The 72089-nt window shown below is 37.9% G+C and overlaps 1 protein-coding gene across 1 annotated transcript; it reads left to right on the plus strand.

The window, feature by feature from the left end:
• Nucleotides 1–17596: 17596 nt before the first annotated feature.
• LOC127192809 (1,4-alpha-glucan-branching enzyme-like) lies at nucleotides 17597–45691 on the plus strand. Its single transcript, XM_051150135.1, has 4 exons — nucleotides 17597–17802; nucleotides 19326–19456; nucleotides 36805–36922; nucleotides 45039–45691. Exons 1-4 carry the CDS (start codon nucleotides 17758–17760, stop codon nucleotides 45093–45095), a joined length of 351 nt encoding a protein of 116 aa, XP_051006092.1. The 5' UTR covers nucleotides 17597–17757; the 3' UTR covers nucleotides 45096–45691.
• The last annotated feature ends 26398 nt before the right edge of the window (nucleotides 45692–72089 follow it).

Consider the following 72089-nt stretch of genomic DNA (forward strand, 5'->3'; position numbering starts at 1 on the left):
TTAAAACTGAAGCCTACTGTGCTGAATATTTGTCTCTGTCCTTGAGAAAGGATATGATCTTATCATCGTTTAGATTCCAGGAAGCGAAGAACCCAAGCACAGGACCCACTAGTATGCTGGCTTTATCAACCACACCCCCCCCCGCCGCCCCTGCCCCCCTGCCCCTCACCACCCCTCACCCCCTACCTCACCCCCTCCACCGCCAAAGAAAGAGATCTGTATGTACAGAAATTTAAATCTGGCGGCGGCACAGCTCTTGTCCTAATCTACCAAAGTGGTATAATAGGTGTAGATCTCAGCATAAAAAAAAAAAAAAAAAAAAAGAAAGAAAGAAAGAAAAAAGCATTTTTTTCCCTCAATTTAAGTCTGAGTTGGTTTCCCAGGGGGTGGTTATTTTACCTTGAGAAATGGAGAGAACATTTATACTTTTATACATGCTCATGTACATTCATGCTGGCTAGCCCCTGATTTACAAGATATACTGTGCATTTATGTACATTTTATATTTCTAATGCAGATGCTAATTATATTATACATGCCCATAAATAGGTACACTATCCTTGCAGCCCTAGTTTAGAAGAATATACATAGTATCTATTTATTTCCCTCTATCAGCTATTAAGTTTGCAAATTAGGGGCCTTATTTGTCAGCTTTCTGTCACTATATCAAAATACAGCGGCAGTAAATCTATGAATAGCAAAACTGTATTTTTGTCTCCTAGATTGAGGAGTTTTGGTTCATGACCCATGGGACCCATGGTTGATGCATAGATAGAAACATCGTGGTGGAAGCTCTATAAAATGAAACCAGTTGCCTCATTGCTTAAAAAAAATGCAGAGGAGACCAATGTCCCCAATCTCCACCAAGAGCCTGGCTACAGAGCTGTACCTAGTAACTGCTCCCTATACTCTGCCTCTTAAAAGTTCAATCTCGTCTCAATAGATACATTCTGGGGCCCAAACAATTAAGAATGGGGCCTTTGTGGTGCAAACTGTCAGAGGCACTATGCATTTTATTCTTATGTAGGAATGTCACCAGCCTTCTACTACTTAGTAACATTTTAAATGAACCCTGACGCCTTGCTGCCTAACCATGAACTTCCCAGTCCTGTAGAAGCTACTTCTAGATGCAGAGGCTTTGCCACTTGTGCGGTCTTTATTGTTTCTTATTCTTTTGAAGGTTTGTATGTTGAGGGCAAGTGAAAATTCTACCCTCAGAGCTGAGAATAAAGATAAATTACTGTGTATTGTGATCATCACTACCCTGAGTCCCAATATCTGTATTTTAACTTCAGTCATTTGATCTAACACTAAGATCTCCATCTCATTGGTAGAACATGCCTGCTGCTTCCGACTCCAGATAGTTCCATGGAGTGGGTTTCTGTGTGCTTGCTGTGCACTTGACTTTGAAATCTTCTCTCACTTGTCCTCATTCACCTCTCTCAGTGTTACTCTTCATAAGTCATGTCTTTTGCTCGAGGCCTCTTAGCACTTTGTGTGGATTTCTGGAAGTTTCAAGAGAAGCAAATAACATAGATCTCCTTCTGAAGAATTGATTAAGACGTCCAAGTTTTAACTGGAAGCCGGATGCCTGCCTCTTTAGTGTTCCTCAGTCATGTTGTAATGACCCACAGCCTTCTAAGAGTGACTGATCACGTGTTGCCAGCGCTGCTGGGCAATGACTCTGTCATCTCACACAATGCAGTGATGATGAGTGTCCTGAACACAGGGATTATGTTCTGGAAGCCTTTCCACTGAGTAACTCACCAGTGGGAAACAAGAAGTTTAGAAGGCAAGTTTCTCTGTGTCTAAAATCCTATATAGCTATACTGTTTCATTGCCTCTTTTCTCTAACCATCTACTCCAATAAATAAAAGCAGGTAAAAGTGAGCTAGTGTACTTTTCATGGAAGACTAGCAAAGGATTATCTGGGTTTCTTGGAAGAGACAGTAATTTTTCTTTTTCAACCCTAACAAAGTGAGAAAAACTTTCACCTTGAGAATGTATTTTTCTATAAAGTTGGAGGCAATAAATATGATCAGGTCTCAACTTGACAACATCTTAGCACACTACTCTAAGAAGGTTAACATTTTCTAAGCTTTTTATATTTTTGTTAGCAAGGCATTGAGCTAAGTGGTCCATGTATAATATTTCATTTAAAATCTGGTTATATCCCTCAGAACCAGGTCTAATTATGTTCATTGAAAATATAGGAAAATAAAAAGTTCAGTGGGTTCAGATTTATATGGGAGCCAGAAAGTGACCTCAAAGAATTTTGCTGCTATGACATAGAAGCTGATGTTAAAATAAGGTCTAAAACAGAAGCTCGGTGTGATTGTGCGGTGGTGGACCTCTGGCTATAGAAACCCATTCACAGTAGAACTGTGGCTCTTGTTTTGCTTTGTGTAGTGCTGTCTAAAACAAACCAAAGTTGAAAATAGCACATTTCTAATATGTGAACCCATCTTACCAGTGGCTGAAATATCTAAGAGCCCATTTACAGGAAGGAAGACAGAACAGTGCAGATGATCTTGGGTTAGTTGATAAATGTCACTGTTAAGATCTCTTCAGAGAGCCAAGAGTGGAGCTTAATGCTGGAGCAGTGTTTTAATATATGTGTGGCTCTGGACTTGATTCTCAGGTCACAAACAGACAAGATCCGCACAGAGCACTGCCAGTACTCCAAGGAAGAGCACAGATGATATCCTTGGATGAGAAATGCTAGGACACCACATTAGGCTTCCTGTAGAAGGAGGAGTTGGTTTTAAGATGTGATTTTTCACTAGATCCATGCACTAAGCACAAAGATAGTAGCTACACAGAACGTACAAGATAAAAAAGAGCGAGGTAGTTGTTACCTTACAGTGTGAATAGTGGCAAGAAACATTGAACATGAACTTAGAAGCAAAGGCTAGCTCATAGGCTCTTGTGGAAGGGTTGTATGAAAGGTGAGCATAGACAACTGAACTAGTTAGGTAAGCTACTTGATTCAAACTGTGGAAGAAGAATTCAAAAGAACGGACACCTCAACCCAGGCAGCAGTACAAGATATTTTGCCATCAGAACTATCTACTTGATTAAAACAGTAAGTTTCTAGATTCTTTCCTCACTAGTCACATCAATAACTAGGCCAGGTCCCACTCTCCTCACCCTCTAAGATGAGTTGAAAATAATTTATTTTATGAATATCATGAAGAAAAACTTGTTTTCCAGGACCACGTAGTCACCATAAGCCATCTAATTCTTGACTCAAGTGAGAGGCAGATTATATGTTAATACTATCTAACATATCTTGTACAAGAGGAAAGATTGCATTGCTCAAGATACTTTTATTACATGTTTATATCTGTAAAAATCAAATGTTTGGGCACGTCTTGTCTATGCATATGCAAGAACTCTGTTTCCGACTGTACAAGCAATGTCAGAAAAGCCCTCTGAATGCTTGTATTTTATATGTTAACCTAAAAGCAGCCAAGGTACTTAATTTATTTAGTTGTACTCTCCACTCTGAGTTTTGTGGCATCTAGAAAAAGCATAGATTGTATAGTAGCTGTCACAAAATGTGGCCTTGTGCCTCGCATGTGATATTTCCCCATAAGCACATCTGTTTAGACGCTTTTGTGGGGAAGGGTGGGGGAGGCTTTTAGGAGACCATTAGGAGATAGGGTCACAGTGGAGAAAGTGACTTTCCATGGATGGTATTGAGGGTTATATCCTGTCCCAAGCTCCTTTTGTTCTTGGAAATGTACAAGCTACCCCTTGCTTCCAGTACCACAGAGAGCAGGTGGTCCATATAAGTCAAGTTGCTTAAAGTAAGTTACACCCATGGAACCATAAATAACAAATGCAAAAGTGAAATAATGGTAACTGTTAAAAGCATGAACAGCACTATTATATTGCCTACGAGACAATTACTTTCTGTCCTTCAAAATGCATTTAGCAGGTTATATCTACAATTAACTTAAAAGCTTATACTTACAATCTTAAAATATAAGTCCATTTTAATTTTTCATAAGAAATATATAGGCTTGGACAAGTAACCCATGAATAGCTTTTCAGGTTTATTTGTGTACCTTTACCTAACGGATTCTTTCAAACCACTTTAATAAAGCCAAGTGCAATGGCTCAGTTGGTAAGTGTACCTACCCCAAAGCCTGACAACCTGAACCCATATCAAAGGAGCCACAGTGGTCAGAGAGAACCAAGTTACCAAAGTTGTCCCAGGATCTGCTCCCTGTACTCAAATACTCAGAGACCATATTAATAAACAAATGTGATAAGTGTTTAAACTTTATGAAAATCACTGTCATTTATGGGAACATACTGGGCTTTTATCATGACCATGTTGAAATAATAAGATGAAACAAAGTTAAGATCTTAAAAAGACTTTTTCTCAGGTCTGAAGAGATGGCTCAGAGGTTAAGAGCACTGACTGTTCTTCCAAAGGTCCTGAGTTCAATTCCCAGCCACCACATGGTGGCTCACAACCATCTCTAATGTGATCTGATGCCATCTTCTGGCCTGCAGGTGTACATGCAGGCCGAGCACTGTATACATAATAAATACATCTTTAAAAAAAGAAAAACTTTTTCTCAAGATATTTTCATAACTTTTACAAAGATTTTAAACAGAAGTTATGTGAGTCATGGGTTACAATTTCATAGTGTATTTAAAAGACACACTGGTGATTCATTGTGACATCACCACACCGAATTCCTTGTATAGGTTCTCTCTCCCACTGTATGACTCAGGCTTAAGACAGTTTCTCCAGTCAAAAAGGTTACCTTAGTTTATCCAACATATTATTTATATCTTAAAAAAATGTCACTTCCCTTCTGCCATTTAAGACATAATTTACTGCAATTAACCTCACATTTGTATTTTCACCATTTCATTTTTCTTTATCATATGTAAGACTGCAGTACACTTAACGTTTAAGGATCAGGTGGTTTTACGCCTAATTACAGACTTTAAAATTATGACACAGTAGACAAATTTAATGGTTACCTACTGAAAAAAAATCAACATTCATTTCTAGAACATCTTAGAAATCTTTAAAGGCATAATGTTTAAGAAACCAACAGTTTTCTGGAAACTTATGATATGAGAGAGTCAGTCTCCTCTCTCTTCCCCAGCCCCTAAGTGTGTGTGGCTTATCTTTCTCTCTCGCCTATGTATTGGCTCTCCTACTTAAAGAGGCCAAGTAAATGCCAACAAGATGAATAAGAAAAGTTGAATCTAGGCTTCTGTTTGCAAAGATAGGAAGTCACCATTGTGATTGCAGACAGTTCAGGAATTCTCAGACCAGGATTTCCTGGGGCTTCTGTAGAGACCTGGATGCTGTGTTCCCTATATATACTTTTGGAAGAGATATAACCAGAGACCCATCTATAAATGCTACAGAATGTGCACACCTAATTCTAGCCACATGAATATCATTATGGCTTTCTAAACATACCATAGTGATTCAGTCTCAGTGGACATGACAGTGCTCTCTCTGAAGAAATTATTTTATTCTGGGGGTGGGTGGGTAATTCCTTCAGATTGCCAGAACATATAAGCATACACAGTATGAATGCAACAGGACAGTTTCATGGAGTGGAAACAATAAGCTAAAAGTGTGTGGAAAGAAACACAGATTGAATTAGGAAAGCTTTGTATTTACCATTCTTTCCTCTTCTCAGAGGTTGCTTGTTAAATTCTGTGTACAGAGAGCACCAGAAAAGTATGTAAGTGAACTATTAGATGAAGTGAAAGCACTATTCTCACATTCTCCCTAGCATTGGTATTTGCGTTTAGCTTCTGCGATGGCAGTGTGGCTATCATCCTGCCCCTGAATATTGATAGAGCGTACTGATGGTTTGCTCATGATACTGCAAGCTGGAATGTAGCAGTTCAGAGGACCTGTGTCTGGGTAGAGCCTTTCTGGTGTTAGGCCCAGTTCTCAACTTGAGGCCAAGTCAAAATATCTGGCCAAGGGTTGAGGAAGAAGGCCAAATTCCTTATGTGAGAAATCCACTCCATATAGAATGTCATCACTGTGTCCACCTCATCACATCCCACTTTCCAACTTTAAGGACATTTCCAGTCAAGGAACTTGCCTATGTATGGGATGTGTCGGGGAATGAAGGCACACCACATGCCTTGCATTCTTATTAAATGAGCATTCCTATACCATTGGAAATATTTCTAAAGTAGTTGAAAGATGTAGGTTTTAAGCATTTTGAAAGTTAAAAACAAGTTTCCAATGACTACCAAGCCCACTTTCAACTTAATTATGTCTTTGGTTTGCTTTCTTCATTTTCCCTTATCAATATGTAGAAGGGATAATTATGATTATTGCATAGGAAAACAAATTTTGTATTGTACCACACTTGGAAATATTGCTCTATTCTACCCCTACCACCAAATCTCTTACAGGATGAAGCATTTTTTTTTTTTAACTTGACAATGAGTGATACTGAAACTCGTTTTGTTTTAAAAGCATAACTTAATGAAACAGCAAATATATTCATTCTCAATGTGCTTAAAGGATATATTATGAGCAGTAAGCTATTTCTTTGCCTTCCCTTTAATTATTACAAAAATTATAAAGAATAACTTGGAAATTAATCTTAGAAACTAACAAGGATATTAAAATCGCACTTGAAAATGCACATTTTTAAAATCCGTATAGCTCATCCATATTTTAATGTTTTCCCTCCAACTGCTTGATCATCATCATTTAAGAAAAGGTACTGATGCCACATTCCGGTACTCTCTTTGCCTCTTATACTTTTGAAGGTCTCTTTCTGCTTTCCTACAAGTGGGACGTTCTACTTCGTAAACATATACTGCTCGTAGATCTCTGATGTGATTTAAAAAAAAAAAGCCACTATGTCCAAAGCAAATTATAGAAGCACGGGACTACTTTTTGTGGGAATCATGGTTTCAGATGGTTAGGATCCATGGTCAGTGTGTGGAGCTAGCAGGAAACAGGAAGAGAAGTGGAGAGCTCATGTCTTAAAACTGTAACCAGGAAATAGAGAGGACATGGGGAAGGACTTGAGTATCTCCAAACCTCCAAGTTTTTTGTGGCAGACTTTCTCCAGCAATGTCATACAGCTTCCATCCTGCCCTAGCAGCGGCCGTTTAGACACCAAGTACTCAAACTCCTGAGACTTATGGGGGACATTCCATTCAAAACCCCACACTTAGGGGTACTACCCAGCATTCCAACTACCCACATAAGGGTTCTATTTTAATGAATCTCAGAAATAATATTAAGGTAAGTAAGTATATATTCTTACTGATAGTCTAAAATGCCTGCCAAATTATGAATAGATATTCATGAGTCTTGACATCTGTCACTTCGAATGTTAAAAGTTCTTCTTTACCCCCAAATACCTGACACATTTAATGATCCTTTGTAAAGTTGTGAGAAATTTGGAGGAAACTTTGATAAAATGTTCTTTTTTTCATAAATACATTTATATTTCACTCTCTGAAGGACTCAAATAGCTACTGTAATATGCTACAATTCTGGAGGCTTAGTTCTTCCTTTTAGTTCAATTAATTAGTCTCTTGGATATTTCCTTACTCTTTAAGAATGCTATTACCTTTAAAAAATATATATTTCTTCATGTTGTTTAAAATTTAACATTCCTTTTATATAACGTAAAAGTTAGTTATATTTAATCTCAAGTTTGACCCATGATTTTATCATATTTCACTTCAAGTTTTACATTTAGATGTGCATCATAGCAGTTACATGGTCAGTTTAATTACATGAATTCGCCCTGGCTGCATAATCAGGTTTAAGTTTCAAGATACCCAGGTACACAAATGAGAGAAAACAAACAACCACAACAACAACAAAAAAGTTCTCTTTAAAATATTCAATTCAACATACCCACCATTAGACAAAACATAGATGTGAGGGCCAAAAACAGTCTAGGGGAAAAAAAAAAAAAAACTCTTTGTACAGAAGGTAATTTTTCAAAGTAGGAAAAAGAAATTAAGTTTCTCTAAGAGAAAAAAAACTGTTTCTCAGTCACAGGAGATAATATCTAACCTAGGTGCTAAAACCTGGACGCTAAAACCTGGACAAAATTCAGGCAATACTATTAGGAACTGCAAATCAAGGAACTGGGAAGAAACCCAGAAGCAGGATTCTTGGGCCATGATCAGGTACCCTCAAGTTGTCTTGTTTACTGGGTGCTGGTCCTGGGGGTTAGGAAGTAAAGTAGAAACGACAACAAAGAAATCTCAGTTATTCCAGGAGAAGTAAGTAGCACAGTTTAAGGATGTGGTTAGATTCTGGCAAAGCTAAACTCAGCACCAAAGTACTAGTTATAGCCGTTGGTACTTGTTTTCCCATTGCTAATCTTTTTCTCTCATTTAGAATGCTGCCCTTTGTGGAAGTGCATTATGGAAGATTTTTATGGTTTATCCAAATAGAGAATAGTGGTGTTTGTTTCTGTTCATGCTGTTGTTTACCTCTCAAAGAGGTAACAATACAATTATCTTAAAAAATATTAAGTTTGTTTCTGTGATTTTCAGTCTTACATTGTGATAGCTACCAATTCATGAAATCGTATTTTGTTAAAAAAAATGTCATATGAAGTTTGTACCGGGCAAGATCTGAAGTAAGGACCTTCATCAGGAGAAGAAGAGCCCACAGCGGCCCTGTTTTTGTGGTACCTTCTTCTTATTTGTGTTAGCATTACTAACCCAAAATGAAGTAAGAGCTGAAATGCAAAGAAGCCTAAAGCTGGCTGTGATCAGGAACATGGGACAAGGAGAATGTCAATGAAATCCCAACTGATGCTGGCCAACAGATTATATTATGACATATATCACTATTGTACATTACAGGTAGTTAAGGCTGTGATATAATTACTGTGCACTGATGGAAAAGAGACGCCTAACCAAGCCTCAGCAAGAAAAGTCTTGAGACTCTTAGAGACGCAGTCTTCTACCTTGGAGCAATACCAGTATTCAATGAAACTGGTGTTGGTTTTTAAACAAATATTTTTTCCAGCCTTCCCTACCCACTCTGGTTTTTATCATTTTTGCGGTGGGGGGGGGGGTGACATTGCTTAGCATTACAAAATTAATTGGCTAGGGAGTTTGTTATTCTTCGTTACTGTATATGCTGATGTGATCCCAGAGATATGAGGGTGACTCAGTGGTAGCGTAGTATAACTCCATTAACAATACTTGAGTCACCAGGGTGGTGGTGCACGCCTTTAATCCCAGCACTGGGGAGGCGGAGGCAGGTGGATCGCTGTGAGTTCGAGGCCAGCCTCGTCTACAAAGGGAGTCCAGAGAAAACCTGTCTTGGAAAAACAAAATAAAAAATAAATTATAATAATACTTGAGTCTAAACCTCAAGTGGTAATAGCCACAAAGCACACACTCCCCCCCCACACCCCCCCATCTCTAAGTGTATGTAATCTTTCACTCAGGCAATTTTGTGTTTGTTTTATGATTCCCTTCTTATCATTCCATGTCACCTAACAGTATGTAGGCGCAAACTTTCAGTAGATGCTCTATTTACATACAAGATACTCAAACATCCTTCTACCAAGAGGGCCATTAGAGAATGCTTTCCTAAGATCCTTTTCACGTACGTGCTAATGTTCTGAATTCAGGAAGAATTTCATAGTGGCCTCTTATTTCCATCTACTTTGTTTTTGTTTGCACGGCTTATTGTGTCTCAGTAGTTATATGTTTCATGAAATATCAAATATGCTTAAAATAATATCAGAGACTTCCTTTCTAGTCACTGCCAATCTTTGTATTAAAAACCCTAAATGTTTCTTTAAACACTCTGTTTTCATAAAATTAATACTCCATTCATTTTAATTTGTTAGGTTTATTGTTTAATCTTTATCTTATTATATTTATTATATAATAATGTGTTATACATATTTGTGTTTATTGCATGTTTTAAAATGAGCACACAATGGCATCTACATAAAACTGTACATAACAGCAAGAACCTTTGAAACCCGCTCTTTATTAGACACACATTGTCAGGTGGAATGCTGGCCCCTGAGAAACGGACTGTAGCAATTTTCTCACTGTCCTCTGATTTATTCTTTCCTTTTCCCCATACACAGATATGCTTTGGCTTATACTTCCTTCTCCCATTGCTTCTTGGTATTTTTCTTATTTTTTTAAATAATAAATCCAAATTTTCAATAATAAACTATTAGACATTTCCTTTATGTGAGTGCCTTTGCCTCAAACTGCGTACACTAAAAGGATAATTGACAGCCTCTGAGAGTAGTCTCCTAACGGAAGCAGACCTAATGCACTTAAATGAAATGGATCATAAATGTAATAATAAAAGACTGGGTGTACACTTGACATTTACTATTGCATTAAGTTGCAGAGATAATAGATCTAAATATGGAGTATCTTCCCCCTGTCTGATAGAAAAAAGTGGCCTTATGGTATTTAAACAATTGTTTTAGAAAAGGAAAACCAAACCCAAAAATCAAATAAACAAACAAAAAAATAAATAAACAAATGGCAGTGTAAGCCAAAGGGGGCATGGAGGCCTTGTACACGGTTTAATAAAGACACACTGGACTTGAGGGAACGGCACTTGGGTATGTGCTTGTGCACAGGGTTAGGGACAGTCCCCATCACTACGAAACTGAAGCAAATACAAGCTTTCTGGAGACTAACCAGCTGTAACGGTGACTATTAACAGCAACAATAGTGTAGCACACAAAGTACAAAGGAAGCACAGGTCAGAAATAAATATTCTTTATTTAGAGCTCTTGTCCCCTATCTTTCCTAACACTTGCACATTCATAGAAGCTTTGTATTTATATTGTTTGAAGCAAGTACTGGGGCTGAATACAATGGATAGAACACAGACATCAAATTTGAATGCGAGCCAACATGCTTTATGCTTGAATGGCTTTAGAAACTCACATTAATTACTTTTTGGAAATATTTGTAAATGGAAATGATTTTGTATTGAACAATTTTTGTTAGAGTTAAAGTAACTGTTATTGTAGCACATATGTATGTAGGAGGCACTCAGGAAGGTTAACTGCTTTTATCTAATATTTTTAATTATCATATATTTCATGTATTAGAATTGTTTTCCATTTGGCAAATAAAACCATTAGAAGTTGTATAATAACCCTTCTTTATTAATGCTGCTGTAGTGTAGCATTTCAAAACCTATTTGTTTATAAGCATGTCTATATTCACTACTGCATCTATACATAATACAAAGTTAACCCGATTTTGTACTTATAGGCAATGGTGCTAAAGAGGTTTTGTTTTGTTTTGTTTTGTTTTCTGTTTGTAGTTTATTTTGCTTTGACAAGCTTCTTACCTTATACTTCACCTGAACATTTACTGTGTCTACTGGCATGCTTCAGACTCATGGATTTGACTAAGTCCAAAACTAGTTTGAATTATAAATGGTCTACATCTCATTTTCTAATCCCTTCTTGACTTCTTATGAATGATTGATCAGGGGGAAGGCAGCAAGGGCTGGGACAGAGGACCAGGATGGAGTGGCCTTGCTACCACACATTCTGCACTGCACCACTGGCCCTTGACACCTGTTCTAGTGTCATAGTCATGGAATTGTTGAGCAGTCCTCATTAGATGGTGCAAGAGGACAGGTACCACACTTGTCACCATCCCTCTAGTTTAAGAGGATAAAAAACTAGAATTTATCATCTATTATGCACAGCATTTTAGCTTTATATTTATCCTAAAATTTTTGAGGATACTAAATAGGGCACTAGTCTCATATATTTTAATAACATAAAATAGAGAGCACATGGTCATAAATATATGGCTGCCATTGAGAATGACCCTTCTCTGTCAGGAACTTACTTAAATTCTCCCTGTCAGACTATTTCAGAGTAAAGAAATAGAACATTTGGCACAGGTATTTTCTTGATCCACTCTTTAGTAACAGCGGGGGTATTTCAGATATATCAATGTCTTTTCCATTGGTTCTTGTCTTCTGTTGTTACTAAATTATTCTCATATGTGAGCCCTGACTCGACTTGTATGCCACTGCAGTCCTTGCGTAGCTGATACCCTTTCTAGTGGGATGCACTCACGTCCTTAACTCAGCGTTACATGTCCCACTTCCCATGGCTTTCCTTCGGTCCCTCTGGCCTTCAGATTCCTATGCCAGACCTTCATCTGTTCAATAAATCAAGTTTCTCAACTTCTGTCTCATTATATCCTCTTCTGCCACTGATATATGTATCCCTCCAGAGCAATTTAGGACACATCCCAGATACAGTTATCTTCTGTTTCTCTAGGCTATTCCTGGGCCTAGTCCACAGAGATGTGGGTCCCTTCATAGCAAAGGTAATTTTCAACAATTCCATGATTACATCTGAAGATTGCTTTCCTCTGTTTTTGTAAGCTGTGGTGCTGAAACAGTCTCCCTTAACCTCCCACCACTGCCAATCCAGCATCTTTACATCTAACCCCTGTGGAGGGCAGGAGATCTGCTATTCTCTCATTCTGCTCCCACTGTGTTTGTTATCCTAGCTCTCTGGATCCTTAGCATCTCTTTGACCAGCCCCTTTGTCTTTTCTCCCCCATTAGCTTATAGGCATTATAAGACAGAGGTGACGCATGCTCCATGTGCAAACATGCAGCATGAAATATGTAATCATCTATTAAAGTTGTACCCATGACCAGTATAGAGCTAACAGGGGCCATCAGACATAGGCACCCACATAACCATACAGACCTCTGTCAAAGAGGGGGGCTAGTGGCTGCATATCTATTCTTCTAGAAAAGAAACTATCAGAACCCAGTTTGGAAAATTATTTTACCCTGTGGTCATGCCTTTGTTAAAAACACACTCATTACAGGCCTGAAGTATAAAGTAGTTTAAAGAAGACTCCTTTATAAGGTAGTCCTCAGTACAGTTCAGCAAAGAAGTGGAAGAATTTCCCCCTCCTTAGGACTATGTATTATTTTCATATATACATAAACTGAGGAACAACAAAGAATCATGTAGCATCCATAGCACTGAGGCCACAGCAGACATTAATTAATTCCTAGGTAAAATTAGTATGCATTGCAGTTTAGAGAAACAAAATACACAAGCCTGCTAATCAAATGTTCAGCTACTAGAGCTGAGGCTTTTCATTAGTTACATTGTCTTGAATTTCATCACTCTACCAGCTGGCTTCTTGTCAATTTATAGCTTGGACCTTTACATCAAACTGAAAAAAAATTAATTACAGGAAAGGAGTCCCGACAGGAATTTTGCGCTTAGAGGTTTTTCACAATTAACCAGACATGAATGGGATGTATACAGAGGAAATGGAAAGGAAGAGAGAGAACTTTATAGAATTTTTGAGAATCGTTAACTGTAGCAGCATTAGTCACCTGCTTCTCGATTTTATTCTAAAGTTGTTTAGGCAAAGATGGGAGCCTTCTCCTTTTGGAAAGCACTCAATTCTGTTATTCCCTGGAACTTAGTGAATCATGACACAAACTGTGAATTTTCTTACAAGTTGCCCCATGTGAGAGCTCAAAAGTTGTTCTCTTCCCATCATTTTGAATTTGGTAGCATCCTGTATGCTATGCTATTGATCGTAATCATAACTTAATGAACTGAAAGACGCTTTGATGTGAGTGCCTGGTTACTTGTAATGCCTGTTTGGACTGAAAAGTATGGTTCTCATGTGTTGCAGCCATTGCCTCTGGGTCCCACAGTAATTTCAAATGTGGCTTTCCTAAGCCTCTTATCTGTTGAATAAAACAGCCCGCAGTTTTGAAAATGCTTCCCTCTTATTTTCGTTTTTTGTATTGCTTCAAATTTTTTCCTTGTGATCTATATTCCTAATTCCTAAGATTCAAAGAGAAGGTCTCTCTTACTCAAATACACGGAAGGCTAAAGTGCCTAGAAAGTACAGAGAAAGCATTTCCCACTTAAGAAAAGTGTATATAGGAATACACAAAGGATGTGCTCCTTAGGATTCCAGGGACTCACCCAGAACTTGAGGAGCTCAGGTTCTCAGTACCTGTCAAGGAGTGTGTCCATCCCAGTGGCATGCCTACATAACATTCATATGTGATTTAGGATAGTGTTTTCCATTTGGTTAATTTCAAATGCTTATTGAGACCGTGTTATTCCCAGCCTGCAAAGTGGTCTATACTAAAATAAACTCATCACCTTCTTGGCCATCGCAAGAATACCTTTAGGTTTCTGATCATTTTCAATATACAGCAGCCCTTAGTTATCAGCTCGCTTCAGTGTCCATATTTCACTGTACTGTCTCGAGCAGCACTATATATCCTAAATAATTTGTAGACCACAACTGAGGAGAACATTTTTTTAAACTTTTTGTAATGATAGTATTTTTCTTCATTAAGGCTGTGAGCTGGGAGCTACTAACAGGCACTGGGCATGTTTGCAGTTCAGCCTGAGAATGCTTTGCTGCTCTTCCAAGGTCACTTTGAAAGTCTTCATGTGATTTCCTTCCATTTATTTTGCACTTGTGTTTATGGCTTTGAACACAAAAAAAAAAAAAAAAAAAAGAGATAGAGAGAGAGAGAGAGAGAGAGAGAGAGAGAGAGAGAGAGAGAGAGAGAGAGAGAGAGAGAGAGAAAATGATGTTAGGTTTGTCTACATTACACTTAATTTGCTGCAAGTCGGCACATCTACAATGTGATAACATCAGAACCCCTCTGTAGAATATGTTTATCTACAGTCGCAGAGACATTTTTCTACTTTTGGTGTTGTTATTGTTGTATAGATTTCTGGTTGTTTCCGTTTGAAAAGAAGCCTCTCCAGGAAGGATTTTCAGAAGGTCTAACTCTGTGGCTCACCACCTGCAGGTCGTGACCCTTTGGGAGTTGAAGGACACTTTCACAGGGGTCATATATCAGATATCCTGCACATTAGCTATGTACAGTATAATTCATGAGAGTAGCAAAATTACAGTTATGAAGTAGCAACAAAAATAATTTTATGGTTGGGGGTCACCACAACAAGAGGAGCTATATTAGAGGGCTGAAGCATTGGGAAGGTTGAAAACCATTAATCTAAGTGATTCTAATAGAGTTCAGTATGTGATTACTTAAAAGGAGTTTTATCACATCATGGCTTTATAAAAAGGAACTCTATTTTTCTATCTTAGAAATTTTATTTCATGTTCTGTAGCTAAGAGGTATACTTACTCGTTTATATTTGGTAGCATATATTAAATTTATATTTGGTAGCATATATTAAATAAAAGTTGCAATAGATACAAAAAACGTAACTTGTGTTATGATACTAAATATTTGTCCAGGTTATTAATTTCAGTAACCCAATGAGTCCAATTTGGGCCTCTCATGTACTCCTAGATATGGGGCCATCCTCTGGAGCTGTAGTCCACACCCTTAAAGGATGACTGGTCCTCCCTGTCTGAGAAGTCCTCCTTTCCTTAGCTCCTCTGCAGGGGTCAAAACTCAGGAGCCCTTCCCCTCCATGCTAGCTTGCTAGTTTGATCTCGCACAGGTTTTTTGGGTTTTTTTTTTTTTTTTTCATAAAAGTCCTGTGTGTGTTCCTCTGTGACAATGACTTTTTTTTCCTTTTTTTTAAATTGTATTAATTTATTCATGCTACATCTCGATTGATAGCCCTTCCCCTGTTTCCTCCCATTCTTCCCTCCCTCCCACTTCCCCCCTTCTCCCCTTTCCTATGTCTGTGATTGAGGGAGACCTCCTCCCCCTATATATGCTCTTAGAATATCGAGTCTCTTCTTGGTAACTTGCTATCCTTCCTCTGAGTGCCGCCAGGTCTCCCCATCCAGGGGACGTGGTCAGAAAAGGGGCACCAGAGTTCATGTGAGAGTCAGATCTCACTCTCCACTCAACGGTGGAGAATATCATGTTCGTCGGCTTGGTCCTGGTAGGGGTTTGAAGCTTACTACCTATATTCTCCTTGGCTGCTCGCACAGGTTTTAAGCTTGAAGTAATCCAGCCAGGTCTATAATACAGTGATTCTCCCCAGTCCTTGCTGTTCTCTGGCTGTTTCTTCTGAGATGGTGCTTGAGCCTTGGTGGGAGATGTGGTATAGATGTCCACTTGTGTCTGAGCACTCCACAGATATTCGTTCTTCCTGAGGCAGGATTCTAAGTGCACCAGGAAGGGGCCCCTTGTCCCAGTGAAGATCCTTAGAGTATTGATGGCTCACAGGACTGAAACCGTTATGTCCTTCCTCTGCCGTCCTATGAGCACATCCTATGAAGTACTTCATTTAGAGCAAAATATGAGAATTTAGTGAGGTGCTTGCAGATGTTTTTACATCTGCAAAAATGTTATTTTTGTGACTCTAGGCCTGAGGTGTTAAATGTAAGCTGCAGTTCTTCACAAAGTTTGCTATTTAAAGCATTTTGCTGGGAGATCACTATGATTGCATTTGGTTTCTGCTTCTCATCATTACAGCAAAAAAATAATGTTTAAATTAATTCTCATCTGAGTTTCTCAGTTGTAAATACTTATACATGGACCAAATTATAGATACATATCTAAAGTAGCCAGAAAATCTGAGAAAAGAAAATTTATAAAATGTATGTCACCAGGTCTCTCCCTCCAGGGGACATGGTCAAATATGAGGCACCAGAGTTCGTGTGAAAGTTATACCCCACTGTCCACTCAACTGTGGAGAATGTTCTGTCCATTGGCTAGATCTGGGTAGGGGTTTAAAGTTTACCGCCTGTATTGTCCTTGGCTGGTGCCTTAGTTTGAGTGGGACCCCTGGGCACTCAGAGGAAGGACAGCAGGTTACCAAGAAGAGACTTGATACCCTATGAGCATCTACAGGGGGAGGAAATCCCCCTCAGGAACAGTCATAGGGGAGGGGAATAAGGGAAGAATGGGAGGATACAAGGGATGGGATAACCACTGAGATGTAACAAGAATAAATTAATTAAAAAAATTTAAAAAATAAAATAAAATAATAAAATGTATGTCAACTGTAATGTGGCAGTAAAATCTTCATATTTTAATCAGCTGAAGGGGGACCAGGGCCCTTCGAGTCTAAATGTAATACATCTTGGTGTTTTTGTTTTTGTTTTGTTTTGTTTTGTTTATTGGTTTTTTTTTTTGTTTTTTTTTTTTGTTTTGTTTTTTTGGTTTTTTGTGTTTTTGTTTGTTTTGGTTTTGTGGGTTTTTTTGGTGGTGGCTATGGTGTGTATGTGTGTGATGCATGTGTGTGATACATACACATGGAGACAGGAGGAGAACATCAGGTGTCATCCTCTTTTGTTCTTTACCGTGGTGCCTCAAGTCATGGTCTGTCACTCTGATCTGGCTCCACTAGCTTTCCAGTGCACTTCAGTTATCTGCCTATCTTCACCCCATGGTGAAGCAGCCATGCTTGGCCTCTTGCGTGGGTATTAGAGATTTGAACTCACATACTCAAGATGCACAGCAAGTGCTCTTAACTGCCTGAGCCACCTCTCCAGGCCTGTACTTTCTGTTACAGAATGCAGCTCTAGTGCATTACACTCTAAATTGACTCTTAGGTAAGTTTGAAAATATGTAATTATAGAGTTCTCTTAGTAAGGAGTGTTACTGTTTCTACCCGATTTTTACATTTGAGAAAATGTTTTGCTTGTTTTAAATGCAGGGAATGAATTTGGGCATCCTGAATGGTTGGACTTCCCAAGGAAAGGGAACAATGAGAGTTACCATTATGCCAGAAGGCAGTTTAATTTAACTGATGACGACCTTCTTCGCTATAAGTTCCTAAATAACTTTGACAGAGATATGAATAGACTGGAAGAAAGACGTGGTTGGCTTTCAGCTCCACAGGTAAGCTCTTTGCTCTGGATGTGATGTTTTAGTCACCTGGGCTGGGCATGCTTAGAATGGCAATTGCTTTAAATCTGCATGCAGACCCTCTGAGAAGCACTTCTTTATTCAGTGTGTAGTGCCCTGTAATGTATTGTAGGTTGTCAAAACATGTCACAGGGTTCTCTCCAATAGATAATGAAAATCTTAAGCATACAGCTGGCTCTGCTTAGTGTCCTGGTTAGTTGGTTGTTGCTGTTGTTGTTTAAATTTAGTAATTTTCATTTGAATTGGTTAAAAAAATAAATGGCAGATGCTCTGCATGAAACCCATTTTGGAAATCGCTGTGGAAACATCTTAATTGTTTTGACTGGTTTTCCTTTGTGTAAATAATTATGCTGTCATAAAGAAACTACATAGACAACACCTAGATTTTTATGGCTGTTTCCCATTTTTTACTGGTCTCTAACTTGTCATTTAAATAGATGCCATTATACCCGCATGCTGTTTTGTATTTTGCATAAGTCTGAACTCTCCTCTGGAATTAAAGTCTCAGTTTTCAATAACTTTGAGAAAATGTAATTAACAGGTGCAAATTTTATACAGGCTTTTTTTTTTTCCTTCCTTGCAAAAATTAGCATATAGCATGTGTTAGTTATAATCCATTTACCTTCAGTTGATACCGTTTGAAATTACTGTTGATGTGTTTTTACTTTGTCATCTTTTGTTTGCTTGTTTAGTGACTGAACAAGGGTATTTGTATATTCAATAATACTGGCTACATGATGTGCATGCCCTAATCATGCTTATTAGACATGCCATTTCCATTAAAAAAGAGAGAGAGCAAAAAGATGCTCGTTTTCTGTTGGAACAAAGCGGAGTACCAAAAGGCACACTGTTCACTGTGGAGCTGTAGTTCCTACTGCTAAATTACCAAGGGACATGCTGCTGATCAACACAGCAATAAATCTACAGCGTTAGAGTTAGGTGAAAGTGGAGCCGAAGATGCAAAGGCTTTCAAAGACAGCTATGAACAGGGATCAGGGAGTGTGCAAATGCAATTTATTTTTAGACCTTTTCGTATTATTAAGAAATATGCCCAGCACATTACAGTGGACTTCAGGTTGCTATTGACTCTCTACAGAGTTATGTAAAAATGTAGTTATTTTAGAAAAAACATAATTTCAAAATCTCGATATAATGTTATTGTAACTTTGAAAAATTAAAGTCTTAAGGGAAATGCATTTATACTTAGGTCTAATATACACAAATACTATGCACTGCAAATGCCGTGCAAATACCACAACACTAATTCTCTGTTTGTGCTCTCAAGGTGGAACATGGACAGTGGTGCTTTTATATTTTTCAAGCTATTTTTGATATTGTTTGCCAAAATTGTAGCATGAAAAATTGTAGATTGTAGAGATTTCATTTTGGCAAAATAATGAACAATGCTTATTAGGAATGACAGGACAGACCTCTATCAAATAGTTCCTTGCAGCAGCGTCTCAGAGTGATTTAAACCGAATGTGTTATCCTTACAGGCCTACGTGAGTGAAAAACACGAAGGCAATAAGACCATCACGTTTGAAAGAGCAGGACTCCTCTTTATTTTCAACTTCCACCCAAGCAAGAGCTACACAGACTACAGAGTTGGGACAGCAATGCCAGGGAAATATCCTTTTCTCTGCCAGTGTATATGGCTATTAAAATTCAATACTCCATAGTATCAGCACAGTGAAAAAAAAATAAGACTAACAAGGTTCTTGAACTCAGTTTCCTCATCTGAAAGGTGAGGGACTTAAGGTAGCTAACTTCGTCTATCTTTTTTAGTACTGAATTATTCATGATCTTTGGGTAAACTCTGAAAATTACAATTCTGGGAATTTTTGAAAGTAGTATTTGTTCTAATAAGCAGTGAATCCACATTTCATTTTTCTATATGAAATCCTTCACAGTTGCATCTGACAGTCACTTCCTTCCTTACTCCTCTGTCTAGTGAGGAAGAATATATAATTCAATGGCCTTTCTACTTTCTCTGTCTCTTCTAAAATTTAGGGCATGGTTCACTTTTTAGATCAGAATTGGCAAGGGAGCAGGCAGGGGAGGGATGCATAAGAAAAAGCAAGAAAAATATTTCCAATGTCCTCTCCTTATTTACAATCTCAGATATCTCAGTGTCTATTTCAGTCCTTTCCGATATCAGTGGTAGCTATAATACTGAAGCAGAGATCTATAAAACCAATGTATTGTGTGAGACACAATGCAATCAATGGTACAGAGGCAAAAATGTCCCCTGGGAAACCAACACAAGGAAAGGGAAACAGGGAGGAAAAGAATGATGGGCCTACACCTTGCAAATATGGATGGATACAGGACAGGAACACAGAGAAGGCATTCCAGTGGTTGGACGTGTAGAGCATCCTTAAATAATGGGCAGTACATAAGACTAATTAAAGAATGGTGACTATAATAAAACTACTAAGAGATAGCACTAACATCACAAATTGAGATCATATAATAGGAAGTTGTTAAAGCTATACTAATTGGTTTAAGCTTTATTTCTTGAAGTTTTATGATATGTTGTTGAAGGTTTTTGAAATAAAAATTTACTTGATAAGAATGTATGTACTAGAACAACTTTGCACATCCAAGTCAGTAAAAGATTGCGTGAAAAGAGAGAGTGCAAACTCAGCTGTTAATCATGGATACTGCAGAATACCAAAAGCATAGCGAGGACATGATCTGAGGTGATGGAGACAGGTTAAAAATGGCACACACAGCTCCTTCTGACGTGAAGGACTCAGCAATTGTTTCTAAGGGAAAATGTAGCTCCTTTTTTTAATCGTGTATAACATATTTTGGTCATATTCTTTCCCATTCTTCATTCATACCAGAACCTCCTACCAACCTCCCTACCCTTCTACCTTCAAGTTCCCCCCCCCCCCTCTCTCTCTCTCTCTCTCTCTCTCTCTCTCTCTCTCTCTCTCTCTCTCTCTCTCTGTCTCTCTCTCTCTCTGTCTCTCTCTCTCTCTGTCTCTCTCTCTCTCTGTCTCTCTCTGTCTGTCTCTCTCTCTCTGTCTCTCTCTCTCTGTCTCTCTCTCTCTCTGTCTCTCTCTCTCTGTCTCTCTCTCTGTCTCTCTCTCTGTCTCTCTCTCTCTGTCTCTCTCTCTCTGTCTCTCTCTCTCTGTCTCTCTCTCCCTCTCTCTCTCTGTCTCTCTCTCTCTCTTCTCTCTCTCTTCTCTCTCTCCTCTCTCTTTCAAACAATAAATGAAAAGCAAAATAGACAAACTAATAAACAAGAACACTAATAAGACAAAAACAAGCAAACAAATAAACAAAACCCCACAAAATAACATCAAGTCTATCTTTTTTTGGCCAAGTCTCCTGGGCATAAGGCCTGTCCTGGAGTATGCTTGTCATCGCATTGGAGAGAACTGATTTTTTTCTTCCTAGCAGGTAACAATTGTAAATACCCTCCTTGGCTACCAGTGGGGCCTTCTGTCTCTTTCTTCTTCTGATGGTGGTGGTCCTGTTTGGACTTGTTCAGGACTTGTGTCCTCTCTTACAGTCTTTGTGGGTTTCTGTTTATCAGTCCTGTTTGACTAGAAGATACTTTTTCCTCAGAGTTATCTATCATCTCTGACACTTAGAATCTTTCTGCCTTTCTGCATAGCTCCCTGTGCTTTGATAAAGACATCTTATTCAGTGCCGAATGAACATTTGGGGCTTAGTGCTCCAAAGTCCCTCACTCTTCACACTGTTCATTATGCATCTCTGTGTTAATTTCCATCTACTGCAATAAGCTTATCTGATGATGCCCGAATGATGGTCTAGTCTATTGGCATAGCAATATCTCAAGATCATTTTCTTGCTGTGTTCCTTTAGCAGAATAATGGTAGAAGGCTTTCCCTTAGGCCTATTTATCTATCTAGTTTCAGATTATTGGTTACATAAAGGGTTTGAGCTCATGAAGTGAGCTTTAAATCCATTTTAAAAGGAGTTGCTAACTTCATAACATCTGGGCCACAATTGCACCAGGATGTTTTGCAGGCAGAATGCTGTGGTAGCTTGTAAGGTTTGTAGCTGGGTGATACTGATGATCACTTCTCTCCTCTAATAGCATATAAAGTATTCTCCAGCAACATGAACACTGGTCAGTAGGAGCGAAGCTTCTAGTTGGGCCACAGCTTCATTTCTCCATATTCAGTGGCATAGGTAAGTGTGCCTTCAGCAATAAGGGCTGATCATCAGAGTAACCAATAGCTTTGGTGGCTTTTAGCAGGGCCTCTGGGACTCATCCCATCATTGGAGAATTTACTTGGTGGCTTAAGCTCTGTAGTTGGGGCATTGTCTCCCCTCTTGTAAGGTAACTTCATTTAAATTCCTTTTATATATGGGTATACTCTAGGAATCTTTTACAGTAATAATTTTTCATATGGCCCTTAATATTAATTATCCCATTCCACATTCCTTTGTTTACCTTGCCTACCTGTGCCCTTCCCATTTAACTCAATTATGCATGTTTCCCCATTGATCTCTTCATAATACTCTTGGCCTCTTTCCTGTATCACATAGACTTGTACCCTGTGGATCCTTGTTTATTTCTGTTGTCGGCCTAACTCATGCCTCTTAACCAATACTCTAGAGTTAATTTATGTCTGTTATTGATTATACTAAAAATATTTACATTTTAATGTTTCTTTAGATACTCAAAAATATCAACACCTACAGGTTTAGAGAAATTTTGCTATAATGGTGATTCTTCTCTTCAATACAGGAGGAGGAATGTACTGCCAAAATACACTTCACCACCCCTCATGATTAACCACATAAAAACAGTAGCCCATGATAATGCAAAGACCGCACTCATACTGTCATCTTAGTATTGAGGAGTTGTGTTCTGCCTGTCATGGTTACTCCCACCCTCACTGATAATCAAGTAGCTGCTAATGAAACAGTTTCTTATTCTAAGTATCTGCTTCACACGATGAAAGTACAAGTTCTTAGTTATTAAAAAGATTTTCTTCTTTATACTACCTCTCTCCAGACTACCCTCTTTTGGACCAAATGCCTTTCTTCTGTTGTTTCTTCCTTCTTTTTCTTCCTTCTTTATCTTATCCAAAGTAAATTCTACTTCCGTCCAAAGTGAAACTGCCAAATCTAGCAGTGCAATTTTTCCAGATGTGGACAGTCAAGTGTGAGGTCAGCTGCCACATCTACCATGTTACCATGTTGATAATGTTTGATAAATCTCCACCAGCAACACCCGCATCACAGTGTGGTTGCACACTCCCATTGTACTCTCATCCAATGGAAACCTCGAGCTTTTCTTTAGATGCCCTAGTGCAATATATGATCTTTTAATCTTCATTCAGTAAATAATTTCTTCTCAAAATTTGAAATGTAACGTTGAGCATGAAAACATACACTGGATGTTAGTTTTTGTCTTTTAACCTTTTTGCGAGAGATTGTAAAGGAGTTCTTCAGTGGATGATTTTCCACTGCTAATATGTTAATGTTTTGCCATATTCCTTAGGCAAAAGAGAGATTTCTTCTTGCAACTTCCTATTGTTCCAAGCTTATGATTCTTTGTATAATCCCTAAATTTGTGCAAGACTCATTTGCTTTTGGCCGACATAATTTTTACTTATTCTTTCACCTTTAAACTGTTAAAGCATGCATTTAGATATAGAAAGTGGAATAAATTAAGATCCTGTTATTATATTTCTGACTTTACCACAATGCTTTATGATAATTGGTTTTTCTGCATGTAAATTGGATGCAGATAGTTGCTGTGAAGATTCTCCAGTGTCAGGCAGGCCTGGATATATTCATCAGATAAAGAAATTCTTCAGATTCTGAATTCCTAAGAAACTAAATTTGATACCAGGAAAATTTCAACTTTCTGGAAAAGCCATTTGAATTTCTTCTTCACTATGAAGTACAAATACTTTATAGATAACATGTTTGAATTCTCAAGCACTGTCAATTTATGAACCTTTGTATCTTGCATATCATATCAACAGGCATCAACCTGACTCAGATCTTTGGAGTAGTCATGGTAGCTGTCTTCCCAGGAACTTACAAAAGGAGCTATTTGGGAGATAATTCCAGGCAAAGAAGGAAGAAACTTTAAGTATGCTTTTAACTATCTTTCAAAATAATACAAAATATGGAAAATTGAAAGATAAGACATATTTGTGTCAATGAGGTTTTGGTTATGGTCTTTTTGATGACTGTGAAAGGATGAACATTGTTTCCTTAAAAGATTTACGCCTATGTCTATGAGAATAACAAAAACAACAGCAAAAGTCTTTTCCTACGCACACATGTCAGATAGCATCTTCTCTGTTAATCTCCACTGTACCAAAAACGAGGGTTCTCCAATATAGTGGATAGAAATGTGGTGATTTATAGTGACATCAGTGCACTTGGTAAACAGGCAGGTTTCACATTTCATGCTTAGAAAGGTAGAATATATTTTTTCCCCGTATGTTATATTTTCTTGTGATTCCACATTGTTCGTCTCCAAAGAGGAAAAATCAATACCCTTTGTATTTTGTGTATCACTGTTTCATTTCTTCACTTAGAATATTATCCAGTGAGTATTGAATCAAAATTAAAACGTGTGAGCCTGAAGGAAAACCCATTCTTTCTAATCCATAATACAAATGGTAGTGCCACTTCTTAAGTAATGTAGGAGAAAGTTGTATATCATGGTGGATTTTGTTTTGCTTTGTTTTTATAGTATTTAGTCTTCTATCCCTGTGCACCATATGAGGAGAATTGCATTAGCCTCATGTAACAGACCTGTAGACAGCCTTTGAGGCTTTCCCTCCAGCATATGGCTTGTAAAGCCAAATAGTGTGCTTATTGCAAAACCCATGCCGTCCTAGTTATCTCATGGTGCAGTTTCTTTATTTTTATGTTTTCCACATGAGTTTTGGCATGATAGCAGTGGTGAGAGTGGTGATGATTACTTATTTAATATATTGTTAAAAATTGTTTTAATATATTCTGGAGAAAATGGGTTACATTAGGAAATTGTACCCCACCCCCAAAAATTCATGGCAGTGTGCACACATCCTCAGTCATCCCTTTCCCACCTCAGTCACCTGCCACATAGTCTTCCCTAGGATTTCTTCCTTGTTTTCATTGTTAGCAATGTCTACAGAAAGAGAAAAAAATTAAAAAAAAAAAAAAAGTAAAGGACAGGTATTCGAGTCATGTTCTATTGTTGTTCTCTGTGTTGGAATATGGCTACACCATGGCTCTATGTAATAATGCACGCAAACTTACAAGCACAAAGGATATTGTAAAGCATATGACTTGGTCTTTCTTTCTTTCTTTTTTTTTTTTTTTCAGTTTTTGGGTATTGGTTTTTTGTTTTTTCGAGACAGGTTCTCTCTGTGTAGACTTGGGTCTTGGACACACTTTGTAGACCAGGCTGACCTTGAACTCACAGCAATCCACCTACCTCTGCCTTCTGAGTGCTAGGATTAAAGACGTGTGCCACCACACCTGGCTTGGTCTGTAGAAATGAGTATTATGCTGAGAAGCATAAACAGCAGAGCAGTCACAGGGTTTTAAGTCGTCTGTCTGTATGCTGCTGGGGTGGAGGTGGTCACGATCGTGTCGTAGCATCCCCTTTCCAATTGGTATTTCAGGTGTCCCAAGGTCAGGTGCTAAAAGGAGCCACCACAGTCGTGGCTCCTGAGGAGAATGTGAGTGCAGGCCAAAAATAATTAAAGCTACGGGAAGAGATGAGTAAATCCTTGGATTTGACCTGAGATCTTGAAAATAGTTTTATTAAACTGCTGCAAGATGTGCCTTTTAAAATGTAAATTCAGAGTATGACATTTGCAACTAGTATACAGATTTTCTAATGAGCAAAATAAGGTCACTAGGATGACTCTAGAGTGTGATCACTGAAGGCAGAGCTGCGGCTGTGTTGCTTGGTTTAGAGAAGCCTTTGAAGTGTGGTTATATAACACTGTTACACAGAATCAGGACTTTATGAAACAAATAAAAGCAAAGGAATTAATTTAGGATTACTTACATGCCATGGTTTGTCAAGAGGATACAGTACATGTGAAAGATTATTTCTCAACTAAATAAATAGAGTCTAGATTTGCCTTTTTGTTTTTACAGGTATAAATGTTTGGTAAAAATGCTAAACAGGTGGACAAGGATTCCTCCTGAATATATGACAGGGACTTAGAACACATGCACACTTCCTTTTTGTTGTGTGTGTATTTCTTTATAATGTTCTTTATGTGAGCAGGGAAACATAAACAAATGACAATTTTGAATGTATTGCCTTTTTCATCTTTATTTTTAAAGACTATGTGCACATATATGTACACACAAGAGTTGACTACATTCTCTTATTCAATCTCTAGATAACAATGTTACTTTTAAACATTTCTTAGGGGTCTGGTTATTTTTCGTTGATTAACATTTCTTAGCAGCCCCTGTCATTAACTAATATAACATTTTTAGATTGACCTAGTGTATATTCATATGACTGACTATAGGCAGTAATGAATAAGTACACATGCTTCTTAAAAATTATTGTTTGGTGTGATGATAAGGATGGAGGGCTGCTTCGTTCTGAATATTTATTGCAGTGCTGTGAAATATTAAAGAGCACTTTTGTGTTTTAGGACATTGGTCTCTAATAGACTGAGTTTCTCCTGACTTCGGAAATTCATACATAACAGCTCAGTCTGGATTCTCACCCTCCATTTCATACTATTCCATATGAAAATGAATTTAGAAATATTATAGCCTTTCAAACACAACGCACCTCCACCTTATGTTATACTATCAGTAACCGAGGGAGGTGCTTGTCACCGACTTCTTAAAGGAAGTATCACAGAGGAGACAAACTACTCTTCGGCATTAGTTGCATGCCCAGCGGTAGATGGCCAACAGAAGATGAACTCTGACAGTTTTGTCTCCCCAAGGCCCATGTAACCATTACAGCCTCCAGATGTGTGATCTGTTAGCTGCAAATTCATACACTTGTTCTCTGTGCTAGGATAGTGTCAAGAATATTACTAGCTGAGGGACCTTGTTCCATCTCTGCCAAAAATTTGCATTAAGAAAGAAAACTGTTTTCTCTTGAGTGTTTTCACCACCAAAGCACCTACTCATTGTCATGGTGTGATGACTGGAAGTTCTGGGAGTCAGGTTGTGCTATTGTATATATTGTGTCATGTTTTATATATATTAGAAGATTTGGAATAAGCAGGTAGCTTTCCTTGCTATGGCCTAAACTCCTTCTTTTTTTCCAAATTCTTTTTTTTGTTGTTGTTGTTGTTGTTGTTTGTGTCCACGTCCTCAGTTCATTAACACATAATAATTCCTTTCAGTCCCTTTACAGTACTATTCACTAAACCTCACGTGTTCTTTGCTAAGCCCCTTTTTTATTCCCATACCGTTTTCCCAGCTGTGCTTCTTGTCACATGCCTTTCCCATGACTGCAGCAAGATTTTCATGTTCTTTGCTCCCCATCCCCAATTTCCTTGTGCAATAACCCCTTCTACCCAAGTCAGCTCTCATCACTAATTCCCTTCTTCGCCATCCTTGCCCTGAAGAATCATAGACCTTCTTAGATTCAACAGTTCATCCTATGATGTGATTCCCTGTTGACCAGCATGCATTGGCCTCTGCTCTGCTAACCAAGATCTGTACAGGTGGGTGATGATGGGTGAGTGGTAGGAATACACGGAAGCATGGACTCTGGGTTTTTAGACATACAATTCAAACATGACCTTTGCAGACTATTCAAATTAAATAGAACTACTTTGGTGAAGAAGTCTCTGTGCTTATTTTAAATTAGAGTCAGAAGTTAAATTTTCATAACACTTCCTAGACTTTCATTTACATTGGCCTACCCGGTCCTCACATTATGTCAGTAAGGCTGGTCATGCCTAGTGTTCTTATCCTTAATCTACATATGAGGATCAGAAAGATTCATAACTTCCAAAAGGTCAGAGTCCTGGTAAGTGAATACATGAAATTTAATCGAGTTTCTCTATTTCAGCACGGTTTTATATTTGGATAACAAATCATTTCTTTGTTGTCCTACAGAAATGCAATTCCTATACATAAAGTGTGTCTCACTAATTAGAATGATATTTTTACTTGTGTTCTCGTTCCCTCTTTGCAAAATGGTTTCTCTGACTAAATTCTCTTTTGGAGTGTCTTATGCTTCCCTACTTTACAACATTCAGGAATTACAGCTTAATATGAATGGAAAATATTTCCAGCTTTATTGGAGCAAAGCTGATTAATTAACACTGTATAGATATGCAATATGCTGTCTATTGTATAGGTATACAATATCCTATTTTAATACAAAGATACATTGTAAATAGTTACCTCAGTCAACTTACACAGTCTCCACCTTGCACAGTTACCTCCTGCTTGTGTATTTGTATGTGTGGTGAGCATGCCTGTAATAAAGACTCACACTTAGTTGTACTATCAACTCTATTATTAGCTGAGGTTGCCAAGCTGTGAGTTAGGCCTCCAGAGTTTATTGACCAAGAGCCTTCCATTTTCCCCAAGTCTCACATTTGCCCTGTAGCCCACAGCAGTCGCTTTTCATCTCTCTTCAACTTTTTAGGTTCTCCATGTAAATACAAAAATATTTTCCTAATGTTTAGGCCAAACAAGCATTAGTTGAAAATAGGAATCTAAGGAGGAATTGCAAGAAGATAAAGAAAGGATGTGCTCAGAAATAATAACGTAGGTCCTCAACAACAAGAGAATAAAGACAGAAATGCCTTACAGAAATTGTGTCAAATAATGAGAAAGATAATAAATCCATCCATAGCATTTTCAAAGTTTATAGTAGCTTAAAAAAAAAATCAGAGCAATTTCAGCTTAAAACAAAATTTAAACAAGAGAGTGTAGTGTCATGATACGTTCTAGATATGAGTGGTTGGAATGGGCTTTTCCAAAATGATTCACTATTTTCAGAAAATTGGAGACCGTTTTCCATTTTTAAAAAATTTATAGTTTTAAATACATAATTTTCAGTAATCTGTGTGTGCCGATTGATAAAGTTTGAATGAAGCAGCCTGTATACTACAAGAAAAGCCTTAAATTCTAGTTCGAGTGAGGACAGGAGAAGAGAATAGCAACACTGTGAAGAAAGAAGTGGCCGAGCTGACAGTAAACCAAGGGCAAGTGCACGTCACCCCACGTTTACAGTTCCTGTCCTCTGAGAGCGCGGTATGCAGTGGCCACATCTGTAATAACTTCAGCAACTTCTCTGTGCTGGAGACTGGGCTCAGCTCATGGGGATAGCACCTCAGTTAATCTGCACAAAACTCCCTGATTTCCTACCTAATTTGCAAAGACCCTCTGAGGCTCATGGAAGTTAAGTAAATCTTAGAGATACAGAAAGTACTCCAGACCGAATTTCAGAACAGGTTGTTGGCTAGAAAGCCCCCAGCACCTTATGACTGATGCCTCCTGCGCTTGGCTGTCTGCAATGGCTGTGGTGATGTACCTTTCTGCTAATAACTGCCCATCGTTCAGAAACTTTTAAGCTCCCAACCATCTATTTAGATATTCAGATATATATATATATTTAACAACACTGCTGGCTTTTAGACTGTATGTTTAGAGTAAATTTATTTGGTGGAAAGTACGTAGGCAGGAGGCCTGGTCACATTTGCTGATTGACTCACTCGTGCAAGGGTGTGGAACAGCCAGAGGTTAGTGCATGAATTTCATCAGCCCATTGTTCTATCTTATTATTTTTTAGCAGTTTCTCATTAAACCTGTAGCTTGCCTTTTTGGCTAGGAGCCCCTGGGTGGAACTCTGCCTCACACGCACGGGACTAACAGATGCATGCTGCCACACCCATGTGATGGCTGGATACAAGGGATGAGATCTCAGATCTTAGATTGCCTAGAAAGCTCTTTCTCAGGGAGCCACTTTCCTAACCCCTGTGATCAAGTAGTATTTCCTTATGGCCACAATCAAAATTAGTTTTTATTTCAAAAGCATGACATGGTTTGTGTTTTAGGAACTGTGGGGGGGGGGTGCATAGTACAAATTGATTTTGATAATCAGGTTTCTGATTTAAAGGCAAAAATAACCTGTTATTTTTCCTTTTAAGCTCTAAATAATTTGTATTGCTTCATTAGCTAACTGAACTCATAAGTATGTAGATAATAATGGTATGGACAACATATTTCTAGAGGGAACATAGGCTAGACATGTGGGAACTTTTGTTGTTGTTACATTTCTCCTTTATTGAGCTATTGAAAAGCAATGACTTTATTTAGTTCAAGTTACACAATCTTCCATGATAATGAAACATTGCTAAACAGGTTAGCCACAAATATTCTGTAATGTATTTGGAATGTTTTTTTCCTACTTTTATACAGCACTGTATAGCCCTCCATGTTTTATATTGTTATTCAATATGCTAGTGACTGACATGTGTCCTTAAGGTGACTCAAGAATAAGCTAAAAGTTTGCATGAAAATGCATTTCACAAAGCTTATTTATCTGTTAATTACCATGGTAGATAATGACATTTGAGCAAGAAGTCCTTTGAGCTTGCTTTATTGATATGCATACTACACAGTATCTAGAAATGTGTGAGTAAGGCATCAGTCTTATAGAGATTGGAGTTTATTTTGTAACCTAAAACCCAGAAGCTTTTGTTGATGAAACAAGTACATCCTAGTTTAGGATGGGAATATGCTTCTGCTTGCTTCATAATTAACTGTGTAATGTCATTTAAACTTTTGATGAAGACATTACTCTCTCTCTGTCTCTCTCTCTCTCTCTCTCTCTCTCTCTCTCTCTCTCTCTCTCTCTCTCTCTCTCTCTCTCACTCTCTCTCTAGGTTTTTGATACAAAGTTTCTCTGTATAGCCTTGGCTGTCATTGACTCGCTTTGTAGGCTGACCTCAAACTCACAGCAATCTACCTGCCTCTGCCTCCCGAGTTCTGGGATTAAAGGCATGCGCCACCGCGCCCAGCTAAGACATTACTCTCAAACGTGAATGACTATGTAGCTCATGCATGGAGATGCAGCCTCTTTCTAGGGCTCTCCAAGTAGTTTGAGCTAGCAAGACTAAGAAAGTTACATTTCTGACTTATTATTATTTTTTAAATAATGACTATACTCAGTGTAAATATCCCATTTATTTTTTATATTCTTTTTCTAAATTCATTTTAGATATTACATCCTATTGGAGGATTTTTCATTGAGGTCTAAGAGAGAAAATACTAAATGCTTACTTTATGAAAGAAATATATTCACACATGTCACATTATCATCAATGGTTTCAAAAGGAATTAAGACATCAGAACACTTGATTGCAACAATTAATTTTGAGAAAGTCAGGTTTTTATTTATGTGCATCACCACCCCACACAGACAGCACATCCTAGTGAACACACCACAAACCCTTACTCTCTGTGCGTTGTGAAAAAGACCAAGCATATCCAGTAAAGTTGTGGTTTCTAGGGATTTTTACAATTTTTTAACTAATTATGAAATGAGAGGACAGATGTAGTTCAGATGTTATATGGCTAGATTTTTATGGATTGTACATGTCAACAGATAAAATTCAATATGAAATGTAAAAGGGGAGAATATGTTTGAACATTATGGCAAATTCTATAGTGGGCAGTCATCTTCAGACTGTTGAAATCTAAAACCGTCCTTGCTTCCTGCCAGCTGTTCACACTCTACCAAACGGACATTCGGTTTCTCATGACTACTTCAAGTAAGTAGAGTGGCTGATCTGAGAGTCTTTACACTGTTCCTCGCTCTTGGGTTTAGAGTTCCTTTCTTCACATCATGCAGTTCTTTGAGTTATAATAATTGTCATCAAATGAGTGTGTTGATTAAAGAATTAGATATGAAGACAATTGATTCCAAATGAATGTTTTCCACATCTTATCATGTCTTCATTTGGGATGCGCCTTGAAAGGAACATCACAGTAAAATGATAGGTTTCTCTTTTCTAGAGATATCTATAAAAGTCTCGTTTTAAATTGATGGTTTCTTACAGTTGAAGATCTATGGTAAGTGACTCGTTCCGCCATCTTTCTGGTCATCTAGTCATTGGAGGGCCCTCCCCTTCTGTCATGCATCTGGAAATCTTGGGGGCTGTACCTTACAATAAATTCCTTCGGCTCTCTCAGTGGGAGTAAAGAAAGTCCGGCACTGAATGATATAAAAGATAGCACTTCTTACATCAAAATGCTCACACTTTGAGCAGACACTTTATCAAGTGTCTGAGCAAACACAGCAGCTTTTGAAGTGTTTGAAGAGCCATTCAATTTGAGAGTCTTCATGCCTTCACTGTTCTTTAATCTTATTAGTGGAGGCCTCCTTCAGCATAGGCTCTTCCTTCGTTTAAATTTAAGGGCACAGATTATAAAATAATGCTTAAAACTTCTTATCTACTTCAACCTGTTGATAGATATATCAAATACTTAGGAAGCCCTTGAATTTAAAATATGAAGTCATAATATTTTAAAATGCTATCCAAATTTGTAGGAACCTATTTCATCTCCTTTTTTGATCGAAAAAGGAGACATCCCTCTTTAAAATTCTATTATTCTGTTCTTATTGCATTTTCCAAAATTAAGCAATGAAAAAAGTTGGTTCACAGTATTTTGTTGTTGTTGTTGTTGTTTCACGAGTAAATGAGAATGGACCTAAAACCACCAAAACAAACTTCTAGTAACAATGTTGAAAGCTTCACTGTTTCGGTTTGAGTGTACTAGCTTAGATGGCTTCCACTTATGACCGTTCTTTTTTCCTCATATTGTATTTACTTTGGCTTGTTGATGCTTGGAAGCTCAACCTTAGAAGTGAGCAAGAAACAGCATTCCTCAACATTTTGCTTGAATCACCCATAAATCATATAAACAGCTCCAGAGAATGGGGTGATCAGTCCTATCTTCAATCGAGTTGGCACCTAGTCCTTCCACTTACCTAGTTGTTCGTTGCAAGGCAGGCCAACTCCTTTTCCACTTTTCTATTTACAGATATTGTACCAGTCTCCCTATTTTTTTTAGTTCTAGAGCATGTACCTCTAAATTCTTGATTGCTTATGTCTGTCAGGGCCTTGGACATTGTTAACCTCTTAACTAGTTTCCCAGATTTGGTCTTTTGCCCGATCTTTATGCTTGAGTCCTGACTCCTAGGTTGAATTGCTTGATAGTCAAACCATATTTAGCTTGAAGTGTTCATTAGTAGCAGACTTAGTCAACAAATTGCATAATAACGTCTTATTCCAGCCTTAATTCTCTTTTATATACAGATTATCAGTTCTCCTCTCTCTCTCTCTCTCTCTCTCTCTCTCTCTCTCTCTCTCTCTCTCTCCATATATTTTTTTCTCCTCTACTCACAGGCATGCGTTAGTATCCCACTACAAGATGTGAATTATGCATAACGTAAGGCCATCTTAGTGATTGCTATATCTTTCATGCTGTCTTGCATGTTTTATATAAGCAGCAAGTGAATGATGGGGTAAAAATAATTTATGATGGTTTTCTAATATAAGATCTTACTTTTTGCAGCTTAACACCTTTTAGTGAATTGAGATTTTTTCTGTATATCAGTATAAATGGTTTATTGAGAACATCTTAGAAGAAGGCAGTTCTCAGTGTGGGGTGATAGCCAGCTATTGGACAATTGCAGCCTGTGGATATGTCCTGGAAAATTAGCTTTAAACTCATGGCATTTGAAAGCACATTAAGAAGATAGTTTAAAATAAGTTAAAATTATCTGAGTAGCATTTTTTCAAAATACACTACTTATATATTTTGAAAAATATTTTGAGAGAGATTGAGGGAATACTTGAATGAGAGAATATTTGAAAGAAGCGAATGAAGCAGCTGCCCCAATAAGCTTCTCTTAAGGTTTTTGGCCACAATTTTAAGCAAATCTCTCCAAGACAAAGTTTCTTGATGATTGAGTAGCATGCCATGACAAAGAACAACAATACAGTGACTTCCCAAACATTATCTTTTTTTTTCCTTAAATAAAAGGGTTTTTTATATTTGGTTGTGAGCCTAGCCTTTAACGGCTGAGCCATCTCTCCAGCCCAAGGGTTTTTTATTAATTTATTCTTGTTACATCTCAATGGTTATTCCATCCCTTGTATCCTCCCATTCTTCCCTCCCCTATGACTGTTCCTGAGGGGGATTACCTCCCCCTGTATATGCTCATAGGGTATCAAGTCTCTTCTTGGTAACCTGCTGTCCTTCCTCTGAGTGCCTCCAGGTCTCCCCCTCCAGGGGACATGGTCAAATGTGAGGCACCAGAGTACGTGAGAAAGTCATATCCCACTCTCCACTCAACTGTGGAGAATGTTCTGCCCAAACATTATCTTTAGTGTTTCACTTTGTAGAAACTTCTGAATTTAAGCACTGTATTTCCTTAAGAAAGCTCCTGTGCCTCCTCCCCCAGGTGATAAAGACACCTATCTGGGTAGTTCCCAAAGAGAGCACAGTGAAGTTTTTCCTTAAAAATTACAGAACAGAAGAAAAAATTAAGTCTAGCTGATATTTTGAAACGTCTGTGTTTTTAAGAAGCTTTTCCTCTATGGCTACAAATTACATACATATAAAGAAGCCAATACCTCTTTTCAATATAATGGTCCTTTTCAGTGTCAAAAAGAAACATGCTGTTGTATGGCTATTATTCTTTCTGTATCATGATTATGAAAATGTGTAGACAAAACTGTACTGTTAAATTTTTTCAATGAATTAGCATTATAATAACCTAAAAGAACAATTCTGTGTCCAGACAATGACTAATGCATATGAATCCTCTGTCACTTAAAAAGAACACATCTGAGCCGGGCGTGGTGGTGCACTCCTTTAATCCCAGCACTTGGGAGGCATAAGTAGGTGGATTGCTGTGAGTTTGAGGCCAACCTGGTCTACAAAGTGACTCCAGAACACCCAAGGCTACACAGAGAAACCCTGTCTTGAAAAATAAAACAAAACAAAACAAAAAAGACCACATCTGTATACACATGGAAACCCTTATAACATACCTACCATTTGGTAATTCATAATCCACAGATGTTTTTGAACCATGTTTGCCTTTTATAGCCTTCACCAAAATTTTTATTGCTAACTAATAATTTGTTGATAATTTGATTCTATAGTTATGAAAAATGTATTCTGAGGACTTACTCCCCAGGTTGTGATCTTTTAGACACAAGCCATGTATTTGGTACACTCGAATGAAGAGCAAAACTAAACTTGATTTTGGTTATCCCTTGTTGCTTCATATACTGTGTATGCAGTAATATTCACCAACTATATTTCATTCTAACTTATTAGTAGGCTTAAGTCATTCCAGCTGCATTGACATTAGAATGCACGTGCACTTCCTAGCCTGGAAAACATCATTTGAAGCCTCCAACCCCACCTCCTTTGAGCACACTAGCACCCTGATCCTCAGCAGCAGTGTGAATTTGAACAGATTGACCTGGATTGACCTAGACAGAGTCACCACTTGCAGCATATTTCCTGTGGTGTGTCCATCTGCATCTCTGACCCAGACCAAGGTTTCAAAAGGATGAAAATGATAGGCCATTGATCATAGTTCACATGCACTATTCTTAGGATCTTTTTACTGTACAAAAATGTAAAAATGTTCTTGGTACTGAAGATTTATGTACCAGCAAATGAAAACTAAAATACCTTAGTACTCTATGTATTCATCATAAGGCTAGAAAAAACAAACCCGCTAAGTACTAAGAAGTATTTACTTGTATATTTTAATGTCAAGTTCTGAGTCTAGATACTTCCATTAATATAACAACCTTTAGTTATCATCTGTATTACTCATACTGGTAACCCACTATGAAAAAATATATGTTAGCCTGAGAGGACACTGGGCTAAGATGCTGAATATCTTGTTTAATCTTCAGCAATGCAACACAGAACTGACTATTAAACTTTGGCACATTCGTGATTGCCCCAGGAATCCACCTGTGGCAATGTCAGTGCACATACATGTTTGTACTGTGTTAATAGCAGTGTTCGGTCTGGAACCAGGAAGTTGGGATAAGGCTGCACCTGGAAATCTTCCAGCCATACTTTGTTCATGTCATAGTTCATCCCTCTGATATTCTGGTCCTAAAAAGCTCCATGATTTCAAAAATGAGGAAGGAATAAAAAGGTCTTCCAAAAGAGGATCAAGCACGAGTCTAATACATGCATGAATGCATGTATTTATGCATTTTATAATACACTCAAGCATTGTAAAGACAGATGTAACTAGCAAAGTGATTAAGTATCACTGTGGTATATCACAAGTATATAGTAAGTATATTCCTTGTGGGTCTTCTAGGTAGAAATATTCCCAATGAGCCCCGTTTCTCTTCACTGAGGAGTAGAATGACAGACAGAGGATAGATGCTTCTAAAGCAAAGGGGATTCTCATCGGGAGGGATATTCAGTGCCATATTTCATGATCTCTCAGATGGCTGGATAAAATATATGGAAAGCCTTGTGGGTATTGGGTGTGACGCTATACCTAGAAGCTGTGCAGAGACTGCACCAAGCAAGGACCAAGCAGAGACTGGACCGAGGCCCCCTACACAGATGTAGCCGATGGGCAACTCAGGCTTCGTGTGGGTTCCCTAGTAAGAGGAGTGGGGGATGTCTCTGACATGGACTATGTTGCCTGTTCTTTGATCACTTCCCCCTGGAGGAGCTGCCTCACCAGGATACAGGGAAAGAGGACATGCTCAGCCCTGATGGGACTTGATGAGCTGGGTGGATTGGTAGGAAGGGGTCTCCCCTTCTCTGAAAACAGGACAAGGAAAAAAGGGAAGGGGTTATGATCATGATGTCAAGTGAATTAGTTAATAAACTAATTAATTAATTAAAACAGTGTTTGAGAACTGTTCAAGTTCCTAGCACAAATCCTGATTTAACATTTAGAGTGTGTTTGTGTCTCCTACCACTCCTCTACTGTTGTGAATTCCTTAAAGGCTGTACATTCAAAATTGTACTAGATTCAGATGCAGCCGAGTATGGAGGACACCAGAGACTGGACCACAATACCGATTACTTTGCTGAGGCTTTTGAACATAATGGGCGCCCCTATTCTCTTTTGGTAAGTAAGATTCTTTAGATTATGTTCACTGTATTTTAAGTTACTTCATTTGTATAGTTATAGTGTTATTCAAAGAAACAATTCTTTAAGTAGTAACATGGGTGTGGTCTAAAAGAATCAGAAAACAGGAAAATGTAAGAGGCACTGGGTCTTAGGAATAATAATACTGAAGGATATTTGGGTACTATTGGAAAAATATTAATAGAATTTAAAGTTATTACTCTGGGCTTAAGACGTTTACTTTGTTTTTTTCCAATTACAACCATGTCTATTCTTTATGAAACAATTATTGCTTTTTCTGCAGTATATTTCATTAAATGGATTTCTACATTATTATCTTTTTAATGAAGTTTAATTTAAAACATCTTGAAGAAATAAATGATTTATATCCTTTCTGTCTGGTAAATAGAGGACGGGGTTCTTTGTAGTTATAAATTCTCTTGATTTTTCCATGTAACCGAGAAAAGCCTTTTATCATGTGTTTTGTTACACTGTAGTGTTGAGACAAATGAAAGGATGTTGCCTTCAAATATTCAGTTTTCATTCTTAGAAGATGCAGAGTTTAGCAACATGTTAGGCTGGGAGTGATTCTTCATTTAATTTATGGCCATATGGTAGGCTTATATTATATATAAATCGTATTTTCTTTCTTTTTGCCTTTCCTGGCTGATCATATGTATATCTTTCCATTTCCCTTGCCTCTGTATGTCTCCCTCATACCTCCATTGCTCTCCTTCACTATGGGAGGCATTCTGTTATATTCATGGCATCAGGAAATATCTAACCAACAAGTGGATATGTCATAGCAAGTAAGCAGATCTTTATAAATTATTCACTTTTCAAGAAGTTTATAGGTTAAGCATTAAAGACTGCATAGTACCCAGGGTCCCATTTTTATACTATACCCTAACACTTGAAGTTGCAGATTCCCTCATTTAAATTGCAAACAGAGTGGATCTGCCACAGGAGAGACGAAAAGACTGCAGAAATGACAGTTGAGTTGTGGTTGGCCAGGCAGACTCAGATGTTGTTCTTTGTTGTTCTTGCATGTGCATGAGAGTATGTTAATAGCTCTGGTGTAGGTTTGGATGGGGACAGAGGGAGGGTCTGTCTGTACATGGGTGAGAGAGGATTCACTATCAGATTCCACTTTTTAAAATATATTTTATTAATTTATTCATATTACATCTCAATTATTCTCCCATCCCTTGTATCCTCCCATTCCTCTCTCTCTCCCATTTCCCCCTTACTCCCCTCCCCTATGACTGTGAATGAGGGGGACCGCCTCCCCCTGTATATGCTAATAGTGTATCAAGTCTCTTCTTGGTAGCCTGCTATCCCTCCTCTGAGTGCCACCAGGCCTCCCCATCCAGGGGACATGGTCAAATATGGGGCACCAGAGTTTATGTGAAAGTCAGTCCCCACTCTCCACTCAACCATGAAAGTTTTCACTTACCAGGAAAGTGGAACAGAGGGGAGGAAATCCTACTGGGACTCTAGGTGAGAGAAGCATTGGCGAATGGGGAAATAGAAAGATCCAGAGGGTTCTAGAAACCTACAAGAACATTATGATAGGCGGATCTGGGCCCAGGAATACCGCTCAAACTATGGCACCAGCCAAGGACAATACGTGCAGTAAACTTCAAACCCCTACCCAGATCTAGCCAATGGGCAGGACATTCTTCAGATTCCACTTTTGAAGGACTAATGCAATTACCTGTCAGGGCATTCCGTTTTGATACATGCGATGAGACTGATAACAGTACTGTAAGTGAGTGAGGAAGTTACATAAAAGATGTAGACTGACCAAAGGAAGTTATGTAAAAAATGTAGACTAACCAAAAATGGTAAAGGACTCCTGAGGTGCTCAGTGAGATGGTTCACCTCACAGGGATGAACCCGAGAAGAGGCAGCCTGTCGTGGTAAAGCTGAACTTAATCCACTTGAATTTGACAGAAAGAGTTTGAAAGATTTCACATACTTCTTTCATAGAAAGACTTACCAAAGCTTGCGTAATCTCAATAGAATTTTACTATGGAGTGGCTCTGTGCTCTAGTGCAATGATGACAAAATATCATAGAAAAAACTTGGATCCAGTGCCCTGTCTGCCGCCTGCTAGCTTTAAGCACTTGAGTAATTTAACTTGTCAAGGCATTTCCCTCTGTAAATGGGGACATTCAGTGCTGTCCTCTCTGTGGTAAGGGGTTCTTAGGAAGCTCAAACTCATTAACATAGCTGCATTTTTCAGACACTGCAAATGGTCTTCCTCCCATCCATGGCTTTAAGTCTTCATGGTCATGTATATAAACACTGTGTCCTAGGTGCCATTTTAATATCTTTTTTTTTTTTTTTTTTTTTTAGACATGGTTTCTCTGTGTAGCCTTGACTGTCCTGGACTTGCTTTGTAGACCAGGCTATCCTTGAACTCCCAGAGATCCACCTGTCTCTGTTTCCCTGAGTGCTGGGATTGAAGGCATGCTCCACCACCATGACCTGACATTTTAATAACTTGAACACATCAAGACAGTGAGGTGCCTTTAGAATGCTTGGTCACAAATACCTTCTCTCAAGGTGGAAGAAATTATTTTCACTGATAAGCACTCACAGTTCTTGGAGTAGATAGAAAATGCATTGGCATCCATTCACTCTTACAGGAGAAAAATATTCTGGCATAATTAAAAATGGTCAACAAGCCAGTGGTGGTAGCAACCAGGTTACTTTTCAAGCACTAATTGAAGTGATCTCACAGACATGACACAGATTCTAAATTAGCAGGTTGAAAGGAGACTGTCATTTCCCCCTTGGTCTCAGTCATATATCACGAGTGCAGAAGAAGGGGAAAAGGTCTTAAGGACTATGTAAGTACAGCTGCAGCCCATCTGGTCAGGAAGGGGATAGGAGCCTGCCTTCCTCACAGAAGTGTCTGGTCCTCAGAGACCACAAGTGCTTTAGAAAGTGCCCATCTATAACTTCAAATTCCAGACAAAGTAACCACTGCAAGGAGCCCAAATGGACAAGTTTAATTATATATATATATATATATATATATATATATATATATATATATATATATATATATATATAATTTCCAAGAAAAAATATATATTCCAAGAATACAAGTTCCTTCTTGCCAATTATTCTGTTAAGCAATGAGGGTAAAGGGCAGGGGCAGGAAATTACGTAAATAAAGGCATCTGTTACAGGAATGCCTCATTAGAGTCAAACTCCTTCGTAAACTGATTTGTGAGTGCTGGAATTCAATCAAGTGCTTAAAAGTGACCCTTGGTGCACTGTGGCTCATACAATCACCAATAAGATCACCTCTGTGTCCTGCAGTCCCCAAGTAATGAAAGAGAAACTAAGTATAGCTTTCCCTCATTCCATGAAATTTCTGCTCATCATAACCGGTTCACAGCATTTGCTGAAGCTTAATGTGCAAGCTCAATAATCCGGGGGATCTGCTGAGTAGGTGTCAAATCTGCTTTCAAAGACAGCAACAAACAGAGCTCAGAGGAATCTTAAAATACACCTGCATCCTGCAGCATCAGCAGGTACTGCTCAGGCTCAGTCTGTGAAGCCTCACTGGAAACCAGGAAAGCAGGGGTAACAGGATTCACACCAGCAAGGAAAAGCTTTTGGGGAGTCAGGGCACCAGACACCACATAGATGCTGATGTAGTAAGGCTGAAGTCCTCCAGCCTGCTGTGCTGATTGTTTGGGGATGCTCCAGTTTAGCACAATCACTTCTCTGCATTCTAGTTTCTGACATTGAGCTCACATGTTTAACCTGTGAGTTAATTGGCACATGTTGGGTGAGCAGACTCCCTTTCCTTTGTCTGGTTCATAAATTCAAATTTCACAGCTTAAAGGCAAGTGCAGGGGCTACAAGGCCATGTGAATTGTACTTCCTTACAGCCACAGAGGCAAGGGCACTGATGACGACGTGACTGGGGCAGGAGGCTTGGCACTAATTACTGTGTCAGCTTGGCTCCTTCCCAACCTGAAGCTTGTTTGTGCCTACTCCAAACGTGGGGACTTGCAAGGGCTTTGGTTTAAATGGGCTATCTGACATAGGTGAATTTTCCATTGGCTCTCTTCTATAAATATTGGAAATAGAATTTAACAGTTAGAAGATGTCTTTGGCACTATCTATGGAAATGTTTACTTATTTTGAAACAAAGCACTCAGTCCTTCACGTCTAATTTCCTTGACATTTCTGGATTAACATACCCTATATAGAATCCTATATAGAATTACATAATAATATATAGTAATTAAATTAATAAATATAAATTATAATATTAACATATGTCACTTTTCTCCTGGCTTTTAATACAAAATCACAGCTAATTACGTTTTTTTCTTAGAAAGTGCTTTGTAAGCTGGTCTATTTTCCAGTAAAGAATATTTTCATCCCATCTATATTATATCTGAATAGGCCATCATTAAATTTAGTACTTTTTAATATATTTTGAAAGGTCCTGTGTAACATGCCTTTGTTTTTTTAAAATGTTGTTATTGCAAGTTTTAAACATCTTGCTTTTCAGAATTATGTAACTAATTTTGCAACTATTTTTGATCCCAAAGAAAAATGTCACATCGTAGCTGGCATAATGGATCGCTACTTGATCATGTGGTTTTGAGCGTCACTAGTGGTTACTATAGTAATTAAGACTCTTTGAGGTTGCCAAAATAGTTGCTAAATTAGCATGAGCATGCATGGGGCCCTCAGTAAATGTGGAGGGCTACTTCCTTTGGACTAGGTTACTCGATGGTTAGACAATGGAATTCATATATGTGTATCACATTGTCTCACTTTTTTCTTTTTGCGGTCCTCACTAAAATATGCGTAAGGCTGAAATTCTACTCAAATGTGTTTTACAGTACGTACAGTCTATAACATAGATGCTAAATCTTTTCTGTATGTGTGTCACAATATGTAAGTTACATTTAAACATACGTAATCATTTATGTTTAAATCTACTTCTATCAGGACCTCTCCTCTTACCGTACAGATCAAAGCCATTTTAGAATTTAAATAGTGAAAATAATAAAAAGTTACAGAAAAAAATGCATTAAGCTTCAGGGGCTCAAGATTGTTCATGTTTTTAATGATCTCATCATAAGGATTAACACTGATTATCTTCAGCCTTTAGTAAAACTGGCAGTCATTTTCTAAACACTAAGAAAAGTTGATTCATATACAAAGAAACCCCATGGAGAATAAAACTCAAATATTCGTAAGTAAAATGGAGAAAAGTTGCTTTCTTGTGGAAGATTTTTTTATGCTGCTTATAGCATAAAGGCTCCAGAGCAACACAAACGCATTGTGGTAACAGTCCACTAAGACCTGTAATTATGTAATATTCCGGTTAAAGATACTACATGATTACCAACCAAAGGATTTTGAACAGGTAGTATTGTTGTTTCTGAGTGTGAATGGAGTCGGGGCCGTAATGTTCCTCACACAACATTTTAAATTACTTATGCCAAACTGGAAAACTGAATGTATATAATGCAAACATCAAATATTTATATTCTCTTGTTGGCAGTTCTTAAATTTATACTACCTAAAAATATCAAAGGTTCCAAAGAGAACAAACCATTGTGTAAATGATAGTTGTTATCTGTATTCCATTATTATCACTATGAAGATATGAATCAAACAATAGCTACCGTAATTGTCTAGAATCCAAGTAAGAGATTGAGTGGACTTCTTCTGATGTATCACTGTACTGTATCTGAGAAGAACTGATCATTTCTCCCCAGCCTGACTAATCTGTCTCATTGCAACTTCTTCAGGAAACTTGGTTTGCCAGGTTCCTGCTGCCAGTATCATGTGAAACAATATTCTCAGGATGATTTTGCTGGAAAGGAATGTGAAATGTCTGGTTTATGATGCTAGGTCAAAGTTTAGGCTACTCTTCGATAATGGTTGTGACAGGACTCCTGTCTTACCTACTAGCCACACTTAGTAACAATGATCTTAACTGGTAGACCACAAACCTTTGATGTTGGCCCTTTAGAAGGACAGATTACTATCTACATTAGTACCAAGGATGCTTAAGGGAGGAAGTGAACCTGCCTGACTGCTGGTCCCTTTTGTTTTCCTCTGCTGTGCTTTGATAGGTTTCTTATGTCTGTTGCTTCATTTACAACCCCTTGGATTGGATTTTTCTGCATCCATGGAGTAGTCCTCCCTTATTCCTGGATATGTCCAGCTTCCCTCCATTGCAACCCTTTCCTACATCTTACCTTACATATCTGTGTCTTAGGCAGAAAGAATACACTGGATGAAATGAACTGCAACAGCAGTTACATTGTAATATGATTTAAAAGTCAATAGACATTAATACAGTGTGTAAATTATAGGTAAAAAGATTTTGGCACAGGGATAATTTATTTTTCCACCTGTAATAATGACAGAGATGTGACATTTATCAGTTTCAAAATACTTAATTGCAAACCAGATTGTGGCATTGTGTAAACAGTGACTATTGGTATTTGTGAAGTTTTTAATCAGGTGAATATTATTTTCCGGATCACTGTTACGTTAAGGAAAGAGTAGAAAAACTACCTCTAGCCATTGCTTTCATAGCATAATTTCATTTAATTGACGACTTTTTACCATGGACTGTGTTTTAATTTTTAAAACTAGCCAGCTCCTTTGGTCTCTCTGACTTCTTTTTTAAGCATAGTTGGAATTCTTTATTGTAGAACTTTTAGACAAAAATAGTGAGGCCATTTGCGAAGTTAAGGCACATTTGACATTACTTTTGTTTTTCTTCATAAAGCCATGTTTCTGTGGGTTTTATTTTGGTTGTAAACTATGAAAGGCCTCTTTAAAACTCTGTCATGTGTTCCTATAGAGATAACATAATGTAATATGGTGAAGTACTAACAAAGAGATGGAAAAAGTTCTTACAATGACATCAGTAATCTATTATTTTTATTAGTATTAGTTAAGTATTTTATATAGAAAGTAAATAAAATAAAAAATGAAGTACATCAGGAAATTATAATGCATTAGTTATAAATTTTATGAAGGTGATTTTATGAATAGCCACATTAGAGGGCTTTTGGAAGTGTGAACATGCCAGCTTACCATTGTTCTAACACTAGTTACTTTGCCTTTTTATTTTTTTTTTAATGCAGCCATTATTGGGACCCAGCTTCCTAAAAGAGCTCAACACCTGTGAGAAATCAGGAGATGCTTAAGCCCTGCCTCCCTAAAGCTCCCGATCATGTAGGAAGGATAGATATCTGGGAAGAAGAAAAAAAAAAAAAAAAGAACTAAAACAAAACCCACAAATGTGTGAAAAGGTTCAGGAGCCAAATGGCTGCTGTGATTTAAATGGAGTGGAGGACATCCCGTAGCTGGAACTGTCCTGGGAAACCTGGCCGTGGGGTCAGGCATGGTAAAGACCTGAGAGCTGTAGGAACCAGGCAAGCTAAGGGTGTAGAGTATGAGATACATCCTCGATGAGGTCCAAGGAGCTTAAAGACGCCTGTAGTGGGAGGCTGTGATGGAGCCCGTAAGAGCAGACTGCAGGTAGAAGAGAAGCAAGGAATGGGTGCGTCCTGTCTCTAAGAAAGAGCCCTTTATTTTGTTTGTTTTTCTATTTAGTTTGTTGCTGTTGTTATTATTGGGTTAATTTGAGACAAGGCGTTATACATTCCAATTTTTGCTCTTTGATTTTTTTTTTTTTTTTTTTGTTATGGTGAGATTACATAGTAGCTTAATGAAGAGCAATGTTATTTTGAGTACCCAACTGTTTCACTTATTTGTCCAATCACAACAACCTTGTGAGTTACATGCAGCCCTTGTGCAGCACCTAATAGTGAAATGTGGCTTAAGAGAACCATTTACCTCATTCCTGTGAGGAATTACATCTTTGTAAATAGTTTGGAGCCCTCTAGTGGCTGTTGTTGTAATAGCTTTAGATTGTTGCCAAAATGTTGAAACTGTGATCTTGAGCCTTCTGATGGCTGGTAAAGTTAGAAGAATCCCAGTGACCTTAGTCACATGCAATACTGCATGACGCCGACATCACTTTATTGTTATGACAGCACGGTCAGCATCTCTTTCAATTACACCGCTGTGCTTGCCTTGACAGGTGTACATTCCAAGTCGAGTGGCCCTCATCCTTCAAAACGTTGATCTGCCAAACTGAGGAGACCCAAACTCAGCCCATCTCATGCAGATGTGCTGCCTGATTCTCTTCGTCAAAGTGTTGATAGTGTGTAAGCTTTGCAAAACACGGCTGTCTAGCCACAACACCAGGCTGAAATTCACTGTTGGAACATGCAAATATATAAGTTGCTTCTGAAGTGGAAGGGAGGATTGCTTCAAATATTAGCAATGCATATTCAAAGCCATCCGAGAAATTAGGATTTGCAAATGAAGTGTACCATATAATACTTTTTAAATGTTACTTCACTGGCAAAATATCTGATTCTTTCATTTCAAATCTGAATTATTCATCAGGCATGCTTATTTTTGCTGTAGTAGGATATTTTTGTGAGATGACTATTTGGTGGCCTTATTTGTTCTAATATCTATTGGTCTGAATTATGAAGTACTGAGTTTGTTTCTCTGGGTTTTTTTTTTTTTCAAATTGTCTTTAGAAATAATGTGTTAAATATGTAGCAGTAATATAAAAATGAGAATCTTATAAAAGATAATATAATATTTTTACCTGTGCCTCATTTTGCATCATTTTGTCTTGTAATCTTCTGTCCATGTACTGTTCCGTAGATGCTGATATTTTAGGCTTCTAATGACTTGAAACGGTCATTGCAGTATTAGAAAATGTCATTCATTTCAATCAATAAAAAACTACCAAATTAGATTGGTAAATGTGCACTTATTTTGCTATTATAAGGAATGATTTACAATAAACATTACTGTGCTTTACCTCAACTCCGATACACTCTACATGCAGATTCACATTGGTATGATGGACTAGACAGCTAGTCAGTTTTCTTCTGGGGGAAAGCATTGTCCAACTTAAAAATCATGTTAACCGGGGTCCTAGATATGTCTCAGTGGCCTAGAGCCTCTTTGAAAGCAGGAAGACCTGTGCTCAGCAGTTCAGGAGATGGTTCCACGGTTAAGAACATGGCTGTCCCTGTAGAGGACCTAAGCTTAGTTCCCAGCACTGACATCAGAATGCTCACAACTGCCTGTGACTCTAGCTACAGCGTTTCCAGTACTATTTTCTGTCCTCCAAAAGTAATCAAATTCACACATGTAGGCAGATACACGTATTTAAAAGTAAAAATAAAACATTTAACAAAAGGCGATATAAGTTTGAAACCCTACCACTTACATTAAAGCTAGGAGTGACTGTGTACACCTATAACCCCGGCGTTGGGGAAAGATGACAGGCAAATCCCAGGAGCCTGCTGGCTAGCCATCCTTAGCAAAATAGTTGGTTTCATTAAATGAGAGACCCTGTCTCAAATGATAAAGTGAAGGATGGTAGAGAAAGGTTCCTAGCATTGTCTTCTGGCTTCTACATGCTTGATAACGGGCATGCTGTCATGCACATTAACAAACCCTACATAAGTATGTAATCAACACATATAGAATGTTTTAACTATGAAGAATGGATAAAGAAACTGTGGTACATTTACACTATGGAATAATACTCAGCTGTGAAAAACAAGGAAATCCCGAAATTTATGGACAAATAGATGGAACTAGAAACAATCACACTGAGTGAATTAACACAGAAGCAAAAAGACTCACATGGTATATTCTCACTTATAATTGGACACTAGCCCAACAGTGATGTCCCCTGAAAGTCTTCACTTAGCAGGAGATTGGGATAGATGCCGAGACTTCCTATTGGGACTCTTAAGTGAGAGAAGTATGGGAGAATGAGGAAATAGAAGAATCCAGAGGGTCCTAGAAACCTACAAGAAGATCGTCAAGGCTGGCAGATCTAGACCCAGGGGGTTCTGCTCAAACTACTAACCAACCAAGGACAATGCATGAAGCAAACCTAGAACCCCTATTCAGATCTAGCCAATGGACAGCACACTCTGCACAGTTGATTGGAGAGCCGGGACTGACTCTGACATGAACTCTGGTGCCCCCTATTTTACCCCTTCCTCTTGGTGGGGAAGCCTGGTGGCACTCAGAGGAAGTGTAAGCAGGATACCAGGATGAGACCTGATAGGCAGTGACCATATGGTGGGGGAGGAAGTCCCCCTCAGTCCTAGACCTAGGGAAGGGTGATAGGGTGAAAGTGGGAGGGAGGGAGGAACAGGTGGATAGGAGTGAGGAGAAAACAATTGAGATGTAATCTGAATAAATTAATTAAATAATAAAAATGCTTTAAAGTCATTAATGAATTTGGATATCTAAGTTACTCTTCTGCATGTATCAGAACATTTAGAAGCTGCATTGACTCTCACAGTCCAGTGGGATATTCCAAAACACTGCTATTTGAGTCCCAAATTATTGGTGTGTAATTTATACATAACAGAAATTATGATTCATTCATGAGAAATGTGTTGTCCTTTTCATTTTTATCAATATTAATTCCTGGGTTCTGTTTTCTCTTTTTTGAGTTTATTGATTTATTCATATTACATCTCAATGGTTATCCCATCCCTTGTATCCTCGCATTCCTCCCTCCCTCCCATTTTCCCCTTACTCCCCTGCCCTATGACTGTGACTGAGGGGGATTTCCTCCCCTTGTATATGTTCATAGGGTATCAAGTCTCTTTTTGGAGCTTGATTATTCATAATTAGTAAGAAGTGCTTGGAAATGAGGAAAGGCAAGAAAATGGATGGATGGAAGTCACAAAAAACTAGCAGTATTATACTTTAGAATTTTTTAAAATTAGTAATGAATAAGTAACAGACTTCCTTCTGCTGCTAAACCTGTATATTAGCCATCGTTTCTTAGTAATTAATGATGAGTTGATTAGCCAGCTTTGAGTAAGGCCTTGGAGATCTAGGTCTAAACCATGTTATTTGTCTTTACTTCCAAGTGCATTAGTATAATAGCTTGCTTTCCTAAGACTCTATGAGGCCAGCTGATAGAAAAGTGAATATTTCGCAGTTGGAATGTGTGTGTGTGTGTGTGTGTGTGTGTGTGTGTGTGTGTGTTGCCACTATTTATTGATACAGGATCTATCACCAAGTAGGCTAGACTGGCTGACCAGTGAACCCTAGGGATATATCTGTATCTGCCTTCCCAAAGGCACTAAAATCAGGTCCTCCTGCCTACACAGCAGGTGCAAAACAACTGAGTCATGTCCTCAGGCCTTGGGTTTGCAGAGGGGTGGGGTTGTTTGTTTGCTTTGTCTTATTTGTTTTTGACACAAGAAATTACTTACTGTTTAAACCCATATTCTTCCACCATGAGCTTGTGGAAAAGTTTAAAGGACCAGACCAATTATAGCTACAGTCCCTCCATATTCATCATAGCTCACGGTGTGAAGTTAGATTTTATCAGGCTAAGTTATTTGGCCCCCGTCATTGTCCAGTGCCCAAGCATACAAAGAACAGCTTTGAATATATGTGGCTAGGTGAGAATTATTAAAAATTTTAAGGACTAGACAAAATATTTTAAGCATTCAAACTAAATACCATTTCCTTTTCTCTGTCTTGGTAGAGCCATTTTAGAGAACCTGGTAAGGGCCTCGTATACCTCATGGTAGGTCTTTTACGTTGGGTCTCTGGCATTTTTCTCTTTCTTATTATTGACTGTGTTTCCAAATCACAACAGACAGGTACAGGATTTCACACTGTGAGCCTTGTAATACTTTTCCTATGGTGAGTTTGTTACTAACAGCAAAAACGATGGTGTATTTGTTACTAACTAGCAAAAGTGAGATTAACCTGTCCTCATTAACTCACAGAATGCATATTTTTTGCTCTTTTACCTTTGTATGTCCTAGAAAATAGAGATAACACGATATTGGTTTGCACCATGTCCTAATTTTAGCAGATGACTACTAGGAATTGCTCCACTCTCCAAACAAAATTTATTCCTGATGCTAGTAATACTTAATGTCTTAGGTTGATATTATTCTGCTCAGAAATAGCCATGGGCTTAATAGAAAAAAAAATGAAATTGTCAATATTTTTCTTACCATGTTTCTCACTCTTTCACACTTGAACTCTGAAGGTCAATTCCTCTCATGTGTTGTCTTTTTTATTTTTTCTCTATAGATTTGATGTTTCTCACACTGCCCTTCGCTTGACTATTCTCTAACATAAAATGAGGGATTTAGTCACCATGTTCCTCTAGTTCAAAAAGTAACCAGTAACAAAAAATTGACTTTTTTCATGGCAACTGTAAAAGAGTGCAAGCCTTCCCTCCTCCCTCCCCCCCCGCCCCCCCCCCCCCCGACTCAAGCAATTCCTTAGCACTATCAATTCAACATGTGTCACCCATCAGGGTTACAGGCATGGCTATGCTGATCATACAGGAGGCTGCCTGAATCCGTAGTCTATTCTTCAAACAGTACACAAGCGTGCGTGCAGACAGATCAGGGAGGAAGCAGTGAAGGCTAATGTGTTTTTCTCTCCTTCAGCTCTCAGCTTCGGGGCAGATAGCTTTTCACTGTTTCTGGTTGTGCAGCCATTGAATCTGGCCGTCAAAGCAAGGTAAAATAGCTTTGCTATGTTCTCTTGACAGTGTCTCCTGCCTTACAGAAGCTTCTCAGCCTCATGAGGTCCCATTTATTAATGGTTGACATTAAGGCCTGGGCCGTTGGTGTTCTGTTCAGGAAGTTGTCTCCTGTGCCAATATGTTCCAGGCTCTTTCCCACTTTTTCTTCTAAGTGAGTTAGTGTCTCTGGTTTTATGTTGAGGTCTTTAATCCACTTGGATTTGAGTTTTGTGCAAGGTGACAAATATGGGTCCAGTTTCATTTTTTTACACATAGACCTCCAGTTAGACCAGCACCATTTGTTGAAGATGCTATCCTTTTTCCATTGAATGGATTTGGCTTCTTTGTCAAAAATCAAGTGACCATATGTGTGTGGATTCATATCTGGGTCTTCGATTCGATTCCACTGATCAACCAGCCTGTTGCTGTGCCAGTACCATGCTGTTTTAAGTACTATTGCTTTATAGTACAGTTTGAGATCAGGTATGGAGATTCCTCCGGAGCATCTTTTATTGTACAAGATTGTTTTAGCTATTCTGGGTTTTTTGTTTTTCCATATGAAGTTCAGAATTGAACTTTCAATGTCTTTAAAAAATTGTGTAGTTATTTTGATAGGGATTGCATTGAATCTATAGATTGCTTTTGGTAGGATGGCCATTTTTACTATGTTAATTCTCCCGATCCATGAGCAAGGAAGATCACGCCAAAAATCTTCACCAACCCTACATCTGACAAAGGTCTAATATCCAAAATATATAAAGAACTCAAGAAATTAAACACCACCAAACCGAATAACCCAATTGAGAAATGGGGCTTGGAACTAAACAGAGAATTCTCAACAGAGGAGTATCAAATGGCTGAGAAACACTTAAAGAAATGCTCAACCTCCTTAGTCATCAGGGAAATGCAAATCAAAACAACTCTGAGATTCCATCTTACACCCATCAGAATGGCTAAGATCAAAAATTCAAGCGACACCACATGCTGGCGAGGATGTGGGGAGAGAGGAACACTCCTTCATTGCTGGTGGGAATGCAAACTAGTACAGCCACTTTGGAAATCTATCTGGTGCTATCTCAGAAAAATGGGAATAGGGCTTCCTCAAGACCCAGCTATTCCACTCCTTGGAATATACCCAGAAGATGCTCCAGCACACAACAAGAAAATTTGCTCAACCATGTTCATAGCAGCCTTATTCATAATAGCCAGAACATGGAAACAGCCTAAGTGTCCCTCAGTAGAAGAGTGGATAAAGAAACTGTGGTACATATACACTATGGAATACTACTCAGCTATTAAAAACAAGGAATTCCCGAAATTTGTGGATAAATGGATTGAGCTAGAAATGATCATAATGAGTGAGTTAACCCAGAAGCAGAAAGAATCAAATGGTATATACTCACTTATATCTGCATACTAGCCCAAGGGCATGTCCCACGAAAGCCTTCACTTACCAGGAAACTGGGACAGAGGGGAAGGCATCCTATTGGGACTCTAAATGAGAGACGCATGGGAGAACAGCAAAATAAAAGGATCCAGAGGGTCCTAGAAATCTACAAGTAGAACAATATGATAGGCAGATTTGGGCCCAGGGGTCCAGCTCAAACTAAGGCACCAGCCAAGGACAATACAGGAGGTAAACTTTAAACCCCTTCCCAGATCTAGCCAATGGTCAGAATATTCTCCACAGTTGATTGGAGAGTGTGATACGACTTTCTCACATACTCTGGTGCCTCACATTTGACCATGTCCCCTGGAGGGGGAGACCTGGTGGCACTCAGAGGAAGGACAGCAAGTAGCCAAGAAGAGAATAGATACCCTATGAGAATATATAGGGGGACGTAATCCCCCTCAGGAACAGTCATAGGGGAGGGGAATAATGGGAAAATGGGGGGGGGGAGGAATGGGAGGATACAAGGGATGGGATAAACATTGAGATGTAACAAGAATAAATTAATAAAAAAAAAAAAAAAAAAAAAAAAAAAAAAAAAAAAAAAAAAAAAAAAAAAAAAAAAATAGCTTTGCTATTGCTCTTCCTGTGTAGAATGAGCCAGAGCAGATCAACAAAACGGGAAGGAAAACAGCAAAGCAGCCTTCTGGCTGGCCTCGTGGCTCGCACATCATTTCTTTTTGCCTACTTTGAGTCATGCCCTGAACTTGAGTTCTTTAGACTGCTGGGGTTCATTTATCTATTCCTTAGAAGGGGACAGGCGCTAAGCTATGAACTTGGTGAGGCAGAATATTCTGAAGGAAGAAAATAGAAATCTAAGGCACAGCCAATGTCATGTCCTTTATTCAGTAGAGTTCATTTATCATTCGCTGTGCATTAGAATTGAAATGTAGATAAATTTCCTTACTAAAGGCAGCCTTTAGGGAGGAAAAAAATCAAATGAACTCCATGCTAATTTTTCTGCTCTATTATCTTATTAATGATGATTTGTAGAGAGTTGCAGAGAAACATTTACACTTTAGGGCAAATTTTCTTAATTGGTAGTGTAGGAATTAAGATACCGTAGCTTTAAGGAGACTATTCCTTCTCTATAATTTAAAACTTTGCATTGGACTTGACACAAACTATGCAATGCAGACTGTTTATGTATATAAAAAAGGTGTTTTCTGATACACATGCTCTTGTTAAAGGGTATGACATTCTGGATGCTTCCTTATCATACATGGTTTTTGTTGTTTCTGATGGACTAGAAGGAAGGCTAGCTATCATGTGCAGTTTCCCATACAGACAGGCATGCCCTTTATTTCACAATCACAGTGTGACACAATGATCAGAAGACCCGAATTTAAGTAACAACCATTAATTGCAGGTTTCTCATTTAATGGACTACTTGTAGACCCAGAGAGTTAGAAGAAATGCCCTGGTCTGGTAGCCCTGACAGGCTAGTATAAGTGATTTGTCCTGACTTGCCAACTAAAGAAAATGGCAAATGCTGTTGATAAGCAGACAGAAGAAATGTAATCTATTTGGACACAGTTTGCACAATGGATGGAGGTCTCCAGTGACCCCAGATCTATCTTTGGAGTACTGACCTGAGCATTAGGTTTAAATAGAGAAGGAATCGACTCAAGGGCCAAGAGTTATGTATAGCCAAGCATTACAGGGCAGCCTGCTTATGGAAATCAATAGGCAGTGTACACTGAATGCTAAGGGATATAGCGTTTCTCCTCCAGTGTTTATAGCATCCAGATGTTGAGTCTCTGAGTTTTCCCTTTTTGCTCACAGCCTGGAATAAACTCCTGAGAAGAGGAATGCATCTTATAAATGTTCCAGAAGAGCCCACACTCACATACAGCTTGGTCCGTCATGGTTTAGGTTAAAATAATTCATCCTTAAATACATATTTACCCACTCAGTACTGACTTCTGAAAGGGAAGGAGGGACATCCAGCTTTGCTCTGCAATCTTGTCAGTTATAGCCTATTTACAGTAAAACTTCTTAAAGCAAAAACTCAGCCGGAGGTATCATACCAAATTAGATAGCCATAAAATAATATAAATCAATTGATAAGGGTTCAAATTATATGTGCAGATTTATCTAATAGAAGAGTAGAAACTGTAAATGTGTAAAACCCATAAAACCCACCCCACAAATGTGTTCATATTATATATATGACTATTTTAATAGATACATGTAACATATAAAATCAGGAAATCAGCTGAACATACACAAGCTCACTGGTTACAGCATTTATCTTGAATTAAAAATATCATATAACACCTGGGTGCTGTAGTGCATGCCTATAATCACAGCTCTCTGAGAGGCAGAGGCAGGCATATCTGTGAGTTCAAGACCAGCCCAGTCTATAAAGTGAGTCCAGGACAATCAAGCCTACACAGAATCCCTGTCTTGAAAAAAACACCCACATATGAAATTTATATTCCACTTTATATATCTTTGGTTTAATTACAACAATCAAATCTCATTGAGACTTTTTTTTTATTTTAAAAGTTTCCAAACATATAGACTATTTCAAACTGTTTATACCCTAGAGAATTTCACCACACAAATACTTGTTTCTTTTTCCTTTAAGATGAGAATGGGAACTGAAATAAATACTACTTCCCTTTCACATCATATTTTATGTATCCCAGTGATATGTATGATGAAAAGCAGTACATGCATTTTTATTACATATGTACCCTAAGTCACACTATGAATTTTTGGCTAAAACTGACCAAGTAAGATGGGATCCTACATAAATACACCTAGTTAAATTTTGTCCCCTGTCTTCTTAACGTCACTGGGCATAATTTCTCATACAAAAACAAAAAAAAAAAAAAAAAAACCTGGAGACTAATGTTTAAACAGATACGAATTGTTAAAAGCATAATGTACCACTGTGCATGTGGTGCGTTCTCTGTCACTGCTCTCTCTAGCAAGGTGTATTGTGTACGTTTTCAATCTGAGTGTGCTGCAAGTACTGCAAATGATGACTACTGTCCTCTCACCCAAGACCGGAGTTTATTTTAACTCTTCGGTCTTCCGTGTTGTTTCCACATTAGATCAGAGAGATCTGTTTCAGAAGTCACAAGCTGACTTCTTCCTTTTTCTTGGTGGTTTTTCACGGACCAGCACCACACACTCCCTTGACAGGTTTCCAGGGCTCAGGGTGGAGACCACCTCAACTCCATCCTTGTAAGAGAGCCACATACAACCTGGGTCTTCTCAACAAGTGCCTAACTCACCTCCCCATCTCTCTCCTCTTACCCTTTCCTCTCCTCGCTCTGAGGGTATCTGTCATGGACTCCTCAGCCTATCACTGTTATTGCTATTACTATTATCTCTGCTACGAGGAGAGCTGACAGCTACTGCTTATGCTTCTAATTATTTACATTCACCATGTAAAGGCGTGGGTGTGGCTTCCATTTTGTCTTTATTCCTTTACTTAAAGTCTTAATCTTACTTATTTAGACAGCTCTTCTGTTACCTTTGTGTTTTATGCAGTCTGAACTTCGGAAGTAAATGTTTTTCACTCATTTCAAATTTGTTCATCTTCAAATGGAGGTGGAGAACCTTTCAGTGAAAAAAAATTTAACACTCACCACCTGTTCTGAGCATAACTAACAGGACAGAAATATTGCCTCTTTTGATGTGAGGAAAGTTGGAGAAAGCTACATAAACTATGGTATATTTCCTCTCCCAAAGTTGAGCTGCAAGCCTTATAGATGATTTTCATGTTAAAGATTTATGAGGATGTTAGAAATGGATTAAACTTTACTATGAGAAGACAGACACATGAATGAATAATGTGACAATCTGTAATGAGTTGATCTAAGTTATCAGCAAGGAAATGACAGGAAAATGAGTGTGATGTCACATAATAGGAGTTACATAGGAGACATCCCCAAATATCACATTTAGACCTAAATTTAAAATGATATTCTAGGAAAGATGTTTTTAGATAGTAAAGAACATATGAATATTAAGAAGGTCTTACAATAAAATTAGTATTGGTTTGTGATATCATATAAAATTAATATCAATGATGTGATAACTGCATTATAGTTAAGTAAAATGCTCATATAGGATTTGTATTTGCACACTTATATAGATGGATGATATAATATCTGTGAAGTTTAAAATGAATCTGAGGAAAGGTAAATTTTTATGGTTGTTGGAAATAGTTGATGCATCTATAGAAGTGTGCTACACTATTATATAGGCAAACATGGCCATATTATTTTAAAAAATCAGTTCTTTATTAGCTCCTTAGTTTGGATAATTCCTTTCTTACTCAGCCTATTTTGTTTTATTCAACTTTTAGTATCATGCTTCATATTTAATTACTGCTTGACATTTTTGTTTTAATCACTGCCTCATTTAGAGAGAATGAGAGCGAGAGCGAGAGCGAGAGCGAGAGAGAGAGAGAGAGAGAGAGAGAGAGAGAGAGAGAGAGAGAGAGAGAGAGAGAATATCTTGTTCAGTGTTTATTTCGTGTACAATTTATTTTGTCATTTAAATGTCAGGCCAGCAGCATGGCCGCGGGCATAGCAGTGGTAGGGAGAAAGGAGACAGTTGGGGGCCCAGGGCCTTGCTTCTTCACTCCCAGGTGCTGCTGTCTTACAGAATAGCATGGACAATTCTGTCATCATCCACAGACCCTGAAGACTGTGACTCACATGCTCTAAGATGAGATGCAGGCAAGCAAATGAGAGCATGTCACTGAAAAACGTGAACTGTTTCTCAACAGGAAATTCCACTAAGTACAAAAGGTGTTAACTTATTCTAGCAGTTTTCTTTAGGAACCTCAGAGCACCCCATGAATTTTGCGGACCCCATTCCTACCCGGCTTTCAGCTTCCACATTGCTCTTGTTTCGTTTTGTTTTGATGTTTGTCTGTTTGTTTGTTTGTTTGTTTGTTTGTTGTGCATATGTTCACACACATGAACATGTTAGAAGCACTGGAACCTAATTTACGGCCTCGAACATCACAGGTTTTATATCGCAACAGGATCCTGCACTCCTTGGAGATCTGGCTAATTTGAGAGCTGGACTGACAGTGCACAAGGTGAGGTTTCTGTTTCTAGATGAGCTGAAAACAGTTCCCGAAAACAAAAGGATGAAGTACTTGTAACAAGCACAGATGGGAACCTAATGGCCACACATGGGAAAATATGAACAGTGAAAAAAAAAAAAAAACGATATGGTTTTTCATAAAGTTTTAAATAACTACACATTACTTCTTTCTAGTGCTATTAACTTAGCAAGTATATTAGGGGAAAAATGCATCCTCCATTCATGTGCCTCTCATGCAAATGAGGTTTGAGATGTTTCTTAAAGAAAATAGCACTTTCGGCCCTAAGTAGCAAACAGAGATCTTCATGGAAGGGAATGCAGAAACATTGTAAGAGCCAGAAGTGGTCAGAAACATCCAGAAACAACATTTTCCAGACACAAGCATGCCGTTGCACATAGGACCTTATAGCAGTTGTTGGAGCATGTACAGGACCTGTGCAAGTTCCAGCGAGACAAAACCCAAGCATGAAGTAGGGAAGGCGGCCACAGAATCCCGCCACGACCTGAAGCACTTTGGTATTTGATAGCTGCTAGGAGCTATTGGTTTTCTAATGATGCAACCCAGCAGTACCTTGACCACACATACCAGGGTCAACCGCCCTTCTCAGATAAGGTGAGCACCAAAAGCTTGGAAATCAATTTTTTAAAAGTTAGAAGGGGGAGGTCGTTGCAGAGGAAATGACGCCTATGTGGAGAAGAAAAAGTAGAAGGAGGAGGAAGGGAAGAACAAGGCAACTGTTACCCTCTTCCGCACACCAGCGCCAGTATGAGTATATACTTCCTTACTAGCAGAGCGACTTCCTCAGTGGGTGGATTTGCAGTAGAAAATGCCAGCCTGGCTTCCTGAATATGGACACCATCATCCTGGTAAATTATGTTGCTAGGATGTCCTCTTGGCAAGTGATGAGGCTATTCACAGGGGGCAAAACTGCAACCTCCATGCCCTGTAACACTGGCTGTACTTGAGAAACCATTTGTAAAAATGAAAAGTTATATCCGTCATGGTTCTCTAGTGCAATAGATTTCATAGGTATATGGTGAAATATATAATCTATTATAATATTTCTATGCATGTATGTGTTCATGTGAGTATATCTATTTGTCAAATTCAGAGAGCAAGCCAGTATACTGATAGCTTAGACAAGTATGGATGCCACTCTCAATAGGATTTCTTCTGTTCAGAAATTTGTTCTTGCACTTAAGATGTTAAATTGATTGGATAAATTCCCACAATATTATTAAAGGTAATCTTTAAAGTTTACTCTTTGTGCATTATAACAACTATATCTTCAAATTTTCCTTCCCAATATTGAATATTAAGGTCAAGGTAACGTGGCACAGGACAGTAATCACCCAAGAGATATTTAAAAAAGCAGATTAGGCAAGAAAACGAGCTCTTCGGAGGAGGAGAGGGAAAAAATGAAATAAATACTAAGGCTAAATTGGTACCCATCCTACATGGGATTCCAGAAGAAAAAGCAGCCATCAGATATAAACTAGTGTCCAGTGAGTAAAAGTACACAGTGCAGCTAAAGTTTTATATTTTCAAATGTGAAATGAAATCCAGATACCTGAATGCCCAGTTCTTTACCTTGGAAATACATGATAAACAAATTACATCTATTGTCCCAGGGAAACAGAACAGCCCTAAAACAAAATTGTTTGGGAGTATGAGAGCCTGATCTAATGACAGTTGTTCCAAGTGACAAAAGTATTTGTAGGTGTTCTCTAAAAGAAAATAACTCATGCAGCAGTGAGGACTAAATAGTAACATCTAAAAGCTTAATGACAAGGCAGGCATGGTGGTGCACACCTTTAATCCTAGCACTCTGGGAGGCAGAAGTAGGTGGATTGCTGTGAGTTTGAAGCCAGCCTGGTCTACAAAATGAGTCCAGAACTGCTAAGGCTACACAGAGAAACCCGGTCTCAAAAATAAAAAATCAATAAAAGCCTAATGACGAAACAATAATTTAAAAATGTATTTTGATTCACCTTACTTTCTGGACTTAGAACTCCTCTCCACCTAGAGGCCTGCTGTGCTATGTGGAATGTACAGAGCTAAGCACATGAAAGAGGAATAAAGATAATTTAAGAAAAAAATTTAGATTTGGAGTTGGTTTGTATACTTTAAATTCTCCCTTGTATCCTCTACCCAATAACCCAAAGCTCCATCATGATATCATGACTTTAATAGTGGGGGAGGTGAGTCTTACTCTGCATCGTGGAAGTAATAAAAGCAATAAAGTACTAAAGGTGTAATGGACACATACCACGCTGTCATCCCAAATAGTCAGCTAAGTTCAAGAGATCTCATACACTATTTCCTTCACAGACTCAAGGTGCAAGTTAAAGAGGCTGTTACTGCCAATAATCACATCATTTAACGTGGCATTTGCCAAGCTTCTAAAATATTGTTTAGCTTAATCCTGATCCACTGAAAACATCAATAACTCCTTGACAGACATTGCATTTGACTAAAATATTTGGATACATAAAGTTGTAGGTACACTGATCTCATCCTATGTTTATGAGACCTACAATTCCTTTCCAAATTCTTGTGTGTATGGTTGTGTGGTTTATGAATCCCTATGATTCCACTGTGTCCTTTACGTCACCTTATCTTGTAGCTAGCATTTCTACGTTATGGTGTTCTCATGATATAACCATTGTGAGAAATTTTATTTTCCTAAGCAGAGAATTATCATGATATGTATTTAATTACATCTCTACAAGGAATCTCTGCATTATATGAAATTTTAAAGGCAAACTAATAGTGTATTTATAGGAAGACAGTGAGATGTTGTGTTGGATTTTCATTTCGTTACGTAGCACTTAGATTGATCTGTTTATTCTTATTTCTTACTAGACTAATCTTCTCTTGTCATGTTGATATTGTCTATACTTTTAAATTTTATTATAATATGAATTAGTAGAGTACATGTGTAAGTAACAAAATAATGTTTGGAGTAAGGCATTAAACACATGATGAATGGACACATAGCTATATAGAGATAATAAATATATGTTTTACATATGGCTTTGGCTATAATAGTATAGTTTGCAGCTAGGTGTTCTCTGTTTTGTGACTAGTTGCTGAGGAACCACTTAGAGATAATGAGGACTCCTGGAGCATCCCTTGATATTTCATTAGTTTATAGCAAGGGTTTGCAAAATTCATGAAGTTTTTTGTCTTGTTTTGTTTTGTACACCGTTATAGAAGTAGGATGTTGGATCTCATTATAATGTGTAAAACATTAAGTATATTGGGAACAATGATGGATTTTTCTGTGCTTGGTGAAAGCAAATGCTTATCTGAGCTTTATCAAATTTATACTTTATAGCATTAAAAAGAACAAAGATGCATATTTACTGACAGGTAGACATAGAAATGGAATTAGGAATAATCTATTTTTTCTTTTGTTTTCAAGTTAAAATAATTCCTGTCTCATCTGTCCAATCCCAGAGTTTCTGACAGGACCAGTCCTTGTCAAATGCTAGGACCTATCCCAAGATTCCAGTAGCCTGCTCACATATCATGTATAAAAGAGAAAGCTGTAATAATTCATTCATCCATCATTTGCTCATGCTTTGAAACTCTGTTATTGGTGTTGGGAACAGAAGTATTAAAGAGTGTAATGACCTGATCTTAGTTGATATGGAGAAAGCAAATTTGTGTTCATGGCAGAGTCTACAATGTATATATCTAATATTCATTCTTCTATCTTTTATGTAAGAACAGAACCATTGTTTGTGTGCAAGAACATTGTTTCTAGCCATATGACTAAATTCTACACACACACAAAAAATAAGTTAGTTGCTACTTCTAGAATGGCCCCTTACAGGGAGCAAGGTGGGGTATTTAATAACACCCACCTATTCCTTCCTTATTAGCTGCTTTGAACACGGAAAAATGTCTGGTATCCCTCCCTGTCTTGTGATGACTTTACTAGCAAGGAACAGAAGGGAAATATAGGTTATCCAACTTCTGACAATGTTATCCCAGTCACATATCTATAAACTATTTTTGTTCTGTATTTATCTCATGTCAGAAGGTTCTAGTAGTCACACACTCACTAATATATGTAAAAGTGTTAATGTGGACAGCCAGTCAAGCCATACCTAGATTATTCAGTCTCCAATAAACCTGAATCCTTTTGCCTAATAGCTGGTTTGCCACATTTGAAGCCATTTGTATAAGGAGGTTCTTTGATGCTCATCATCTTTGAGGTAGGCTGGGGGTTGCCAGGAGTTAAACTGTCTTATTGTCAAAGAATCTTTAGAATAATATAAACATCTTTAAATGCCATATTCTGTAGGTCTCTGAGACTTTTGAGGCCTTAATTTAACTATGTTACCTTATATATCTATAGAATCATATAGGGCAAGCTTGGATGCAAGCAAAGTCAATGGCCAAACTCTTCCAAGACAGGGTAAGCAAGTCCTCAATAGTTCCTGCCTCACAAATGTGTCTGTCAGATATACTGGGCCAGAAGGCTGAAGATGGTGCTCCAATGTTATAGAGAGTTCTGGGTGACTGTTCAGGCAGCAAACTCTCTCTGTCATTTTTTCATTTTGGAAACTGCTAACCTGCACTTCCAGTTCACTAAGCTAATTAACTTTTATTCCTTCTCAAGTCTCTGATGGGGTTGAAGACCAGATAGTTTAGTCTTACCATTAAGCTTAGTTGGCTAGCGGTTAAGATTGTTTTGGATCTAGATAGATGTTTTACGTTAATAGAGACGAGATATGATAAATATTGATTTTCATTCAGAATTTTAGACTCAACAAAATAGGGAAGATATTGTCTTCCAGTTTGCCAAATACAAATAGCCAAATCACTATGAATGTAACATTTATATAATTCCTGATTGTTTTATGGTTCTTCCTGCTGTGTTTAGTTTATTTTATTTATGTGTAATAATATAAATGTATGTATTAAAAATAAATATAATAATAAAAATAGCTTTAAAAAACCCTGAATCATTTCAATTGGTAACTAGAAGTCCTGCCTATATAAGACTTAAGACTCTGACATGAACTCTTATGCCCCCTATTTGGCCACTTCTGTTTGGTGGGGAGGCCTGGTGGAACTCAGAGGAAGGGGAAACAGGCTATCCAAATGAGACCTGATAAATTGTGATCATATGGTGGGGAAGGAGGTCCCTTTCTGTCACAGGCCTACAGGAGGGGAATAGGGTGAAAGAGGGAGGGAGGGGGGAATGGGAAGTTACAAGTAAGGGGATAACAATGGGGATATAATCTGAATAAATTATTTAAATAAAAAAGACAAGAGTGAAGGGCATTAGATAGAAAGCAAGCACACTAGCATGGTAGAAATAGGAAATTACATAGAATTCTCCCTAAATACACACTGATTCTTCCAGCATAAACCAGGACTGTAGAGATCAATCCCAGGGTCTACAAAAAAAAAAAAAAAAAAAAAGGCATAGGATGGGATTATAGGCAGTAGCTAATGGTCTTAAAGGCTAACCTCGGAATACTGGATTTTATTTCTTACAGATTACACACTACAGTATACTTGAATATGAAACTTTTTTAAAGACCTATAATTGAAACTAAAATAAATAGTTGCAGTGCGGGAGAATACTATTTAGAATGAACTGTCCTTAAAATCACAATTGAAGTGGCTTGTCAGTACATGTCTTAGGAAATCCTCCTAGGAACTACATGGGGAGGAGGATATTGGAGTCAACAGATTCGAGCTCCTACCTGGGTACAGGTCTTGGCACTGCAAATCCTCCTTCTAAACATTCAAACCCCCACTGCCATCTATTTATTAATCCACTAGCAGTTCCTTGACCCAATATTGTAAGTTGATTGTTTTTCTATACAGTTTTTGGAAAGTTGTGATTCAGAAACATTTGGCCTACGATCCCATATTGAATTAAGACTTGACATTGAAGTAAAAAAATATGAGCCAGCTTCATCCATTATGTAGTGGTGAACTTGTGAATGGTGCTTCTAAACACTCTTCTTACATTTAAGAGTTCTTCAAAGGGGAACCACTTTAGACTCTTAACAACTAGGTATGCCTTGTAATTCTGGAGATTCTGGTAGCCTGAGGCCACAGGAGCTTTACCAGCGCTACATAGATGGGGATATAAATTAGTCACCCTTAAGGGTCCACAGCTGCTTTGGTCAGTAGCATAATTAAATATCTTCTCTTAAGTCTTTGTTCTTTAAATACACAGACCACTTTCTTTTCCTATCTATCTTGAATCTATACATGCCCTGCAACTTCTTTTGAAGAAAATAATTAATGCTGTGAATTTAAGTTGCAACTTGCAGACTCAAATTTGGGCCTGAGTTTCAGACACATCAGCCCAAAGGCTATGAGAGACAACTGATTATTTCAATCCAAAAATAGACATGGCAGCCTTCAGATCACTCTTTAGATAGAGAATGTTCGTTTGTTAATTGCAGAGAAGCATCTTCCCCCACAATTCTCTTTATCACCTCTTCATTATTTATGTAAGATTAATATACTTCTTGATATTTGCTTTCAGTAGCCTTTATATGAATGGTAACTAGAAGTGATAATGTAAGTGTTAGTCATTCTGTCTTAGGGACTTAGATTTCATTTTCCACTGAGGCCACTTCTGACTTCAGATCCTATCAGGTGATGAGCACAAGACAGAGTTTTGTGCCTAAGTGGTTCTTCATCCAGGAAATCCTTCTGGCCCGAAATACTCTACGTCAGGGGCAATCAGGAAACAGATATTACAAGGAATATTTTAAACACAGGATAGTTCATAGGGACATAGAGACAAATGTTAAAGAGCCGACAAAGCAAAGGTCAAGAGATTATTTGTGGCTTTGAGAAGTTATGGAGAAGGCATAATTAGAGAAAGCTCCAGCTCAGGAACTCAGTTCTCCATAGAAGCAAATTCAGTGGTCCTCAGGAGGATGCCCAGACACTGCTGGAAACACCTCTTGATTATCACAGCTGCCTGCAGCACTGAAGTGGGTAATTCTCAGGAGGATGTCTGAAAGCCACTGGCAAAATTCCCTCTCTGCCATCTGTGGATGCCCTTTCTCTAACTAAGAACACCCAGCCTATTGCACAAGACATGTGCAAAGACTGCTGAGAAGGAATGGATATGCACCCGCTCGTCTCTTGACAGAGTGATGAAGAAGCGTAGAGATGACTGTGTGAAATGAAGATCATGCACAGTGGTGGGATTTTTGTTTGTTTGGGGGTTTCTTGTTTTTGTTTTTTTCAAGGCAGGGTTTCTCTGTGCAGCCTTACCTTTTTTTGGACTCACTTTGTTGACCAGGCTGGCAACGACCTCAAAGAGATCTGCCTGCCTCTGCCTCTCTGAGCGCTGGGTTTACAGGCACATGCTACCACAACTCAACTCAGTGTGGCTTTATTAATAAACACAAAAAACTGAAAATTGTTTTACAACCATTAAGATACTTCTTAAAGTGTTAATACTTACTGCCAGATATAGTCATGTGAGAAAAATAAAAAATAGCAGCACTAATATTTATTTCCTGTAGACCACAATGATTTAAAACATTATAAAGACTGACAACCTGTTTTTCCTCTTTGTATAATATTTGCCAGGAATAATGTGAACAGTGCTTGCCTTCTCATCACAGCTAAAAGAACATCTTTTCTATGTGTTTGTGAACTGCACTATTTTTTTCTAAGCTGGAAACAACTTACAATGTTTTATATCATAAAGTTTCAGTGCTGTGAGAAAGCACTGAGAATTCCTTTCTTACACACATTTTCACTGGCATCACTTTCTCTGTAGGGCGTTCCACATCCTTTTTGTCTCTAATCACTTTCTTTATGTGTGTCAATTATTTCTCATGAAGGAGACTGGTGAAAGTCTCAAATTTGGGGCATGCAATATTTTCATAGTTAGAATTGTTTCTATTCATATTGGATTTGAAATGCCATCCAAGCATTATCCCATGGCATTTCTCACTACTACTCTTTCGTGGTTCTTGACCGGGTCCCTATTCTAGTTTTTCACTTTTGTAAAATGTCACATAGGAGACAAGTCAAAATAATTATTACATGCCCTACTTTTTGTGCATAAACTGAAATACAGACATTATAACCAGTCATCAACACTCTTTGAAGGAAGTTATGGTATTGGTTGCTGATTATGTGATACCCATTTGTCATTTATATAATAAGTTTTCTGCTAAATAGCTAGTTGCTAATTTTGAGTTTGAGGATATTACTTAGCTAATATACCATGGTAACTGAAATATGAAATGGTTGTTGTTTAGCACTTGTATCATTTAATAAAATATGAAAGCTGAAATTCATATATTGGAGCCAGTTTGGGGGGAATAAGGTTGTTACCTAATTAGAATCCTAAATGGGTAAAACATAATGGTTGAGAAAATAAACAGGAATCATTACCTTCAATAAATGAAGATAAAAAGTGAGGATGCTAACAATTTTCACAAGTAAAAGAAGTAGAAAATATAGAGGCAAAGATGAGCTTAATATATAGTCCCTGTAGACTTTAAAGGCATAATGCTGATCTATGTGAATATTTCAGAAGGTTGTAAAACTTCAAGTAGATATTTCAGGACATTTAGAGATACAATGCACATTAAAATCCCATCTGCAAAAAGGGTGCGAATTAAAACTAACAAAAGAAATTCCTTCACACAGTTCCTTTCAACTACTTCCATGAGCAAGTACGAGAATTCTTTGTGGTAGCATTCAAAAACATACAAATTATCTATGCTGTTTGGTAATAGTATAATACATTTTCAGAACATATTATATACTTTTAATTGTACCTGCAACAGCTATAATAAAATAGTAAGAAATACTGTTGAGAAAGGTAAGCAAAATCCTAAGAAAAGGCAAACTGGAGGTTGGCTGTGGTGGTTAAACCCACCCTTTGAGTGGATAAGGAAAGAGAATAACACGTTTGTAGAGATCTTGGGTCACATAGGAAGACCCTGTCTCAAAGAGCAACGGCATTAGATTTCCCATTTAGAGCACTAAGAGTAAGTCTTGGAGGAAAGAAAAAGTACCACTCAAGTGCTGGGATACAGAAAGACAAACTCTTGAGAGTTCGTGGAAGCATGGCAGTGGGATGGCTAACAAGTCAGGGATGTAGCTTTGAGGTTTGTAAAAAAAGACTAAACTCTTGAGAAAAAAAAAAACAACAACTCATGTTCCCTCTTCTTAACAAAGAAAGACGTATGTTCTGTGGAAGGGAAGAAGCTAGGAGATAGGTAAAGTGGAAGGGGTATGTTCAGAAAAATTAGAGACAGAAGCTGGCAAGTGAGGGAGAACAGACTAAGTATGACTCAGACACCAGCGCAGAGGGAAGGAAGGGCCAGGTACTGAGACAGAAGCCTTCCCTCTTCACCTCAGAATGAGAGTGGAGAGGCCACTCCACAGAGAAGAATAGGGAAGGTCAAAGTTCTCACTCGCCAAAGCCTGAGAGTGGCTTACAACAGTCTACAGGAGCTGACAGAACATGTCTGATAGCATTGTATTGTAGTTGCTTTGACTCATCTAAAAGATCAGAGCATATCCTTTTGACTCGTGTATAAGGTAAACTTTACGAAGTTTTAAGAAAAGAAATTATAGTACATAGCTACCAGAGAACTAAAATGAAGAAAAGGAAGATTCGTAGGGAGATAATACTGCTACATCCGACATAAGTCATGAATGTCACCTTTTTTTTTTTTTTTTTTTTTGATAGAAAAGGCATTGTTAAAAATAATCTCTGAGTCAGGATAGTAAAATGAAGTTTTGTGAATTGAAAATAGATAGGTACTATGGGCAGAGTGATAGAAAATAAGTTTACTAAAGAGTAGCAATAATTCTTTTTATAAAAAGAAAGTTTTTTTTTTGTATATGTACTCAATGAATGTTCATTAATGTGAAATACCCTATTCTTCATTTCAAATATGTAATTATATTTGTATAACTATATGGTGCCTCTTCAGTTTTGCACACATTTATGTCTTTTTTGAAAGAATTATGTCAGGCTGTAGGATCTTCTACGTGTGTGTGTGCGTGTGTGTGTGTGCGTGTGTGTGTGTGTGCGCATGAAGTTCTATTTCTATCAAATAGAAAAATCCCTGCTTAAGTATTTTTAAAATATCAGTTTGTCTCTGCCCAAAACAGGCCAAAGAGAAAAACAGACAATGAGCCTGGGGACTTTGGCTGGGTAACCAATTGCAGACGTACTTACCATCACCTGATGGCTTGAACTTGATGAAGATGGCTCTTACTAAACCATAAACTGGGAATTGCCCATTCCTTCTCGTTTGACTGGTTTAGCGTGACTATACATGCATCACTCCTATCTATTCTGCTACTCTTGTGGAACCACTAAAAGGAATATATATGGTGTGAGAGTATTTGTGTGGTGGTGGTGGTGCTGGTTGAACCCCAGGACTAAAGCACCCTAGGCAGTCCCTCTGAGACCAAGCCAAGTTCTAATCAGTATTAGTATCTGCTGACACAGCTCTCCTACCGCCACCTCAGACGTTGATATCTGCTACTATGCTAAAAAGTCTCTGTGCTCACAGTCCACTTTAAATTACCCTGGAGGGGCTTATTAAGAAAAGTGTGTGGCATATGTGCATAGGTTGTGTTTAATGCCTCTGTGAAATACAATTTAGTCTTGCTTCTAGATTCCCCTTCCTCTGATTTCAAATCAGATGGCATACTTCAGAAACATATTTAAAACTATTTCATTATTAGAATATTGTATTTACATTATATATCATACATATCCATTATATATATATATATATATATATATATATATATATATATATATATATATATATATTGCCTTCTCAGTTTCTACAATGTCCTTCCAATGAAGCTCACTGGCTCCAAAATACTGAGATTAAAGTGTAGTTTTGTTACGTAGTGCCTTGAAATGAGAGGGCTGAACAGGTTTGGATATTTCCTTTTGCTGGTGAAAGAAGGAAGGGTTCCCTCTAATGACGCTACCTACTGCAGAGAATAGAAGTAAAACATGGCAGCAGTCAGCATAGTAGTGGTACCGTCATGCATCCTAAAACGCACTGTTGATTCCACAGTTGGTCCTGATTTTCTACAAGTTGGAACCATAGGAATAATTGCATTACTTTTGAACCTAAGTCACTTTCACACTTAATTTTTCATAAAAGTATTTTCCAGGGTATGAAATGAATTAGAATATCTTATGTTTGGACTGTCTTAGAGTAAAGAGGTGGAAAATAGAATTAACTGCAACAAAATGGGGTGTTATGCATCACTTTAAAATTTATTCATTTTTTTATTTCTTGTATTGAGCTACAGCTTTTCCTCATGATTGACCTTCAGATGGATGTTCAGAATATTGCCTTCTACCATAATGTTGAATACACTAACTTCTGAGCTTCATTGCTTATAAAAACATAAATGAAATTGACTTCCCTGAGGCTTAAGGCTGAGGTCACTGGGGTGTCTTTTAATGGAGATATATTCATTGAATAGACAAAACTTACTATCTGAATGTTAATGTCCACCTGTAATAATTGTCCATTTATCCTTTGGCCTTGATGGTATGAGTGATGTCTTTATTATAAGCTTACTTTAGCAAATAACCGAGTTGCAGAAGGTGCAGCATATATGACAAATACAGATGAAGGAAGTAATTGAGCAATGTAAAGAATACCATGGGGAATGGTCAGCATTTCATAAAACTCCTTGATAAATATGGGGTCAATTCCGTAAGGAATGGATTATGTTTTAATGGTTAGGATTATTCCTCAGATATCCAAATTTTAATGACAAAATAGAAAAATGATTATAGATATAAAACTGAAAAGGCAGCATCACAACCCATAGGAATAGCTCCATTTGTTGAGACGTGGTTATAGTTTGACTCAAAACAGAACAGAATTTACATTTATTTGTGTAAAACATGATGAAGTGAAGAAGATGAAGTAACATCAAGAAATACACAAGTGCAGACACAAGCCCAGCCTGGCGGAGGACAAAGAGAGTTAGGCATTGCAGAGATGACCACGTGTTGTAGACTGTGAGAAGGACATGCGTTAGTTACTCTTCTATTGCTGTGAGAGACTACCATGACCAAAGTCACCTTAGTGAGAATGAGTTTATTTTATCTTAGCATTCCAGAACAAGAAATTGCAACATGGTGGGGGAAACAAGGAACGGAGAGCTTGCTGATCACATTTCATCTGCAAGCAGGAAGCAACCAAAAATAGAGACCAGGCCTTTGAACAAGGCTAGAGAACCTCAAGGCCTTCCCCAGAACCATGCATCTTCCAACAAGGCTCCACATCTTATAGGTTCATTGCCTTCCCAGATATCACCACCAACTGTATTCAAATACAAGAACTTAGGGGGAAAACACCATGAGCTTAGGAGGGCCTTTCTCATTCAAACCACCTCAGGAGACAGTGAAGAAGACATAGGGTGTTTTGTTGGGTTGTTTGGTTTTGTTTTTTAAAGGACTTGCCAGAACTAGAAAATCAATTTTGAGTATGTGGCTGAGCAATGGAATTTGATAATGACATCATTCTTCTGCAAAGATTGATTACATTGATGCTTTCAATTGATTAAAACAAGAGAGAGATGAGAACTAGAGTATGTAGCTACAGATTTCCGACTGAAATATACCAGAGAAAAAGAAGCTGGAGGTGAGCATAGCGTATAAAAATCATCGAAGCAATACACAATTGAACCTTGTAGTATATCTTGGAGATAATAAAAGTGAAAACATAGTCAACAATATGCAAATTTTATTAATGGCCAAATATCTTTAGTGACTAATAAAACCTCCAGTGTGTTTTCTTAGTCCTGCCACCTTGAATGATCAGGGAATTTATCCACTAAAAGGCAATGTATCGATGTCAACCAAGTACATAGGAGGCCATCACACAGTAGGAACTGGCCTCATCTGACAATGCTTTGAGGTATTGACTTGTGTGCCTATCATGTTTTACATGATGCTCATCGAGGCTACAAAACAGGAACTGACTTATTTTCATTATGAGGTAAGGTATCGAAGTTTCCTCATGTTTACTTTGCTATCCTTATGTAAAATCCCTCCTTCCTCTGAATTATATGTTATCTTTTACTTGTGTTTAGCAATTTCTATTTTTCCATTCTCTGAATAGATAAAAATATATGTAGTATGGGACTTGAGGGCAGAGGCAGACAGATCTCCTTAGAGCAGGGATATAGAATAGATACCTTGGGTAGATGGAGGAGGAATGGAATGGGAAGATCAAATGGGGCAGGGAAGGGAAGAGTAGGATGAAGGAGAAGGGGGTGAGAGACAGCTAAAATTGAGGGACATTTATGGTAGTATGAAAAGCTAATGCAGTATAATCCTCCTAAAATATGTACATATATAAAGGCGATATAAATAAAATCACAAGTAACAGGAGAGACGGAGCCTCAAATTGACATAACCTGTCACCAAATGAAGCTTCCAGTACGAGAACTGGTTACATCTAATTGGGTTATTGGCCAATGAGGTCCCATAAGAACCACCAAACAACCCAAGCTATTGCTAAAATTATAAATTGCTATCTACAAACTGATAATCTGGCCTCATTAGTGAAGACAACACCTCCACAATTCACTGAACATGAAGAAGTAGAGCTGGCACCCACATAGAGCCTTCAGTCCTACATGCTAGAGTCTTTAGTTCTGGAAGGTAGGTACTCTGAATGCTACCCAAAGAGAAGTGAAAATGCCAAGGCAGCCACAAACTCTTTTATCTACACAATGGCATCCTGCTTGCAAGATATGGTAAAGCAATGATGGCACAAAGCTTGTAGGAGTAACTATCGAATATAGGACTTGACTTAAGGCTTACTCCATAAGAGATTTAATGCATATACAACATTGGATGGTTGACCAAGAGACTGAGACTAAACAGGGATCTAGGGTAAAACCAAATACTATGTTCTAATAAAAGGAAGAAGAAAGAAAGAAAGAAAAGAAAGAAAGAAAGAAAGAAAGAAAGAAAGAAAGAAGAAAAGAAAGAAAAGAAGAAAGAAGAAAGAAAGAGAAAGAAAGAAAGAAAAAAAAAAGAAAGAAAGAAAGAAAGAAAGAAAGAAAGAAAAAAGAAAGAAAGAAAGTGAAGAGAGAAAGAAAGAGAGAAGAAAGAAAGAACAGCAAAATGACTCCTAATGACACTGTTATCCTCAAAGATCAGTGCTTTCCTCAACCATCATCAGAGAAGCTTACTCCTGTAGCAGATAGTAACAAACACAGAGTCACAACCAGACACCATGCAGAGAGAGAGAGAGAGTGTGAGGGACCTTGGAGCCCTCAGACTTAACTGAGATGTGTCCATAAAATCCCTTCTCTTGGGGATAAGTGAACCTTGTAGAAGATGAGGCAGAAACAGTGTGACAGAGGAGATGAAGAACACCAAGAAAACAAGGTCCTCTAAATCAGTAGACCCACATATGAACTCACAGAGATTGGGGTAGCATGCCCAACACCTACATACATCTGCCCCCGATGGGGTGCTAGAGATGAGAGGAAATACGAACACATGCTGCTGTTCCTAAACACCTGTGTATTCACTAATTGATAACCACTTACAAAATGAAAATTTAGTTTTCTCCAAAGGATTCTCACTGGGGAAACTAACTATTATTAAGCTGCTTGCTTCATAATATATCATGTCAGAAATTTTCTTTCTTTATTAAAGATATATATATATATACATATATATTACATAAATCTAAAATTTATTGCAACATGACCAAATTATAAGTTCTTGTGTGAGCTACCTTCTAACATTACAGAAGCAAAAGTCTTATATTTAAGAAAAATACACAGAATGTATAAAAGCTCTAAAAATATGTAGAATACCAAGTATAAATGAAGTAATGTGAGGTTTCCATAAGTGAAGACACCATGTTCAGAAAAAAAAAGCCAATCTGAAGTAAACCCATTAACATACATATTGCAAAGGTACACAAAAATGTTTATCATTTACCACCATACATAGAGAATAAGCTGCACAAGTTAATGATGGATAAAACAGTGAGCAGCCTAAGTACATTGTACTATTGGAGCATAAATAGCAGAGATCAAAGAAATTACATAATGTATTTATTTTACATTATCATTTTTTCATACAGGTCTTCTGTGTATGTAGTATAGGTTCCAGTTTAGTGTTTTTATGGGATTTCTGAGCATGTAAATGAGTGGGTCTCTGCATGTATCTGTTTCTTATGCCCCTTCACAGGCTCTTTATGTTTGTTTGTTTTGTCCTATTCCAATGTGATAATTTTTATCTTATAATAATAATAATAATAATAATAATAATAATAATAATAATAATTATTTGAAATCTTATTTCAAAGGAGGTTGATCCTGATGGGAGGGGAGGTGGGAAGGAACTAGGAGAGGTACAGTGAAGGGAAACTAGGAAATATATTCTCAATAAAAAGAAAAAAATACTGTGAAATAGTTATACCATCATTGTCGCTTCCTCTTCATATGAATTTTGGAAAGAAAAGTTAATAATCCTCCTCTGAAATTCTTAAATCTCACACTTGATTTGATATCTATAACTTCTTAGTGACTGCTAGTCTTTCTTTCTTCACCAAAAACACTTAGAGATGACTTCTACAACTTATACCGACAAAGCAGAACTCAGCCCTTCAGTGTGTGCTATAATTCATTGCCTCCTTCCACCTATATGACACACAGTATGAGGGTGGTGCAAAACACACCTGTAACCTCATTGTATTCTGCAAATCAACACTTAATGCCTCTAACAAATATCTGGGCCAACAGTAAGGTTCCGCATGGCTAGGATTGTACTTACAGAGATAACAATATATGCCTGTCTTTTTGTTTGTTTGTTTATTTCTTTTTTTGAGACAGGATTTCTCTGTGCAGCCTTGGCTGTCCTGACTCACTTTGTAAACCAGGCTGGCCTAGAACTCACAAAGATCTGCTTGCTTCTGCCTCCCTGAGTAATTACAGGTGTGTGCCACTAGGCTCA

The sequence above is a fragment of the Acomys russatus genome, chromosome 8 (assembly GCF_903995435.1).
Source record: "Acomys russatus chromosome 8, mAcoRus1.1, whole genome shotgun sequence".
NCBI lineage: Eukaryota > Metazoa > Chordata > Mammalia > Rodentia > Muridae > Acomys > Acomys russatus.

What these genes read in the sequence shown, in the direction of transcription:
- LOC127192809 (XM_051150135.1), top strand. Translation starts at nt 17,758, where the DNA reads ATGAATAGACTGGAAGAAAGACGTGGTTGGCTTTCAGCTCCACAG. An exon ending in GGGACAGCAATGCCAGGGAA is followed by an intron (nt 19,457 to 36,804) that starts ATATCCTTTTCT and finishes TAAAGGCTGTAC; the next exon opens with ATTCAAAATTGTACTAGATT. An exon ending in GGCGCCCCTATTCTCTTTTG is followed by an intron (nt 36,923 to 45,038) that starts GTAAGTAAGATT and finishes TTGCCTTGACAG; the next exon opens with GTGTACATTCCAAGTCGAGT.